The sequence below is a fragment of the Salvia miltiorrhiza genome, chromosome 2 (genome assembly GCF_028751815.1).
Source record: "Salvia miltiorrhiza cultivar Shanhuang (shh) chromosome 2, IMPLAD_Smil_shh, whole genome shotgun sequence".
NCBI classification, from domain to species: domain Eukaryota; kingdom Viridiplantae; phylum Streptophyta; class Magnoliopsida; order Lamiales; family Lamiaceae; genus Salvia; species Salvia miltiorrhiza.
This window is the reverse complement of record NC_080388.1, coordinates 1,725,880-1,793,107: the sequence shown is the minus strand read 5'-3', so window position 1 is coordinate 1,793,107 and position 67,228 is coordinate 1,725,880. Positions and strand designations below refer to the sequence as shown.

Genomic DNA, 67,228 nt, shown 5'->3' with positions numbered 1-67,228 from the left:
GTCCTCATTAAACGCAAATACTGCTTTAGGTTTAGAATAATAACATACCTCAAATTCAACCATAATTCGATCTAAAGTCATGTTTTCTATATTGTCTTTTATTTCAATATGATTAAAACCATCATACTTCCATTCACCATTTTCTTCCATTTTTTTTCCAACTACCCCGCCAATTGAAAATAAATGTAACCACAGGGTTCGACATGCTGCACAATAACACAAAGAACAAGAACACAATGCATTCGTGCTTCATCTAAAAAAAAAAAGCAAAAAGCAAAAAAAATCGTGAATCCTACTGTTATATTTCCTTGCATGCTCTGTAAAAAAGGCACTCAAACATTCAAGTTTGGCCTTGACTTACCTATTTTCAAGGGTTTCTTTCGAGTTTATGGTATTCGAACAATCGATTGCCGTCAAGAATTTCGCCAAGAAACACCTTCGTCTTCTTCGATTTTGTCTCTCAGATTCTGAGTTTTCGAATGGAATGAGAAGAAAACTCTTTGTCTACTGTATTTGCTAAGAAACCCCGCGCATTTCGTTAACGTGGGGCCCACTTAAAAAAATTAAAGAACACGGCGTTAAACCGCCATTTAACTTAGAGCATCCACAATGCTTGCACCCACTCCAACAATGGTATTGCACCCACTATGGGTGCAATAGATTTTATTTTATTTTTGAATTAGTTTTATTCTAGTTTTTATTTTACAATAATTAAGAAATTAAAATTTCATTGAATTAAAATTCAAATCCTACATTGATAGAAATAAAAGAAATACAAGAAATTAAAATCCTAAATTACTTAAATTAAAACAAACATAAAATAAAAAATCCTAAAAATCTACGGGATGTTGTGTCGTTGCTTGATCTCCGCCACCTTGCACATGTGAAACGCCAATTCGTCGGGATTCATTTGAGAGGTGTCCCGGCTCATCAACATGCTATCGGCGAGGTCACGTTGAACTTGGGAGAACGTTTCCATTGCATTCACCATATTCGCCATGTACCCGAGAGCTTTTTGGTTATCCTCCGACGTCTCTTCGGCCTTTTTCTTGCCTTTCCGCTTGTCTCTCTTGGCCGCCTTTTGGCCTTGGGGCCGGGTGGAGATAGAGGCGTCACTAGAAGTCGTTGTGGGAAGACCGTCGGACCCCTTAGATCGTTTGTCCGAATGGACATCGGAGTGAACATCCCCGCCGAGACTTGAAAATTTCTTCGACTCGCGCAAGATCTTCCATGCATGCGAATACCGGAACGGAACACGGTACTCGGCTAGCCACATTGCCTCTGCTTGCTCCAGGATTTGAATATCACTCATGCCTGATTTCCATTGATCGTGGCATTTTTTGTGCATGGCCTCAAACCTCTTCGCATCCTTCGACACCCGTTGAAAGTGAGATTTGATTTGCGTGACGTCGCTGATGCGTCTTCGACTTTTGGGCCATTTGGCCCTATTTTTCTCTTTATTTGTGTCAGTACAGGTCTGTCCGGGGGAAAAACATAGTTGTGAAGGAAGGAAGGTCAGTAGAGCGGAAACGAAAGAAATGCGGTCAGAATGGGCATTACCGAGCCCAGATTGCTAAGTCATGTTTACCAGCATGGAGCTTCGGCCAACAAGTACCTCTCCAATTCAACTTGGGGCATGGGAACCTGGAGCGACCACCTGGTATGAACCATACCGATAAGAGCAGTCCATCTGATCGTTACCAGGAGAAGCAGACAGCCAGAGCCATAAAAGGAAGGTCAATCTCGGAGATCTCGAAGAAACAAGTGGAAGGTGGAAGAAGAAACTGGAAGGATCGAAAGAATGGGAAAGGTTGACTAAGCTTGCAGCTGGACGCCATCTTCAATCGGATCAATCAAAGATTGAGCTAATTAAGGAAAGAAGATCCCGGCGAAGATTTGGAACCGGCGCGGCTAGGGTTAGGCCTCTACCATCCGGCAGTATAAAAGACAAACGGTGTGCAGCGTGCACAACTGCTTGGCACCTTAAAACTCTTATTTTACTTTAGTTATCATTTAAGTTCGCCGTGTGTGGCATCCGAAACAATTTACATTTCCGTGCTTTTCCCTATTCCGTTGTGTTTCTACTTTTGAACAAGTTTGAAGGCTTGAAGCCTAGGTACTATTTTATCTATTCCAGTATTTCTTTTCATTCTATCATGTGTTTAATCACTTTTGCATTTATGAATTGTGTTATGTGTGAGTAATCCCCTTGGTGAGGTTTTAGGGGTGGAAATAATTGTTGTTAACATGTAAACATTCGTGAGGCACTTGTTCTTTCGGTTGAATCTCGTGGTTCCGGAAGGATCTGTTTGAAACCATGGGCAGTAGGGGCCTAACGGGTGATCTCCGTTCGGTAAAACGCTATCCATGTTAAGCAAAGGTCAGGGTATACCAAGGTACAACAATCGGTATGCCCAAGACCGAGTAGCTGAGCAGCGTCAACAAAAGGCGTTGTAGATCCAGAAGGTGGGGAAAGGGTTGATGGGATACACTGCCCTTCCTCAGTCTTGGGCTTCTCTAGAGACTATCCATCAACTGTGACGAGGCATAAAGCCATGGTTATCAAACGAGGGAAGCAATCTCGGCGCCGTAGCATGTCTATGACTGGTCGGCTGACAAAACCGGAAATAGTTGAGTCCAGGAGGTATGTGTCACTAAAAGCGTGGAGTTGGGGACCTCGGGAGAGAAGGTTGGTGAGGGTCATACTTGGGTGAGTAACGGGTATGACTACTATCTACGGAGAAGTGAAGCACTGCCTTGTGACCGGGGATTGTGTGACCTTCGGACCAAGTGACCACAATGAGATCAACCATCCCATATGTGAAGTGTAACCCCTTGAAACGCCCCAATGTCTTTGGGCCACGCCTTGGGTTTGCATGGATCATGGACGGATCATCAGTGTGCCTATGACCGAAGCGAATGTTAACAACAGTTATGACCTAACCGAATAACCTCACCCCTTTGTTATTATTGATCTTGTTTATTTCTTGTGCAGCGTATACAGATTGAGAATTGTGACACCTCAGTTTGTCGTCGGAGAACAAAGTGGTTCCTCACTCCCTGTGGGATTCGACCCTACACTTACCGCTAAGGCTAAGTTCTTATTGTGAGAAGTAGGAGCGTGTATTGACTGTACTGGGCATACACAGGTATTTTGTCCGCACCGCACGACGGGTGCGTGTCAAAATTGGCGCCGTTGCCGGGGAGTGACGCGCAGCAATTTTGTTCTCTCCTCATTCTATCTTCCGCTACTGGTGTATGCGTGGAACTCGTAGAGCTGTAAGAGCATTGGTGTTTGACCCCGATATTGATCGTACAGAAAGACGACTGCGCGCAGAAGCACGAATAGCGAGACGCGAAGCTATGGCAGAAGCCGAACAAGCAGATGCCGTACCGGAGTAGACCCTCAGACAGTTGGCATACCCAACTAACCTCAACTTGAGGCCGAACGGAATCACCTTACCCGCAAATCCGTTCGCACCTCGTCGGTATGACATGAAGCCCTCATTGCTTCAGATCTTACCGAAGTTCAATGGATATCAAGGAGATAACCCTCATACTCATCTCCAAGATTTTGAGATGACAATCATGCACCAATCAAATGATGAGCAGCAAGAGTATGTCAAGTTGATACTCTTCCCTTTTACCTTGGTGGACAATGCAAGAAGATGACTGTATGACCTACCCGAGGGCAGTGTCACTACATGGGCACAACTGCAACAGGCTTTCTTAGAAGAATTCTTCCCAGCAGCACGAGTGGAGCGGATGCGATGGGATATCCACAGCATCAGGCAAGATGGACTAGAATCCTTCTATGAATACTAGACGAGATTCAAGAGAATGTTAAGCAATTGCCCCCATCACCAAATCTCTCCAAAAGATCAGGTGGAGAGCTTTGTAAAGGGCATGCGGAGGAACGATCGCAGTCTGGTCCTAGCAGCTTGTAATGGATCATTGATGAGCAAAACCCCGCTGGAAGTCTTCCAACTATTGGGCACCATGGCAGAAGAATCACGTGATGAAGGGCATGAAAGGAATCTGGAGAAACCAAGGAAGGCTGAAGAGAAAGAGGAGATGTCTAAATTAGAAAAGACGATGGAGAAGAGCATGAACGAACTCAAGGAACTTCTTTCGGGCTTGACTATACCGAAGAAGATTCGCCAGTGTGGCCTTTGCGATGCCACTGGACACCAATCTGAAAATTGTCCAAATTTTGGTGAGGATATTGTTGATGTCAATGCCATTGGAGGACATGATGGGAATCCACGGAAGTACGATCCTTATGCAAATACTTACAATCCTGGGTGGAGGGATCACCCCAACTTTCGGTGGAAGCAAGATGGTCAGCCCCAACAGCAGAACAATATGGGCGCACCAGTGCAACGTCCTCAGTATAATCAGAACCAGCATCAACAACAGTACCAGTTAGGACCACCTCAACACCACAACCAGAATCAGCAACAACCTCCTTACCAACCTCCACATCGGAGAGCACCTTGGGAAGAAGCAATTGAAAGCATGGCTAAGGAAAGCGAGAAGTTTCGCAATGAAATTCGTGCCGGCATGAACCAAACTAACCAGCAAATTAGTCATTTGACTAAGGCAGTGGCCAAACTAGAGGAGAACGGTGGTAAACTCCCAGCCATGGGAATCAACCCCAGAGAGCATGCCCAAGTGGTGCTAACCGAGTTTCCCGAGGGAGAGGAAAAGGAGGAAGAATTGTTAGCAGAAGCTGAATTGCTTCGAGGAGGCTGGAATAAGAACGGGAAGGGTCCAACTGATGAACAAGCTGGAGGTAGCAATCCAACTGAAGCACCCTACCCGGGACGCTTGAAACAGAAAGCTAGAGAGAAGGAAGCAAGTGAAATGATGAAGATGTTTCAAAAGGTTGAGTTGAGCATACCTTTACTCGATGCTATCAGGCAAATCCCCAAATATGCCAAATTCTTGAAAGACCTTTGTTCAAGAAAAGTCAAGATGGAGGAAGAGGTCCGCTACGTGATGGGAGAAAGTGTTTCGGCGGTGATCCAACGGAAGCTACCCACTAAGCGAAAAGATCCGGGGATGTTCACCATTCCATGCAACATAGGAGGAACAAATATGGATAAGGCAATGATGGATCTGGGAGCCTCCATTAATGTGATGCCATTGGCTGTATACAAGAGACTGAATATTGGCGAGATGAGGAACACCCGTGTGGTCATACAGTTGGCTGACAGGTCTAACGCTTACCCTGAAGGAGTAGTGGAAGACGTGCTGATCAAGGTTGGGGATTTGATTTTCCCAGCAGACTTCTATGTTCTAGATACCGGACCTGAAACTGGAGAGAATGCCATACTATTGGGAAGGCCGTTCATGATGACCGCCGGAACTAAGATCGATATGAAAACCGGAATCTTGACATGTGAGTTCGACGGAGTTCAAGTGGAATTCAACATCTATGAGACCATGAAGAGGAAACAAGCAATGGAGACGGTGGACATGGTCGATGTATTTGAACCCTTGGTGCAAGAACAAGGAATTACTTTCGGTTCCAGGGACACCACAGAAAAGGTGATTCAGTATGGTCTGACTGATCGGGATGCCGAACATATGGAGGATGACATTATGAAGGAAGCCATCATGGAGCTCTACTCTCTCCGAGAGAGCACCTTAGAAGCCGAGGTGGAGGTAGATCAGAAGATCAAGGAATTGATACAGGAGGTCTATCTAGCTGGGGGAACAGAGACAAGCAAACTGGAGTTGTTGGCCCAGTATGGGCAGAACGAGAAGCTGCTACCTTCAATCCAGAAAGCACCCGTTTTGGAGCTCAAACAATTACCTAAGCATTTACAATATGCTTATCTGGGACCAGAAGAGACGCTACCAGTTATCATCAGTTCTGATCTAACTGTCGTGCAGCAAGAGCGATTGGTCCGAGTATTACGAGAGAATAGGGAAGCCATCGGTTGGACCTTAGCTGATATCAAAGGCATCAGTCCCACGGAGTGCATGCATCACATATACCTAGAAGAAGGAGCCAAACCCGTTCGAGATTCTCAAAGAAAGATGAACCCGGTCATGAAAGAGGTGGTACTAAAAGAAATTCTTAAGCTATTGGAATTGGGAATCATCTATCCCATATCTGATAGCCAATGGGTGAGCCCAGTCCATGTCGTACCGAAGAAATCAGGGATACAGGTTGTGGAGAACGATCAAGGCGAGCTTGTGCCCACCCGATTGCAAACTGGATGGAGAGTTTGCATTGACTATCGGAAGTTGAACGATGCTACCAGAAAGGACCATTTCCCATTACCCTTTATCGACCAGATGTTGGAGAGACTAGCCGGTAATGCCTATTACTGTTTTCTAGATGGATATTCTGGATACATGCAAATTTTTGTGGCACATGAAGACCAGGAGAAAACTACTTTCACCTGCGTATTTGGAACATTTGCATACCGGAGAATGCCGTTCGGACTCTGCAACGCACCGGGAACTTTTCAACGGTGTATGATGAGCATCTTCTCCGACCTATTGGAGAATTGCATTGAAGTATTCATGGATGACTTCACTGTATATGGTAGCTCTTTCGACACATGTTTGAAGCATCTAGAGCTTGTCTTGAAAAGATGTGTGGAGAAAAGCCTGGTCCTTAATTATGAAAAATGCCATTTTATGGTAAAGGAAGGAATAGTGCTTGGGCACGTGATTTCAGAAAGGGGGATTGAAGTGGACAAGGCGAAAGTCGATTCCATCGCCAAATTGCCCTACCCGACGACCGTAAAGCACATACGGGCATTCCTAGGCCATGCAGGCTTCTACCGGCGATTTATCAAAGATTTTGCCAAGATTGCCCAGCCCATGACCAGACTTCTTCAACAAGATGTGCCGTTTGAGTTTGATGATGATTGTAAGGAGGCATTCACAATTTTGAGAAATAAGTTGGTATCGGCCCCCATTATTCAACCACCGGTGTGGGACATACCGTTCGAGATCATGTGCGATGCCAGCAACCACGCCGTTGGAGCAGTACTGGGACAGAAGAAAGGCAAGGAGAGTTGTGTGATCTACTACGCATCCAAAACACTGAATCCAGCATAGTGCAGCTATACCACTACTGAGAAAGAACTCCTGGCGGTAGTATTTGCCATAGAGAAGTTTCGTTCCTACCTTTTGGGAACAAAGGCGGTGGTCTACACGGATCATGCCGCGTTGAAATACTTGATGGCCAAGAAGGAATCCAAACCTCGACTCATCAGGTGGATTCTGCTACTACAAGAGTTCAATATAGAGATAAGGGACAAGAAAGGAGCTGCGAACCTCGTAGCAGATCATTTGAGCAGGTTGCAACTGGAAGAAGATGACGGTATGCCCATTACCGATACCTTTCCAGACGAGAGACTATATTCCATGAGCATCCTGGAGGAAGAAGAAGAACTGTATGCTCTAACCAAGCAGGAGCCCTGGTATGCGGATATAGCTAACTATCTGATTACCAAAGAGTTACCCTCAGGATTGACAAGATTCGAACAACGGAAGTTAATCGTGCAAGCACGATATTATTACTGGGAGGATCCATATCTCTGGAAGACTGGAGCAGATCAAGTCATACGGAGATGCATACCTGAGGATGAGCATGCCCAAATTTTGGACATGTGTCATGGAACAGCAAATAGCGGACATTTTGGAGGAAAGCGCACGGCCCACAGAATCTTGGAGAGTGGATTCTACTGGCCCACCATATTTGCGGATGCAAGGAAATGGGTACAGAGCTGCCCGAAGTGCCAGATGACTGGAGGTATTACCGCAAAGGATGAAATGCCACAAGTTCCGATCATGCCGGTCGAAATTTTCGACGTATGGGGGATTGACTTTATGGGACCGTTCCCAAAGTCAAAGAACTACGAATACATTTTGGTGGCAGTGGATTACGTATCAAAGTGGGTTGAAGCCAGGGCAACCGCAAGCAATGATGCTCATACCGTGGCAGGATTCCTGAAGGAACAAGTGTTCGGGAGATATGGTATACCCAAAATTCTAATCAGTGACCAAGGGTCTCATTTCTGTAATGCCATTATCAGAGCACTAACCAAGAAGATGGGGGTGACACACAAGGTCACCACTGCATATCACCCCCAAGCAAATGGCCAGGCCGAGATTTCCAATAGGGAGATAAAGAGCATCCTGGAAAAGGTGGTGCACCCCAACCGTAAGGACTGGAGTGACCATTTGGGGGATGCGTTATGGGCATACAGAACTGCTTTCAAGACACCCATTGGAATGTCCCCGTTCCGCTTGCTTTATGGGAAAAGATGTCACTTACCTGTGGAAATTGAACATAAGGCGTACTGGGCAATCAAGCAAATTAATCTCAGTATGACCCTAGCTGGAGAAGCAAGAAAGTTGCAGCTGAGTGAGTTGGAAGAACTTCGGTTGGAGGCTTACGACAATGCGGTGCTCTATAAAGAGCGAACCAGAAGGATCCATCATGCCAAGATCAGGAAGAAGGAATTCTTGGTGGGACAAAAAGTCCTACTTTTCAATTCACGCTTCAAGATGATGGCTGGGAAGCTTCGTTCAAAATGGTCAGGACCATTCGTGATCAAAGGAATCTTTTCAAATGGAAGCATTGAAGTATATGATCACAATGGAGTTGATACGTTCGTGGTGAATGGGCATCGCCTAAAGCCCTATCATGAGCTTGCTGAAGTAGGAGAGGAGAATGAGGAGTGCCACCTTCTCGATCCTGAGTACGAGTGAAGAGTGAAGGAAAGTCGAGCTCAAGACGAGAAACAAGAGCGCTTGCTGGGAGGCAACCCAGTGTGGTTACTTCGGTATGGTCTATACCGAATTTTCTTTTTTTTTTTAAGGTTGTTTTGTTTTTGTTTGGATGCACTAACATGCAGGAAAGTCGGGCCGAGATAATTTGGAAGGAGGCCCTGAGGTTGATCCAAGCCCACTTTGCGTTGCAAAGTGTGTAGGTGGAGAGTTAGGGATTGGAACGGTCTGGAAGAGGGCTTACAGAGGGAGATGACGCGAGCGTGTCAGAGGCAGGCGGCGATGTGACTGCAACTCTTCGGTTTCCGCAGAAATTTGAATTTCAAATTTTGGCCAAAGTTTTTATTTCCTTAAAAATTCTTTTTCTGCCATAACCGTCACACTTACCATATTCAAAGCCTCAACCCACGATCTTCTTCCCCACAAACCCTAACCTCCGAAAAAACTGTTACACCACGATCACCACTCGCCTCAAACCCTAAATTCCCATAATTACCAATCACCTTTCTTAAAAAACCAACCTTGCCTCCAAACTTCCGCACAAATTCTAAGTCCTGTGATCTCTACAATTCGCAATGGCAAAAACCAAAGGAGGAGCAGGTTCCGAAAATACCCAACCGCCGAAGAAGAAAGGCGCCAAACTCCCACCTCCAAAGCGTACCACAAGGCGGACCGCTTCAGAGGAGACCTCCACTAAAATCACCGAAGACCCTTTGCTGAAGATCCAGCCCGAGGACAAAGGGTGTGCCGAAGTCCTTCAACAAGAGGAACGAGAAGTAGCAAGAGCAGCCGCCGAGTCGACGCAACCGGAAGAAGGGGAACCCGAGCTCACCCCTCCTGTGAAGAAATCAAAGAAGGCTCAAGCAAGCAAGGCAACTCCGGCGCGATCCATTGTCGCACCACCACCTGTTCAAGCTCAACCGCAACCACAAATCCCGGAATCCTCCATGCAGGAAGGAAGAACAGCTTCCGAAGATACGGGGGAGGAGAAGGAAGAACAAGAGAAAGCGGAGGAGGAGAAGAGTGAAGAAGAAAAGGTGGATGAGGAGGAGGCTGATGAAGCGGAGGAAGTTGAGGAAATTCAGGAGAAGGAAGTGGAAATCCCAACACCCCAGAGTAAGAGACCCGGAGTGGCGTAATCAGATTGACCAGTACTGGTCCCAACTCTCAACAGGGACCAAATATGTGAAGAATATCAGCAAATCCAACGAACTCCGCGACCCAGCTCTGCAGATTTGCCATCGTTGGTTGGCCTATAACATTTATGGCCGGATTGAGGGTTCGAACGTCGTCACGCAACAGGAGCTCTTTGTGCTCTGGTGCATGGTGGAGAGAAAGAGGGTGAACTTTGGGTTCACCGCTGCAGTGCAATTTCAATATGGGGTAACCCATACCAACAAGTATCTCTCCTTATGCCCGCTGGTGACCCTCCTGGCGACAAAGCTTGTAGGTTTCAACGAGAAAGCCCCGGATGAAGCAGCCGTGGCAGAAACCCGACTTTTTGATATCGGGCGACTTGTGAGGTGGCGGATCGTTGAGACGGATGAAGGTGGTAACTACCGTTTGGTCCAACTAGAAGGCAGTTCAGTTCGACCTGAACCAAAGGTTGCGCAGGAACAGGGAACTTCTCGCCCAGTCAGTGGCGAGATTATCAAGCTAACAATCGAACTGAAGGAAGTCAAGGATGAGCTGGTGATGCTGGGAGGAGAAGTGGCCACGCTAAGGGATACTGTGGAAGAAAGATTCAAAGCGGTGGAAGCTTGTTTTAAAGAAATCAAGGAGATGCTGAGCACGGAGGCGAGATGCTCCGACCAAAACGACTAAGTCTTTTTCCCCTGAACTCGTAGATTAGGTTTTATTTTATCTTTTGCTTTTTCTTGTTTTAGCGTCTGTTTTATCTGTGTTAGAGTCGAGTCTACTTGCATTGTTTGATGGTGAAAGATTGTGCATGCTGAATTCTGTCTTGGTATGATTGGTGGATTGAGTATGAAATGCATGATGGTAGTTGTGAGGATACTGAAAATACCCCACCGGTGAGATCAGGGCCAAATTGAAAAGAATGCATGTTTATGTGAGAATTTGCTGTGACTAGGAAATCTTGACTTTGTTTGAGGACTCATTTTTGCTAGTACACGACTTGTGTGATTTGGACACGATTCTTTGACTTAGGGCCCCAGATTGTTCTTTGATATGTAATGTGAAAAATAATCCCTTGTATGCCAACTTGAGCCGAATTCATTCTTTCTTGAGCTTTGTTAATACCATATCTAGGAGAAAGAATTTATGAAGTGAATGAAATGGTAGACAGGGAATTATAAGAACGAAAGAAATCTGGGCACAAAAAAAAATAAAAAAAATTTGGTGAATAAAAATGATAGCCCACAAAGAGAATCAAAGAAAAATTAACCCCATTGAAAGCAGGGAAATTAAGGGTTGGTTGCAGCTGTACTGAATGTGTATACTGAGTAAGGGTGATACTGAAATTAGCCACTGGACCATATATTCCTCACCTTAGCTCCGTATGCCCCATTACAACCCAACAAAGACCCTTTGATGAGTCATACTAGTGTGCTTAACTTGTAGTCTTCAATCAAACTCTTAGAGGAACTAGCACAGCAAATTATGAGTGTAAACACTTAACCCGGTGCTTGAGCGACAAGAGAGACTACCATCACACTTTATGCATGATCATTACTCTGGTTTGTGGTCTGTTTGAACTGAATGATGCATGTTGGTATGATCTGATCCTGAAATCTGTGCAAGTTTCGTGTCTTTTAGTTTTATTCCTTTTCTTTCAACCTTTTCGTCCGTGTCTTCTGTGAATCCACCTACATACTTGGGGGCAGGTATGCTTTAAGTGTGTAGGTGTGATGCGTCTTCGACTTTTGGGCCATTTGGCCCTATTTTTCTCTTTATTTGTGTCAGTACAGGTCTGTCCGGGGGAAAAACATAGTTGTGAAGGAAGGAAGGTCAGTAGAGCGGAAACGGAAGAAATGCGGTCAGAATGGGCATTACCGAGCCCAGATTGTTAAGTCATGTTTACCAGCATGGAGCTTCGGCCAACAAGTACCTCTCCAATTCAACTTGGGGCATGGGAACCTGGAGCGACCACCTGGTATGAACCATACCGATAAGAGCAGTCCATCTGATCGTTACCAGGAAAAGCAGACAGCCAGAGCCATAAAAGGAAGGTCAAACTCGGAGATCTCGAAGAAACAAGTGGAAGGTGGAAGAAAAAACTGGAAGGATCGAAAGAATGGGAAAGGTTGACTAAGCTTGCAGCTGGACGCCATCTTCAATCGGATCAATCAAAGATTGAGCTAATTAAGGAAAAAAGATCCCGACGAAGATTTGGAACCGGCGCGGCTAGGGTTAGGCCTCTACCATCCGGCAGTATAAAAGACAAACGGTGTGCAACATGCACAACTGCTTGGCACCTTAAAACTCTTATTTTACTTTAGTTATCATTTAAGTTCGCCGTGTGTGGCATCCGAAACAATTTACATTTCCGTGTTTTTCCCTATTCCGTTGTGTTTCTACTTTTGAACAAGTTTGAAGGCCTGAAGCCTAGGTACTATTTTATCTATTCCAGTATTTCTTTTCATTCTATCATGTGTTTAATCACTTTTGCATTTATGAATTGTGTTATGTGTGAGTAATCCCCTTGGTGAGGTTTTAGGGGTGGAAATAATTGTTGTTAACATGTAAACATTCGTGAGGCACTTGTTCTTTCGGTTGAATCTCGTGGTTCCGGAAGGATCTGTTTGAAACCATGGGCAGTAGGGGCCTAACGGGTGATCTCCGTTCGGTAAAACGCTGTCCATGTTAAGCAAAGGTCAGGGTATACCAAGGTACAACAATCGGTATGCCCAAGACCGAGTAGCTGAGCAGCGTCAACAAAAGGCGTTGTAGATCCAGAAGGTGGGGAAAAGGTTGATGGGATACACTGCCCTTCCTCAGTCTTGGGCTTCTCTAGAGACTATCCATCAACTGTGACGAGGAATAAAGCCATGGTTATCAAACGAGGGAAGCAATCTCGACGCCGTAGCATGTCTATGACTGGTCGGCTGACAAAACCGGAAATAGTTGAGTCCAGGAGGCATGTGTCACTAAAAGCGTGGAGTTGGGGACCTCGGGAGAGAAGGTTGGTGAGGGTCATACTTGGTGAGTAACGGGTATGACTACTATCTACGGAGAAGTGAAACACTGCCTTGTGACCGGGGATTGTGTGACCTTCGGACCAAGTGACCACAATGAGATCAACCATCCCATATGTGAAGTGTAACCCCTTGAAACGCCCCAATGTCTTTGGGCCACGCCTTGGGTTTGCATGGATCATGGACGGATCATCAGTGTGCCTATGACCGAAGCGAATGTTAACAACAGTTATGACCTAACCGAATAACCTTACCCCTTTGTTATTATTGATCTTGTTTATTTCTTGTGCAGCGTATACAGATTGAGAATTGTGACACCTCAGTTTGTCGTCGGAGAACAAAGTGGTTCCTCACTCCCTGTGGGATTCGACCCTACACTTACCGCTAAGGCTAAGTTCTTATTGTGAGAAGTAGGAGCGTGTATTGACTGTACTGGGCATACACAGGTATTTTGTCCGCACCGCACGACGGGTGCGTGTCAGTCGCGTGAAATAGATCCTTGGGGCCTTTTAGCGTTGTACTCGGTGCAGAAGGAGCCCCAAAACTTCGCCCCTTTTTGGTCGACACCCACCACAGAGTCGTGGGTGTGCTCGCAATACAAACGGCAAATTAGCACCGTTTCTGCCGAATAATAGTTGCTACGTTTGGTGGCCGCCGGCATAGAAGCAATCTCCTCCACGTCGGGCTCGGCAACGGCGGCAAAGCGGGGGTTCAAATTGGTGCCCGCCGCTTGAAAGGCATTCGATTCTTGCGTGAACGGCGAGAATCCTTGCCTGGAAGCATTTGATTCGCCGGGGGATGGATTTTGAGGATGTTCACGCCAATAGTTGCTCCAATCGCCTTCCATTGCTATTTGTTGAAATAATTTAGAAGATGAGGAGAATGGATGAATGAGGAGAATGGATGAATGATAGAGGATGAAGAAGAGAATGAGGTTGTATATGTATATATAGAGGGGGTATAGAAATAAAAAAAAAAATCGGCAACGGAAAAAAAAAAACGGTCAAAAACGGCTATTTTTAATTTTTTTTTGGACGAAAAGGGGCGCGTGTTTTACACGCCCCCTCCTTCGCTCCCACTATTCACGAGTGCGAAGCAACGCCCCCCTTCCTTCACACCCGGGTGCGGCAACGGTGGTGGGTGCGATAGGCCGGGTTCGATCCGGCCATCGCACCCACCGCTGCGGATGCTCTTATGGGTTTAAATGCACCATTTTTTCGGACTATAGGGGAGGTTTTTGCAACAAGGTCAAGTATGGTGGGGTCAAAGCTCTAGGGGGGTCTAGTATAGGGGTGGATCCGCACCTTTAAAATTGTCTTTTCATGATAATGCAAAAAAAGTTACCCTAAAATTAGTGGCAGTCTCTTCATTTGCACAGATACTTTTACTTTTACGATAAGTTTTATCTTCTTCTTTCCTTCAATCCTCCCTCTCCATCTTCTGGTTTAACCTTTTCCGCCTCTCATATCTCTCCTTTTCGATTCAGTCTACCGCTTTTATCGTCGCTGCAGAAGAAAATAGCACCGTAGGTGAAGATTTCTCATTCTCGGTGAAAAAACAGAATCTGCAATAGCGATTCCTCCCTCTTCGGGGAATATCAAAACTCAGAAAAATTGCTCCGGGAAGCGCTCTGGCAAACCCCTTACATTTTGATTCGTGTACCCTTACTTAATAAAGGCGATGTCTTCACCACCAACCTGAGGGATGAGATGACATGGTTTCATCAGTTGAGATATTGCAGTTCCTATCGTTGGTTGCTGTTGGAGGATGATCAACAATTCAAAGAAAGTTCAGGGACTCATTTGCAAATAATGAGACTGGAAGGACTTAGCAGCAAGAAATCAGTTATAACAGATTTCTGGGAATAGCTGCTGTAGTTTTAAGCTACTGTGCATTTTTCTTTCTTTTACTTTTGTGATTAGAGTGAAAAGAGAGATAGATACACAGAGGGGAAAAACAACAAAGATGAGAGGATAGATTCACGAATGATAGTAGTGATTGTTCTTGTCAATGTTGTAAATCTTGTATTCTTCTTCGATCGAAATCAGTAAAAGAGTAACTCTCCCGTGGACGTAGGCATTTTGCCGAACCACGTAATCTCCGGCGTTCATAGTTGTTAGTTTTGTAGTTTCGTTTCTTTGGTGTTCATTTGCTGTGATCTTGGAGTTAATCCTAACAAATTGGCGCCGTCTGCCGGGAATCGAAACCACGACGATGAGTTCTCTGAAATTTGACGCCGAGAAATTTAATGGAAAAAATGACTTCGGTTTATGGAAGACAAAGATGAAAGCCATGCTGATACAGCAAGGTCTCATAGGCGCTTTGAAAGGAGAAAAGGGTCTTCCAGAATCAACACCGAAGGGCGATCGAGAAGAAATGATGCTGAAAGCCCATAGCGCGATTATTCTTTGCCTTGGTGATAAGGTGCTTCGCGTGGTGGCCAAAGAAGAAACTGCGGCTGCGGTTTGGGCAAAATTAGATTCGTTGTACATGACGAAGTCTTTAGCCAATCGATTGTATATGAAGCAGTGGTTGTATTCATACAAATTCTCGGAAGAAAAGGGAATGGAGGATCAACTGGATGATTTCAACAAGGCGATTGATGATCTTGAAGGCATTGATGTCAAGATCGATAGTGAAGATAAAGCAATTTTATTGCTTAATGCACTTCCTAAAAGCTTTGAGCATCTCAAAGATGCTATGCTTTTCGGAAGAGAAAACACTATAACCATTGAAGAAGTCCAGCAAGCATTGAAAGCGAAGGAGCTTCAGAAGCAAAATGAAGGGAAACAAGATTCCCACAATGAAGCTCTGAACATAAAGAAATCCAAGAACTGGAAGAACAAGAAAACAGATAAGGAGGCCAAGAAAAACTATCAAGCCAAGAATAAGGAAAACAATGGCAAAGAGACTCGCACATGCCATCATTGCAAAAAGTCGGGGCATCTCAAGAAGGACTGTTTCATATGGAAAAAGAAGCAAGCAGAGAAACCTCAAGCATCCAACAATGCGGATGTAGCTGAAGCTGATGATACCGCAGAAATGTTGAATGTGGTCAGTGGACAGGTGGAGCAGCACTGGATTTTGGATTCAGGCTGCAGCTTCCATATGTGCCCAAGGAGAGATTGGTTTTACGATTTCAGAAGCATAAGTGAAGGCTCTGTTCTACTGGGAAATGATCAGGTATGTGCAGTCAAAGGCATAGGAAATATCAAGTTGAAAATGCATGATGGATCTATAAAAATACTTTCTGAAGTTAGATTCATTCCTAAGTTGAAAAGGAACTTGATATCTTTGGGTACTCTAGAATCAAAGGGTTATAATTGGAAATCAGAATCTGGTAATCTTCATGTTATGAAAGACTCTAAGATTTGCATGAAAGGGATTAGGAAATCCAGTTTATATTACTTGCTTGCTGAGACTCTTGTTGGTAACTGTGATAATGTCTCCTGTAAAGAAAATGTGACATGGCACATGCTAGGCTTGGTCATATAGGAGACAAAGGATTGAATGAGTTGATTAAACGAAGGCTCATCAACTGCAATGCAAAATCAGACAAGAGCAGTTGTGAAAAGTGTATTCTGGGGAAGAGCAAGAGGGCACCTTTTGGAGTAGGAAAACATACATCAAAATGATATCTTGAGTATGCTCATGCTGATCTCTGGGGGCCAGCAAGAGTGGAGACATTTGGTGGAGGGAGGTTCTTCTTATCCATCATTGATGATTACTCTAGAAAGCTGTGGATTTATGTTTTAAAACATAAGAATGATGCATTCCAAAAATTCAAAGAATGGTGTATATCTGTTGAAGTGGAAAAGGGAGTACCATTGAAATGCCTAAGGACTGATAATGGACTTGAATTCTTATCAAATGAATTCAATGAGTTCTGTAAATCAAAGGGCATAAAGAGGCACAGAACAGTACCAAGCACTCCACAACAAAATGGGGTAGTGGAAAGAATGAACAGGACTATCTTAGAAAGGGTGAGATGTATGATTCTGAGCTCTGGTGTTTCAAAGAGGTTTTGGGGTGAAGCAACATCTACAGCAGCTCTGCTCATTAACATGAGCCCAAGCTCAGTTCTAGATAACATATCACCTAACCAGAGATGGTATGGAAAGCCACCAGACTACTCACATTTAAGGGTATTTGGATGTCAGGCCTATGCTCATTTGAGGCAGGACAAATTAGATGCAAGAGCTGTGAAGTGCATCATGATAGGATATCAAGAAGGTACAAAAGGTTATAGGCTTTGGTGCTATGAAAATGGTGTGAATAAAATACACATCAGCAGAGATGTCACATTCAAGGAGGATATTATGCCATTTTTGGATAAAGGAAAGAGAGCAGTGGATGGTGAGCTTGAATCCAGGATAGATACTACTCGAATTGAGGTGGAGCATGGCAAGAATATCTCAGAAGTTTTGCAAGAATTATCTGATGATGAAGATACATCAGAAACAGATCAACATGAAGAAGAAGATGATCTAAGAAACTATCTTCTTGCAAGAGATAGAGTTAGAAGGCAGATAAACCCTCCAACAAGATTTGGTGATGCAGATCTTGTAGCTTATGCCTTGTCAGTTGCAGAAGAAACTGAGTATCAAGAGCCATGCACATATAAAGAAGCCATAAATAGCAAAGACAAGGAAAATTGGATTTTGGCTATGAGGGAAGAATTGGATTCCCTGATGAAGAACAAGACATGGATACTAGTAGACAAACCTCCTGATCAGAAGACAGTTAAATGCAAGTGGGTGTTTAAAAGGAAAGTTGAAATGGTGAATGGAAAGGAACAAGTCAGATTCAAAGCAAGACTTGTTGCAAAGGGCTTTACTCAAAGAGAAGGCATAGATTTTAATGAAATCTTTTCACCAGTAGTGAAACATACATCTATAAGATTGTTGTTATCATTGGTTGTTCAACAAGATCTCATTCTAGAACAGTTGGATGTAAAGACAGCCTTTTTGCATGGAAATCTGGAAGAGACCATTTACATGACTCAACCAGAAGGCTTTGTCATGCCAGGAGAATCAGGGAAGGCTTGTTTGTTGAAGAAGTCATTGTATGGCTTAAAACAGAGTTCAAGGCAATGGTATAGGAGGTTTGATGAAGACATGTTGAAAATTGGATATGAAAAATTAAAACATGACAATTGTGTTTATGTTAAGAGGATTAAGGGAGCTATAGTGTCTTATCTGCTCTTATATGTAGATGACATGCTTATAGCTAGCAGTAGCAAGAAGGAGATTGATATTCTGAAAACTGAACTTCAATCAAGATTTGAAATGAAGCTGCTGGGAAATGCTAGGAGGATCCTAGGCATGGACATAGTGAGAGACAGAAAAGGAGGGCTTTTATGGTTGCTGCAGAGTGATTACATATTGAGGGTTTTACAGAAGTTTAAGATGCATGAATCAAAGCCTGTATGTGTACCTTTAGCACAGCATTTCAGACTTGAATCGAAACAGAAGCCCAAAGATGAAAAGGAGATAAAGGAAATGGCAAATGTCCCCTATGCTAATGCAGTGGGAAGCATTATGTATATTATGATTTGCACAAGGCCTGATTTGTCACATGGTATAAGTGTGGTAAGCAGATACATGGCTGATCCAGGAAAGTATCATTGGGAGGCATTGAAATGGGTTCTCAGGTACTTGAAAGGTGCTTCTGATCTTGGTATTTTGTTCAAAAGAGTTGGTGCTGATGTAAATAATCCACTTAGAGGTTATGTGGATTCAGATTATGCTGCAAACCTCGATTCAAGGAGATCTCAAACAGGCTATGTTTTTACTCTACATGGTGCAGCTGTCAGTTGGAGATCATTATTGCAGCCTGTGGTAGCTTTATCTACTACTGAAGCAGAATATTTAGCAATGACTGAAGCAGTTAAAGAGGCACTATGGTTAAAGGGAATGTTAGCAGAACTTGGGATAGTTCAAGATGCTGTGGAGATAGGATGTGATAATCAAAGTGCATTACACTTGGCTAAGCACCAAGTATTTCATGAGAGATCCAAACATATAGACATTCGACACCATTTTGTAAGAGAGGTTATTGAAAGAGGAGATGTGAAGATGGTGAAAGTGTCAACTGATGATAATGCAGCTGACATGTTGACTAAAGCATTACCAAACTCCAAATTCAAGTATTGCTTGGAGTTGGTGAATGTACTGCCTTTTGAAGTTTAAAAGGAATGAGCTCTGTAATGGAGCTAAGTGGAGAGGAGCTGTATTGCTGGTTTGATCAAAGAATTGTTAATCAAGGTGGAGATTTGTTGGAGGATGATCAACAATTCAAAGAAAGTTCAGGGAGTCATTTGCAAATAATGAGACTGGAAGGACTTAGCAGCAAGAAATCAGTTATAACAGATTTCTGGGAATAGCTGTTGTAGTTTTAAGCTACTGTGCGTTTTTCTTTCTTTTACTTTTGTGATTAGTGTGAAAAGAGAGATAGATACACAGAGGGGAAAAACAACAAAGATGAAAGGATAGATTCATGAATGATAGTAGTGATTGTTCTTGTCAATGTTGTAAATCTTGTATTCTTCTTCGATCGAAATCAATAAAAGAGTAACTCTCCCGTGGACGTAGGCATTTTGCCGAACCACGTAATCTCCGGCGTTCATAGTTGTTAGTTTTGTTTCTTTGGTGTTCATTTGCTGTGATCTTGGAGTTAATCCTAACAGTTGCAATAAAGTTCTGATATCAATATATTTATTTTTGGTGGTGTTGTTGATTTTTTATTTTTGTTTTATTTTATTAGTTCAAAAGCAAAGGCGTTTCTTAACAAAGGATTTATCATTTTCATTCAACATAGATTCGTTTTTCGTCGCATAAAAAGTTATTTTGATATTGTAATATAATACCTAACAGTTTCATTTTAATCTAACACTGGTTCATTTTCAACAAACAATTGTTGCACATACTGATATGATTTTGGGGGTTGTTTATTAAGTCCTTGACATGAAGGTGGATTTATAATACCTTTTTATTTGTTTACATATGGAGTCAGAACAATTATACTTTTTTCCAATGATAGACATGTCCATTATGAGCTCTATGATGATTGGGGCAAGCCACAAGAAGAGCATGTTCTTCTTTGTTGTGTTTTTCTTTCACTTATGCTAATAGATTTCTGACCACAACAAGCTTTCTAACTTGAGGACAAAAATGATCAAGTATTTTTATTTAACAATTGATTTATTTACTTGGGATTATTTTGTAAGATTGATATAAAATGTATGATAGCAGATTCATTATATTGTGATTTACTGGGGAGTGGGGAATATTAAAAAAAAGTATTGTCGCACGGGGGCAATACTAGTTAAAGTGAAATTCATTTATGGTGTTCTCGAGTTGTGTTCTCAATCTGGCAATAAAATATTGCTTCCTTTATTGTATCATCCCGAGTGTCATCGTCAATTGAGTTTTCAGTTATGGTACCAATAATTTCTTATAAAGATCTCTGAGCATGCTTCATTTCTATAACGATAATCCAATATTTGGTTGGCACCTATTTTATCATGGTAATCAAGATTATTAATTATTATGCTGAGTTCGCGAATGCGTTCAATATGTACGTCATTTAAATTATTCGAAACTCCTTCGTCCCTTCAACGAATTTGACAATGTAAAACATCGGCTATTGTCTCTTGCTGAACATCTATATTCGTATATAATATAAAGAGCAGTTTAACGGTAAAAATTTTACCGCCAATTTTTCTCTTTTCTATAAAAAAAACTATATTATCTCTCCCACAATCTATCCCACTATTTACTCATTAAATATCTATTAGTTAATCTATATATATAAAACATGCACGAATTTTTTCTACAAAAATTTCTCTCTTTACTTTGCATATTTTGTTTTGATTCTTTTTTAAAATTCATCAACTTTTACTTATAAAAAAATATTTTAGAGTGGATTTTGAAAATACCCACTTTCCTTTAGTAAAATTAAATTTTACCCACTAATATAAAAACTTAAAAAAATACCCACATTTACCATTTTACCCTTACATATAAAATTTTTACAAATACCCACGAATTCACAACCAAAATTTATTTTGGTTGTGAATTCACAGCTGAATAACAAGTATTGGTTGTGAATTCAAGTTTTAAAGTTTGAATTCACAACTATAAATAGTGTTAGTTGTGAATTCGCGTGAATTCACAACCCACACTATTTCAGGTTGTGAATTCACAACCGATAAAACTTGAATTCACAACCAACATTTTTTCAAGTTGTGAATTCACAACCAATAAAACTTGAATTCACAATCAACACTGTTTCAATTGTGAATTCACAACCAACGCCGATGATTCAGTTGTGAATTCATAAACTTGGTTGTGAATTCAAGAACATTTGTACAAAATTGCGCGATTTTCATCAATTTCTTCAATATGTGATCCAATATACTTAGTATTCAATCAAAGCAAAGCTTATGCAGAAAATTTATTACATTTCCTTTATTGAAACAAAATACATCGCTTGTAAACATTGAAAATCCCCAAAATAAGAAAAATTTTAAAAAACCCCAAGTTCATCTCAAATTAGGGCACGATTTCCCCAAATCAGGAAACTAAATCAAAAACCAAATCAGGAAACTAAATTAGGCCAGGCTCCCTTCACGCCGACCTTCGCGGACTTCGCGCGGTCGTTGTACGCCACCTCCGGCTCGTAGCGGTCGGCGCCGGGAGGAAGTAGATGGCGGCGCGGCAGAAGGCGAAGTCTCTAGTGCTTCTCCAGACTGCGTGGGCGCTGCAGATCCAGCGGTGATGCAGATCCAGGGCGGCGGCGTGGTGAAGGACGGGGCGGCGCGGCGTGATCAACAAGTAAGAATATAAAACTGAAAGCTGTAAATAACACAGAGACTTTTACGTGGTTCGGAAAAACCCTTTCCTACATCCACGGCTGGTTGATCAGACCAACAATCCACTCTGCAAGTGCTTCACTGGTGCACTGCAAACCGTACCCGTGTGCTTGCCTGGTGCACACAACCGTAAACTGAAGATAACCCCTCTTCAGCACCCACACACCTCGCGTAGGATTTCCCTGCTAAGCACACCTCGTGCTCAGACTTTTCACTCAGAGTTCAGAGTACCTTCCTGAACTCCGAATCACTCAAACACTCTTATGGGGGAGAGGTTTAAACGAGTGCCAACTATACTTATAAAGAACAAGTTCTTTGAAGCAAGTTTGACCTTTGGCTTCTGGGTAAACAGATATATGCCTAGGGTCTAAGAGAATGTATGTAATCAGCAGTGACTGATTTTGGCTTTGGAATTCTCTTCTTCGATTCAAGCTTTGGGCGGTTAAGCTTTAGGCTGAGTAGCAATTTCGGCAGAGCTTCAGCTTATGTCGTTGAATCGGTGAAGATTGAAGTGATCCTCGAGCGCTATTTGTAGGAGAACTCTTGAATAGATCCGTTGGCGTAAATCGTCCTGAAGATTTCTTCCGTTGGAGAGCAATTCGAATTTGGGCTGAGACTTCAATCTTCGAGGTTCCTTGTCTGTGTGGAAATGGCTCTCTTTGATGGACAGGAGATGTGACATATCTGAAAAGTTACCACCAGATAGGAATGACCTCTGCAGAGATAAAATATTCTGAGATCTCTGCATTTAATGCGGTTGTACTTGTGCGTACGTGGATTCCTCTGAACGTTGGAAGATCAGTCCTAGGAGGAATGTTCAACTGATACTTGACTTTAGTATCAGTCCTTTGCGCGCATTAAATAATCAGTCTTCAACTGATTCTTCAACTGATACTTCAGTTGGTAACTTCGTTCTTCAGTCTTCAGTCTTCGGTCTTCGACACCGCAACTAAACTAGAAACGAACTCTAACACTTGAGTTCAAAACGATTCTAGTCTATTACATATAAGTCCTATGAATTTTGGTATCATCAAAACAAGGGTTAGGATATTCCACAAGGTTCCCAACAGAAGGGTAATTTAGTCATTTGACACAAAAAGTGGGTATTTTTTTATGTTTTTATTTGAGTGGGTAAAATTTATTTTTACTATATGAAAGTGGCTACTCTTATATATTAACACAATAATTTTATATGGATGTTAAATTAAAGATAATGATAAGATCTTTAATTTGTTGTAAAAATTATAAAAAATAAATTTAAAATAAATAAATTATTATCATTTAAAGTCACAATTTTTTTCTCTCTCTCATCTTTCATCTATCCTCTCCTCTCTCCTACCTCCTTTCTTTGAATAACACGTTCAATTTTTTTTTTCTATCTCATTCCTTTTTTAATATTTATTTTACTTTATTTTTTATATTTTTGTTAGACATCATTTTTAATATTTTCTATTTTTTTTCTATAACAATTTAATGTAACTAAAAAGATTAGTCTTATATTTGTTCATTTTAGAACTCTTTAGCTTAAAAATAAATTTTAAAGATTGAAATTTATATTAATATAAATTTATAGATAATTAGTTAATTAAATCTTAAACAATTAATTTCAAATATGATTTAGATTTATTAAATTTTTGTATGAATTTTTATATTTCTTTATATTAACATATTTGTTATTATTATGTCTTAATTAAATTTAATATTAGATTGAGAATTGACAAGCTATATAGTATATAAAAGAGAAGTTTTTCCCCTCCATGTTTTCCCTCTCTTTTCTCTCTCTTCTTCCACCAATTTTTTCACTTTTTTTTTTGCTTTTTATGTTATTATATTTTATTTATTTTCTAAACGTCATCAAATTTGATTCGTGAAAAAATAATCATATGTATCTTAAATTCAATACAGTATAAAAATAATCAAAAATGAATTTAAAACGAATAAGTTATGAAAAGTATAAAATATTTTATTTTCTGTCTATTCATTAAAAAATTACAACTTTTTATTTATGTTTGTATATGAAAATATTTATTATGATGTATAATACTATATAATAATATGCATAATGCAAATTTTCATTGCACTTTGTATAAATTGAAAATTTATAATTTTATATTCAAGATTTTATTGAGTAATTGATCTTAATTATTATATTATATTTTTAAAACATATGTTGTATTTGTTTATATTTTATTTTTATTATTATTTATATTTATTTATTTAAATTTATCGTTTGATTTCAATGTCCGTCGTGCATCGCACGAATGGGCGTATACTAGTAATATATAAAAGATGAGTTTTTCATGAAATGCTTGTGAAGAATATTGTATCGTGGAACACGCTTTTATCTGGGTACGTGCATAATGGGTTAATAGACGAGGCCAAGAGAGTTTTTGATGAAATGCCTGTGAAGGATGTTGTGTGGACCACAATTTTGTCCAGGTATGTGCAAAATGGATTAATGGACGAGACCAAGAGGGTGGTTTTGGATGAAATGCCTGTGAAGGATATTGTATCATGGAATACGATTTTGTTTGGGTACGTGCAGAATGGGTTAATGGAAGAGGCCAAGAGAGTTTTTCATGAAATGCCTGTGAAGGATGTTTTCTTATGGAATACGATTTTGCTTGGGTATGGACAACATGAGTTAATAGACGAGGCCAAGAGAGTTTTTCATGAAATGCCTACAAAGGATGTTATATCGTGGAACACAATTTTGTCAGGGTACGTGTAGAATGGGTTATTGGATGAGGCCAAGAGAGTTTTTCATGAAATGCCTGTGAAAGATGTTTACTCGTGGAACACGATTTTGTCTGTGTATGTACAAAATGGGTCAAGGGACGAGGCCAAGAGATTTTTTCATGAAATGCTTGTATCGTGGACAATAATTTTGTCTAGGTACATGCAGAATAGGTTAATGAACGAAGCCAAGAGAGTTTTTCATGAAATACCACTTAAAAAATTCGATCTCATGGACGATAATGATAGCCGGGTACAACAAGAATGGTGATAACGATGAGGCATTACAGTTTTTTGTTGAGGCGACAAGGGATTGGGAAAGGCTAAGCACATTTGTTTTTGCTTGTGTTTTAAGTACGTGTGTGGACACTGCTGTTTTTGAGCTTGGCAGGCAAATACATGGGTGTGTTGTTAAAGGAGGACTCGAGTTTAGCTGCAATGTGGGAAATGTTCTTGTTTCAATGTACTGTAGGTGTGGAAACATCAACGAGGCATATGACGTTTTAAGGAGAATTGAGGATAAAAATGTGATATCGTGGAATACAATCATTAATGGTTATGCAAGACATGGCTTTGGCCAAGAAGCTCTCCAACATTTCGAGTCAATGAAACAAGCGTCTATCCAACCAGATGAAGTTACAATGGTAAATTCTAATTGTATTTAGGACTATTTTTCTTCATGTGATGTCTACTTGTTTTTGGTTGCTAATAATACAAATTCTAATTTGAGAATGAAAAATTGTCATTGATTAATTGTTATTTATAAAGTATTCACTTGTTTTGATTTAGGTTGGTGTTCTAACTGCATGTAGCCACACGGGCTTGGTAGATAAGGGAAAATATTATTTCTATTCCATGAGCAAAGATCACGACATAGTGCCAAATATAATGCACTATAGCTGCCTGATTGATCTTCTAGGCCGAGCTGGTCACCTCGACGAAGCTCAAAATCTAATGAAAAGCATGCTTTTTGAGCCAAATGTAGCAACATGGGGAACTCTACTTAATTGGTGCTAGCAGGATTCATGGAAATATAGAATTGAGAGAAAAGGCAGCAGAAATGTGGTTATCTTTGGAACCATCGAACTGTTCCACGTATGTTCATCTTTCCAACTTATATGCAGCTTCGGGCAAATGGGAAGATGTTGTTCCTCTTATCATAGTGTAATAGTTCCTCTTTTTTTTACTAATAAATGTGTTGTACTAGAGATTTCGGTTTTGATGTAGTTTGAAAACATGATTGTTGGTTGATGTAGTCACGACACCGCTGGTTATCGGCTCACGGCTCTTAGGCCTCGTTGTTCACCAATACATTCGAGGACTTGATGTCTCATGCTGCTGATCAAATAGATGATCACTTTCATCATTATCCACCCAATCTTACTACTTGTGAAGCTGGATTTTATTTAAACTAGTATTATTCCCGTGCGATGCACAGTGATACCTATTTAATTAAAATAATAAAAAAAATTAGAATATTATAGTTAGAAAATAAAATTCTATAAGTTACTTATATTATTATATAAAATAGCTCTAATAAAGATAGTTGCATTAAAATGAAGATGAAACCATCTTATAGTTGGAAGCTTATCAAATGAATGACTAAGATCTTTACAAAACCTTTTTATCTAATAATTACTATTATCTATTTAAAATTTCCACCTAAATATATAGATATTTTTCTTTCAAATTTTCTATTAGTCTTGAAAGGATTTTTGAAACTTTTAATTACGTTTTACTTGTTTGAATTTCACAACATATCTTTTTGAGGCGTTAATTGACTGTAAATCCACAAACTATTAGTGGATTCATACCGTAATTTGCCCTGAATTTTAATTTCGTCCAAATCAAACCATACATGACAAAATTAAAAATGATATAATATATACACATTATATTAAAAGAACTTATACAAAAATTACACTGAAATATATACAATACTAATACATATATATATATATATATATATATATATATATATATAGGGTCAGCTTCAATGGAGACCACTTCCCTATATAGAGAATAGAGACCAAATCAGAGCCATTGATCTCACCAAAATCAATGAATCAGATTCATCCGAATTCTTCAAGTTTAGAAAATCCTGTAAATTCCTCATTTTTCAATTTTGGGAACTAACGAACATTATTATGAACTTACGAACATACTAATGTTCGTCGTTGTGTTCGTATAAAAAACAAATGAACATACTAATGTTCGTTGATATGTTCGTATAAAAATAAATGAACATACAAATAAACATACTTATGTTCGTAAGTTTATAATAATGTTCTTTGGTTCCCAGAATTGGAAAATGAGGAATTTACGGGATTTCCTAAACTTGAAGAATTCGGATGAATCTGATTCATTGATTTTGGTGAGATCAATGGCTCTGATTTGGTCTTCATTCTCTATATAGGGGAGTGGTCTCCATTGAACTCTTCTCTCTCTCTCTCTCTCTCTCTCTCTCTCTCTCTATATATATATATATATATATATATATATCTAATAGAAACCTCTGTTAAAATGAGAACTAGGAACTAGGAACCTAATCTTGGCTTAATAGGGTATTTGGGTACCCTAATACCTGATTTTTTTTTAAATTAAAAAATGTAGCTTCTATTTTCAGCCATTGCCTTGTAATTAAATTTAATTAAATATAAAATATATTTAATTAAAAATTCAGGTATTTCGGGTACACCCGATACCTGATCGGGTATACCTGATACCCAATTTTTTTATACCCTAAATACCCGAACCTAAACCCAAACCCTAATTTTTCTAGTATCGGGTACCCTATACCCGATTTTTTCGGGTCGGATAATCGGGTATCCTATACCCGAACCCTATCTTCCCACCCCTAGTTTGGATCAAAATTGTATATGTTTAATTGTTTATATTTTTGTTGCATAGTTGGTTTAGTTTGTTGCACATTTGAATATGAAATTGCATGAGTTATTGTATTTAGTTTTAAATTTGTATATGAAATTTCGTAGAATACATGTTGTAATGCATACAATTGCACAAATATATTTCATAATTGCATGGATTTGTGTTGATGTTGCAAAAATGATTTTTTGGCACATCATTTTGTTATTGCACATATTTTTCTATTATAAATGATACAGATTCTATGCAACTTGATTTGGATACCATGGATGTGGAAGATGTTTATGTTCCTGAATGTTGATGATTCATTGAAACCTAAAATTGATCAAACATTTGATATCTTGAAGATGGTGTGAAAGGGTGAAGCAATGTTGCAAAATTGAAATACCGGACTTCGTCGCAGCCGGAAGTGAAACACACAGATGCACGTCGCCGCCTTGTTTTGAATCACCAGAAAAAAACTACTTAACTAAATCGCTCTGTCGTCGCCTTGCAGAAACTGTCGCCCAAATCTCCCGCACACGCCGGAAACATCTTAGTCTTGCACAGTTCGCCGTTGCCAAGCACAGACCAGCGCTAAAAACTCCTGCAACCGATCGAAAACTTGGTTGCACAGAAGTCTCCGTCGGCCAAAAATCCCGCAACCAAGTCGCCACCTTTTTCAGATCGAGGGACCGCTTCTTGCACGAAAGATTTATCAGATAAACCAGCCGCCCCTTAGGTGTATGAGAAAATGACAGAGATACACCGGGAGTTGTTCGCTATTTATTTTCACAGTAAAATGGATTAGGATAATCACTAGAATTGAACTACTAGTCCTTGTGGAATACGGCCTTACTTCCCTATATTGCAACTAGGGAAGTAAGGTCGTATTCCACAAGGACTAGTAGTTCAATTCTAGTGATTATCCTAATCCATTTTACTAAGGTTATTTAGATTAAACAATGAGGTGATTGGTTGAATTATCTAATTAATTACCTAACAAGTGCAAAGATAAATTAAATCAAACAAATAAGGTGGATTGATTAAGTGATGAAGGTGATTTAGGGATTAGGCATCGACGGATTAGCAATGGACTTCAAATTAGCTCAATATTAGTCTTGACATTCCTATTTATCTAGAATGATCTCCCCACTAGTTCTAACCCCTCCCGGACGACTAAAACGGTAGATTATAGGTCATAGTTACTGTCCCCGGTTAAATTCTAACCTATAACTCCCAAAAGCACAATAAGATCGAAATCTCTCACTCCACTCTCAACCTCCCGGTCTATTGAGTTGATATGTTTCAAGTACCTAATCTATTGCAATTATCCTCTCCCGATTCAAATTACAAATAAGAAATGCATAGAAAGTGGTCAACAATCTATACAAGAAATAATACTAGGGCTTGAAAAGATAATGACAAGGAAATAATCAAGACATATATTAAGCATAATAATCAATCCATTACATAATCTACTAGCCTAACCCCCAAACCAATGGGGGTTTTAGCCTACCATGTTCACAAACAACATACTTAAATCAAATAAATACATATGTGAAAGAGAGACTAATGAGTGACAAATCCTATTAATAGGCTTTCTTCAATCTTCCTCTCATCTTCAATGCTTCTTCAAAAGGTAGGTGTAAGCATTAATGGAGGTTAGGGTTTTGTGTGGAGGATTGGGAAAGATGAAATTGGTGTGTGTGTTGAAAAGTTATGAGAAAGGGGGGAAAATGGGTATTTGGGCCTACCAAAAGCATCAATTACGTGTTTCTCCCGCGGTCACGATCGTGACCACGACGTAGGACCGTGGGGGAGCTGCTAGAGAGGCCCGCGGTCGAGCCCACGGCCGCGGCACGGATCGCGGGTGAGTTTGTGCATTCTGAGCATTTTGGAGCAGAGGCCCGCGGTCGGGCTTGTGACCGCTACCGGGACCGCAGGGTCCTGAGCTCTGTGTGCAGTCCGCTTGTTCGGCTCCGTTCTCCCTCATTCGAACTCCGGTTTGATCACCGTTCACGCTCACGAATTCCTCTCGAGATGTACTTCAACATTATATTTTCAAAATTCTCAAATTGATCTTTGATTTTTCCTGAAATCACTCTAAAACTACACCAATGCATCAAATCTCAACAAAACTCAAAATTAGGATACAAACATTTATTCACAATCAATTCATGGGGAAAAATGAAAACAATTCATGAGATATTGAGGTACAAAAATCATGTTTGTCGGAAGTTCAATTTCTTCTCCGACTTCGTCCCTTTTTTTTCAGATCGGCGGAAATGGTTGTCTTTGAAGTCAGTTGCTCTCTATTTTCAAACCCTAGGTGAAAATTACAAATGAAACTGAATTTGGAAACGTGAAAAAGTTTAAATCTCAGCCCTCTATTTTATTTAAATCAATGGTTTTAAATTGGTTCCTAGTGTTAGGTCCGAAGGGTCTTGAATAGGGGGGGAATACACCTATAGGCTATTTTTATCAAGATCTCAATATAGATATCAAAATGAAACTTTAAACACAAACTCAGACACTTGTTTACTGAAAAGAGTTTTGACCAAAATAGGGTTGACGACTGATACTGAAAGACTCTTCAGTAAGGAGTTATCAGTTAAGTCACAAGAATTTAACTGATGCACGTAAGGCTTCAGTCGAGTTTGATAAACAGAGATGATATAAGTCTCACTGACTATCAGAGGATAGATCAGTCAGACTGATAACACACACAGCGGAAATCTTTTGTTTCGCAATAACCTTTTGGGTTGAGCACGTTGTTAGTCTTAAGTTTCTCTTTGCAATTAATCAGTTTTCAGTTGATGAAATGAAGAGCACAAGTAAGAAATTAAATACTGAAAGCTGTAAATAACACAGAGATTTTTACGTGGTTCGAAAAACACTTCCTACATCCACGGTCGATTGATCAGACCAACGACTTCACTCTGCAAGTGCTTACGGGTGCACTGCAAACCGATGCTCGTGCTTACGGGTGCACAGCAAACCGAAACAACTGAAGATCCAATCTTCAGTACCAACACACCTTGTTGGATTTCTCACTCCTAGCACGAACTGGCACTAGGATCTTACGGAGACAGAGTACCTTCCTGAACTCCTTTGCAACTCAAACACTCGATTCTATCGGTCGAATGGAGGTTTGAAATCTTGCCAACTAAACTTCAAAGAACAAGTTCTTTGGAGTTAGTTTGACCTAGGCTTTGGATAACCAAAGTTATGCCTAAGGTCTAAGAGAATTTATGTAATCAACAGTGACTGATTTTTGACTTTAGGATTCTCTTCTTCGATTCAACCTTTGGGGAATTTGAGCTTTGGCTGAGAAATAATTTTGGCAGAGCTTCAGCTTATGTTGTTGAATCGGTGAAGATTGAAGTGATCCTCGAGCGCTATTTATAGGAGAAGTCTTGAATAGATCCGTTGGCGGAGAAGGTCTTCAAGATTTCTTCCGTTAGAGAGTAATTTGAACTTGGGCTGAGGCTTCAATCTTCGAGGTTCCTTGTTTGGTGAGAATGGCTATGTTGAAGAGCAGGAGATGCGACGTCTCTGATAAAGTAGTCACCAAATAGGAATGACCTCTGCAGAGAAAGGACGATCCTGAGATCTCTGCATTTAATGCGGCTGTACTTCTGAAGTACGTAGATTCCCTTGAACGTTGGAGGTTCAGTCCGAGGAAGAATGCTTAACTGATACTTGACTTTAGTATCAGTCCGGTGATTCCACGTGGCTCGCATTAAGTAATTAGTTCAAGACTGATTCTTTGACTGCTGCTTCAGTCGACAACTTCAGTCTTCAGTCTTCAGTCCTTCGTTCTTCAGTCTTCAGTCTTCAGAACAGCAACTAAACTAGAAAAAGAACTCTAACACTTGAGTTCGAGCAGTTCTAGTCTATTACAAATGAAACCTATGGATTTTGGTATCATCAAAACCAAGGATTAGAATATTACATTAAGTTCCCAACACATAGTTTTCATCTTAAGGGGGGTTTCTATGTTAACCCTACCTATATAGGGGAGGGCTAAAATAAGTACACTTCTTAAGATATAAAATAAGAATCATTTTCAGCCCTTAGATCATAAAGATCTACGGTTGATTCGTAATCCTGTTGGATGGATTTATGGTCTTGAGTTCGAATCACAAAGGTAGCGAAATTTTATTTTTCACAATTCATACCTTTATACAGTGAATTCATACGTGTTCTACATAAAATTCATACATTAAAAATTGTTCTTATTTCTTATTTTAAGATGTGTTCTCACGGTAGCCCACCCCTATATATATGGTTGGGTTCTAAAAGAAAAGGAGTTTATATAAGAAAAGGAGAAACATTGAACATGTGAGTAATGCGGTTGAACATACCAATAATTTTATTGAACGTTTGGAATTTTTGGGTTCGAAACTTGGATACGTTCAACACAATTAGCGATACGTTCATCAAAAATATGAATGCGAAATTTAATCTTAATTATTGACTGTTCGATGGATCATGATCAATGGTTGAGATTGTTTCTCCTTTCTTTACAAACATTTATTTTCCTATTGAACTTCCTCCTATATATATATATATGTGTGTGTGTGTGTGTGTGTGTGTGAGTGAGTGAGTGTTAATATATTACTCCCTCCGCTCCGCTTCAAATAACCCAAAAAAATTAGACACGGAGATTATGAAATGTGTGATAAAGGTGTGAAGTGGTGGTGGGAAAACCCAAAAAGTAGTGTTAAATGCCTAATTTTATTTCTAAATTTGGATTGAGTCATTTGAAGTGGGACAACCCAAAATAAAAATTGGATCATTTTATGTGGGACGGAGGGAGTATATCTATTTTTTTATTGAATATATAGTTTAATTTTAAAATTGGTATTTAGATCAAATAATAATACAACCTAGTAATAGAATTGGTATTTTAAAATGGTGTTATGTCTGCTAATGAAATGACATAGATGATCTCCCTTTTGCATAACTAGTGTATAACCCGTCGAAATTCGACGGGATTTGAAATTATAATTTAAATTATTTATATTATTTTTGTATAATATAATTAATTTTGTTTCATGTAATAGAATTTACATTATACTAATCTTAATTATATTCGTCAATTAAATGTTAACTTTTTGTTAGAATAGTAAAAATACCCGTTTATATAAATTTTGTAAATTTTTTATATATTGATGGATAAGAATTAATTTAAAATCTCATTTTTCATCTAAGCATCATCTTATCTCATGATCATCAAGAACTCGAAAGACGATATCTGACTTTTGAGCATTATCTCGTCTAGATCCTAAAATACTATGCATGACTTAATGCGTCAATCGTTTGAACATCACTATCTGATGCTTTAAATATGAGCTTGAAAGATCAGGGCTAACTTGTGAGATTATATAATCTGAAGCTTGTGAAATTATAACTAACTTCTAAACATCATCTTGTATAGAGTTTAAAAAATCACCATTTGTGCATCATCTTATTTAGAGCTTAAAATATCATAAATGAGTTTTAAGCATCATTTCGTTTGGAGTTTGAAAGAATAAAATTGATTCGTGAGAATCATCTTGTTTGAAGTTTGAAAGACTATAACTAAGTTCTGAGAATCATCTCGTCCAAGGCTTGAGAAAATTGATGTGATATTCAAATTATATCATATCAATTTATTTAGTATTTCAATTGGTAAATTTTCATAAAAAATTGATGCGTAATAAAAAAAATTATGAAAAATATCTTATTTCATGACCAAATTAAAATGAAGAAATAATTTATTTAATCACAGTATTTATTTTTAAAAAAAATTAAATAATTTTTTATTCAACTAAATAAATTTGATCAACTTTTATTGCCATTTAAATTGTATTAATCTCAATCACTTCACCAATTAAATGTGGGTTTTTGGTTTGGAGAGTAAGAACATCCTTTTATATAGATTTTATTTTGGTGAAATCCCATAAAAAAATCAATGTTCGATGAGAAGATTTAGATAAATAAGAATGAATAAATATGAAAATGTTTAGAGAATTAGGATAAATAAAAATGCAAAAATATGGTGATGCCACATAGGAGTATTCCATTTTTAATTCTATTAGATATGTGATGATTTTAATACTTATTCTCGTCCTAAACCCATATAATAATACCTTTTATTAAGATATATCATTGTGAGATTAATGTGAGAATGAAGTTTATTTCAAATTATTTTATATGATCAAAATTAAATTGAAGAAATTATTTATTTCGTATATATCTTAGTATCATTTTCTTTATTTATATGACCAAATTAAATTGAATAACTTATTTATTTAAAATACATTTAAGTATTATTTTTTTATACGACCAAATTCATCTGAATAACCTATTTATTTCGAGAATATCTATATTTTTATTTAAGTTTTCAAATATTGAAATCTAATTATAATTTTCTTAGACTCGAATTATGAAGTTTAGTATAAATCTAATATGAAAAACTATTGCAACTATAAAAAAATATGGAATACAATTTATTTGAAATATGAAAAACTTTAGAGCATATATATATCTATATATATATATATATATATATATATATATATAGGGGTGCACTCAGTGAGACCCTCTATTCTTCGTGAGACACTGAGTACAATGAATAAGACATATATAATGATGAACAAGGCAGTATATACTGATGAATAATGAAATTTAAAAAATTAGTAATGAATAAGACATATATACTGATGAACAAGGCAGTATATACTGATGAATAACGAAATTTAAAATATTTCGCTCCCTCCAGGATTCGAACACTGAGAAAAAAAAAAATTTCCTCTAGGTACAACATCAGTCATAGGATCGATAAAATAAACGCACGAGATCGTGTCTAAAATCTCACTAAAAATAGAAAGTCTCATTGGAACCAGTGACGGAGGGAGGGAGGGAGGGGGGGGGGGGGGGCAGTGGGGGCACTGGGCCCCACTGGAAATTTCAAAATAATTACTAGTATAGTACTATAGTAGTAATATTTATATTTTTAGTTAAATATATGTAGTTTTAATTCTAAAAAAAATTCTATTTTTTTCCTTAAAACAATCATAAATTCACAATATTTTTTTAATTTAGGTTGATGTTATTTTATATTGTTTGTTATTATTTTTTATTGAAAGAGTAAATTTGAATTTTGAATTATCTATAATGAACGATTATAAAGAAAATAGTAAATTTTGAATTGTAAATGTAACTTTTTTTTATAATCACCTTGCAATTTACTTTCCATGTTTATTTTACTTTTTAAATTATGTTATGGATTGTTTGTTTTAGTTTCTTTATTAATAATATTTTTTTAATTATAACTTGATTTTATTATGTATTATTAGATATTATAGTTTTCCTTAATAAAATTCCATTTAATATTAGGTATTATTGCTAATATATTTAAGTAATTAATCCTAGTTCATATCAGTTATTAGCTCAAACCATATGCTAGTTAATTAGTTTTCATTTCTTTTTTGTATATATGTTATTCGTATTTACATTATTAATGAGGATTTAGTATTTCTTTAGTTATGTGGAGTAGCGCGTTAGTGAATGAATCCAATTATTACTTTTATTTTCAGATATCAAGTTATTAATTATTATTAATAATTCTAAATTTTGTTATGTAAGTTTTTAGGACATATTTTGATTAATCTTAGTACCTCAAATTGAAAGAGATATTTTTGAGTCTACATCGAAAGAGATTTATTTTAAATATTACAATGAAGTTTTTATATAGATAATTTTAAAATACTAAATGTAAAAAAAATACTATATGTTATAATATAGCAATGCCTAGCTATTAATTTTAAACGATGCATTGTACATAAAATATATTGATAAAAAATTAATTTTATTTTTAATATATATATATATATATATATGTATATATATATTATTTTAAAATTATTATAAATTGGGCCCCCCTGAAACAAAATCCTGGCTACGTCACTGATTGGAACGCTCCCCTATGTGTATATATATATATCTAACCTCATAGCTATATACAAACGACATTATTAAAATTGTGACGCGTTTGAAGAACTAATTACGATATCCCAAGGAATCATGAGCCCTACACGAGCACCATTAATGGCGTTCACATTAAATCAATATATACTTTTCATCTCATCTTTATGCAATAAAAATAAGTTGCATTAATTGCCCACACTCAAAATCAGCCTCTCAAATTAAATTACAGTCACGTAAAAGCGCCACTACGCCCTAGGCAGTAAATTGCATATTATCACCACTCTTCACAAAAAGCGTGATTCCAAAATGCATCATTGGGTTAAAAAATGGTTGAAGCCTTGTGACCAATCTAGTTCATTTCATGTGATCTTTTTTTCTCATCTCATGCTCATTTCTGTGACTTGCTTCAATACTATTTCACCTCACCTCTTCTATTTATACACTTGCTACTACCTCCCTCATTCCCTTCATCTACTCCGATTAGGGTTTCACCACTTCGTTTTTCTCGAACATCGACCGTGAAAGTTAAGAAGAAGGGCGTGAACGAGATGAAGAACAGATCCAAACTCGTGCTCCTTGTCTTGATGTTGCTTCTAGTTACCATACATGCAACTCGCCCACGTACGATTTTTTTTTTTCAAATTTCTTGATTTTTTTTTTTTCGAAATTGGACTTGCTTGTCATTTTTAAAGGGTATTAGACTAAGATTATTTTAAATAGCTTATAAGATAGGGTTTTTTTTTTTAAAGTTTATGATCAGTTGTCAAAGTGCTTGAATAATTAAGCTTATAAGTTAAAGAGAAAATCAAAGAGGGATGAACTTGCAAGGATATACAATGAAAATAACAAAATCATAATTGAATAATATTTATAAAATGATTGTTGCATATAAGATTTTGAAAAATAAGTTAGAAAATAAGAATTTACTTTTTAGGAAACTTATGTATTGTTTAGGAGCTTATTTGATCAAATACTTTGAAAAAGCTTATATACTTTTAAACAATTTATAAGTTGCTTTAAAAAGGCTATAATCTAAACCAAAATACTCTCTTATTTAGGTGATGAGATCATGAGAATGTGAGATCCATGCATAGTGCTCCAACAATCATTTTTATCCTAATGTTTCTTTGCATGATCATGATCAATATATATTAAAGAATTCATGATGAAAACTTTAATCTTTCACTTTTTGTTAGCAGATCATGATCGTCGAACCCAATCACAATACAGTAAGAACAAGGCGTTGGTGAGATTCAAACCTTATCGGATCGGGTCGACCCTATTGAAGCATAAACGAGCGGATACGCTGCTAGTCGCCGGGTCAAGCTTGCCGGATTGTACCCACGCTTGTGGATCTTGTACCCCATGCCGGCTAGTGACGGTCAGCTTCGTTTGCTCATCCATTGAAGAGGCTGAGACTTGCCCTATGGCTTATAAGTGCATGTGTCACAATAAGTCATACCCGGTGCCATAAATACTTGGATTTAATCAAATTTTGAATGAGTTGATATTTGACCTCTCTCGTCGCGTATATAAGTCGTCTTTATTTTCCTTTTTTGTTAGGTGTAAGTTTATTGTTTTAAAGGGTGCTAGGACATGTAGTTGTTGTTATTGTTGTTTTACTTCTTTAATTAGATGCAGTCAACGCCAGCAATTTTACTTTCAAATTTCATTAAAATTGAAATATATTGTTGTTTATTTTTAGTAGTACGATTATATGCATTTTCTTTTCAATTTTGATAATAGAAGTGGAGCAATAAAGTTGAAATATATCGAATTTGGTTAATTAGGACTTGCACGGGACATGGGCTTTTTTTTTTTAACTATTAAAGTTTAAGAATTAAAATGAGAGAGTGATTAAGAATACAAAATCTGAATTGAATATTACACCGCACACAAACAGACAAATTTATTATAAATATATATTTTTTGTGCAGAAGATCGAGCTCAAATTTGATTTAACCTTCTAAATTACTTGTAAATATTTAAGATTAAATTTCTCGATTTTATAGTATAATCAATAATATATTAGTTTTTATTTATATGAGTATGAATGTGATCTTGCAAATTCCTATTTTCTGAAAATTTGTTTGAATTTAACATGTTTTTATAAAAGAGTTCAGAATATTTTTTAACAGAGGGATGACATCATTGCAATTTAGTTTGGGAATGAGAAAAAAAAAAGAAAAAAGAAGAAAAAAAAAAAAGAGATGGTATGATAAAAAAAAAAAGGTGTCTTTTCACTAAGAAAATAGATCAAAAGAAATGAAAAAATCATTCACAACAACGTTAATTTACTAACATACTTATAATATGTCCCCAAGGGGATATCAAGCGGTGCGAACTCGAAACTTATGTCTACGAACATACTTATAATTTTAAAAAAAATTGATTATCGTCTTCCCTTGCATTATTTTCTCAAAATTGCATACAACCACTATTTACCATCCCCAATTCAAATGAAAATGTTGGCTTCGTCGCTGCCTGCTTGTAGATATCAAGCATCAACTAAAGTTTATGTTTTTATACTCCGTCCATCCATAAAAAATATTTTATTCTTGTTATTTTGTGATGTTTATAAAAATTATAATTTCTTTATATTTTAAAAAAATTTATATCACATAATGGACCTTAATTATTTTTCACTGTCAATACAATTATTTATCATTATAAATAGGGTTAATAGCCGGAAAATACACCAACTATTTTGAGATTTGCATATTGCACATGACCTTCAAAATTAGCCCCAGAATACATGACTTTTCAATTTAATCGCAATTTGCACCCGCGTTGACTAACACTTTGATCGGTGGTGACGTGGTCGTCGGATTTTGTTGACGTGGACGCACCGGCGATCAAGTAAAACGACGTCGTTTTTGTCAAGCTTTTTTAAATAAAAAAACAAAAAAAAAACATGAAATCTGCAAAACGGCGTCGTTGACCTCTCTCTCTCTCTGGCCCATCCCTCTCCCCCCGACTCCTCTTTCTCGACCAGACTCGCCGAAGGCTCCCGCCGCGTCGTTGGCTTGTGCGACTAAGTGGTTGAGGTGCTTTTGATACTGAGAAGAGAAAGCGGATTCGATGATGAAGGCGCCGTCGTGGTAGTAGACGAGAAGGGGGAGCTTTTTGCTCCGGTCGGCGTTGGGCGGCAGGTAAATGCGGGCGGAGAGGTTGATCTCCGGCGCGATGTCGATGTCTTTGGATTGAACCCCCGTGGCTGGATCGAGAGATGGGGGAACGGTTTCTTGGCCCATTAGCCTCTCGATTCGGCCATTTTTGTAGACTCTAAGCAAAGGGAAGAAGTCGTGGAGTATCTCGTTGGCCATTGATGAGTGATGAGGGAGCTCAGAAAGGATAAATTTAGCAGCTTTATTTTTCTCCTTGACACTAATTCATGTGAACTTGTTGGCAAAGCATATCTAGCGCACCACCTCAGGCCATCGCCTCCCTCTGAAATCCGGCGACGACACAGCCACCGTCCATGTCTCCGCCCCTAGATCCCCAATCCAGATCTGAGACGGAGGCGGTGGTCTGAGGTGGTTAGTTCCCTTTTTCCCCAAAACTCTAGATCCCCAAAACTCTAGCGTCGATATCCAGATCTGAGACGGAGGCGGTGGCCTGAGGTGGAGGGCGGCAGATCGTGGGGGAAGAGGAAGTCGCGGTGGCGGGGCGTCAGAGCGGGGCTGCTTCGGTGGCCTCGGATGCTCGGTGGTCGGGAGAGGAAGTCGCAGCGGCGGGGCTGCTTCGATGGCCTCGGATGCTCGGTGGTCGGGAGAGGAAGTCGTAGCGGCGGTGATGAACGGCGGCGGGGCAGGAGATTGAAGAAGAAGACATTTTTCTTTATTTTTTTTATTTTTTCTCCCTATCAAAACGACGTCGTTTTGAACGCGTGGCATTCCACTGTGTAAAAAATGCCAAGTGTAATGCCACGTAGTTTAAAATTTTTTCCACGTGTCAAACATAAGAGTGGCCGGAACTTTCGCCGGGTGCAAATTGCGATTAAATTGAAAGGTCATGTATTCTGGGGCTAATTTTGAAGGTCATGTGCAATATGCAAATCTCAAAATGGTTCGTGTATTTTCCAGCTATTAACCCTTATAAATATTACTACATTTTAAGTGAGACTCTTTATCTATTTACAATACACTAATCATTTTAATCAAAATTCATACAGTCCCTTTCTAGAACTATCTTTTCTAGACGGATGGAGTATAATAAGATAGCTTATGGTAAAACTCTAATAAATAAATATAAAATTTTAAATATGAAAGATCACACACTCAAAAGTCTCAATAAATTGTCAATGAGGCATAGTTCAAGTAGGAAAGTTGAGACCCCCAAAAATTATTCTTTGTGAGAGATTTCAGGTTTTATATTTGTATGATATAGAGGTCCCGCCTGCGTGTGAGTTGCTTATTTAACTATATAATATACATCTCTTTTAATTTTTTTTTTAAAGATTAGTTGCAGTTTCTAGACTGATGCATAAATTTATTTTTTTAAAAAAGTCTCGATAAATTGATTTTTAACTTAACATTGCTTAGCTGGCACGAGAAAAAGGGAACATTCATGTGAAAAACATTTGTTTTTCAGAAAGATGCATGTTTCCATGGTTTGGCACTTCTCCACCGACTTGACTTGTACTTAGGGATGGCAATCTACCCGCGGGTAGTGGATATCCGCGAAAACCCGAACCCATTAGGGTGGGTTTGGATATCATTTGATATCCACGGATAGTTTCGTGGGTACAATTCACTATCTATTTAGTTCGTGGGTATGGGTTTGGATACTTACTATCCATACCCGCGAAACCCATTTACCCGCGAAAAATACCCGTCAATTACCCGTCAAATATCCACAAAAAATTCTATAAAATATGGGCTTTAAATACATATTTTGAGATTATGAGCTAGTATTTTATATTTTAAAATAGGCCCAAACAATAAGGCCCAAAGTCTAACACTGAGCTAAATGAAAGAATGGAAGCTTTTGGACTTGTCTTGAAGATGAAGATGAAGAGTTCAATGAAGAGTGAAAGAATGGAAGCTTTTGGATTTGTCTTGAAGATGAAGATGAAGAGTTCAATGAAGAGAGTTCTATTTCTACTGTCGAGCAATTATAGACATTGTTCTTTGTTGGATTTTATATTTTAGTTGATGAATTTGAACATTGTTCTTTGTGAATTTGAATTTAAACATTGTTCTTTGTGGATTTGAACTATGCTATTTGTGTTGATTTTTTTTTCCTATTAAATTTGTTGTAAATTTATATTTAAATTCTATTTCGTGGGTATCCGGCGGATAGCGGGTATCCGGCGGATAGTGGGTGACGGATACCCGTCGGATAATGGGTTTCGCGGATACCCGACGGATAGCGGGTATCCGCGGGTAGCGGGTTTGGATACCATTTGATATCCATGGATAGTTTCGTAGGTAGCAACCACTATCCATTTAGTTCGTGGGTATGGGTATGAATAGTCACTATCCGTACCCGTCGTACCCGATTGTCATCCCTACTTGTACTTTGAAATTTGACCTATCGTGGTTTTTTACTTTTTTATACTTTGAAATTTGACCTAATGTGATTTTTTTAGTTTAAATTTAAAAATGAGTTAATTTTATATAGAATATTGAATTTTCAAAAAAAAAAATTACAGCTTCACTCACCAATTTTAAAATTTACAATTATTTTTTTATTTTTCTATCTTATTCATTTTCCCGTTAAGCTTAGTGTTGGAGTGGGTATCTTTCGTCCATTTTGCTAACTTTACACACATATTGATATGGTGTTTTAGTAATAAGTAGATTTAAACACGTAGAATTTCAGATGATTACTTCAACATTTAGTTTGATTGGAAAATGGATGGAGAGAAAAAAAATTAGTTAAATAATTTTAAATTCATACACATTTAAAATATATGCAAAAGAAGAATTTTTGAAAGTTCATCAATTTATATCATATAAAAAGGGGAAAATGTGCAGATAGACCCTCTTAGGTGTAGCCCTTATAGCGTATACCTCTCATTTCTCACTGTGTGTGCAACTAAACCCCCGAACTCAAGAAAAAGGGATCAAATACGCCCCTCACCCTAAACGGCGTCTTCTCACCGTCAGTCATCCTTTTTTTTTCTTGTTCTCAACAGATGGTCTGTGCAATCCAGATTTGCCTGCACTCAAAATTCAATACTAATATCCAAAGCAATTGCTTCTATGGAGCTCAATCACCCACCCATGCGGTAATCCCACCCAGTCCGGCAGCTGGAAGCGGCCGGCGTCACCGTTGTTTTGACAGCCAGAAATGAGAAACCGGGCGTCGAAGCCGTCAACCTACTGCACCAATCGGATCTCTTTAATGTACTATTCCATCAGCTTGACATACACTCCCTCGCCCAATTCATCCAAACACGATTCCAATGCCTCGATATTTTGGTAACAAATCACTCAATTTTATTGCGTTGCTTTCATGGATGAGTAGGACTTGTTGAATAAATCATAACTAGTAACTACTTTGGTACTAACCCAAGTACTCCCCTAGTAAAAAATTGGGCGTGGCCCTGAACCACGATTTGAGGGGTGAACATGGTGTCAAGTTGCAGGGCCTCCACGTACGCCTTCTGCCGCACCATCCATTGGCTGGATCCGAAGGGGTCCTTCCACCCCATATAATCCTAGATGTCCACGTGGTACCCCAACAGTATCAACGGCGCCTCCACCACGAAATCCCCTCTCCCCAGCCGCAAGAACAGCAGCTCCGCCTCCGGCGAGCTCGCGCACCCCTGCGACGAGAACAACTCAACCACCACCGGCCCGCCCCCACGCTGCTCGTCCGTCGTCACGTCCGCCGTCACCTTCTCGGTCTCGCGCTGGTGATCGGATTGCCGCCTGAAGCAGCTCAAGAGACGGGGCGCCATTATGTCTAATGTCGTCCCCACAATAAATTAAAAAATAACATGGGCCCCATAATAAATTTAAAAAAAAAATGGGTTGACTGACGGTAGAAGACGCCGTTTAGGGTGAGGGGCGTATTGATCCCTTTTTCTTGAATTCGGGGATTTAGTTGCACACACAGTGAAAAATGAGAGATATACGCTATAAAGGCTACACCTAGGAGGGCCTATCTGCACTTTTTCCTTATAAAAAATTTTAGATCGACTTAAACTAATGCATCTTCAAAGAACATGCATCCAAATCAATTACATATGACTACAAAGAACATGGAATTGTTTTAAAATATTGAAAAATTGACAAAAGTGTTTTAAATTGCCAAAAATTTACGACTCGGACTATTAAATAAACATCGAAAAAAAGTAATATAAAATATACTCCCTCCGTCCCACTATAAGTGAAATTCTTTGTATTTTGGGTGTCCCACCATAAGTGAGATTCTTTCTTTTTTGAGTAAATTTTTATCCTTTAAACATTTTTTCACTTTTTGACCTACACACAAATACATTTTTCTTAATTTTCGTGCCCAAAAAAAATGTCTCACTTATAGTGGGACGGAGGGAGTAATTATAATATTCTTAAGCTCAAAAGTAAAAAGTAACATGACCATAACATTAAAGTTAGAGCTATAATCTAAAATACTCAATCAAAATTCTTCTTCTAAAAAAACCTTGCGACTATAACATTTAAAAAAGAAAAAAAAAATATACTCTGCGTAGTCCAAAATTAATTTTTTTCCACACAATTCTTTCATTCTTTTGCCCTTTCCTTTTCTCTCTCGTTTCCCATATTCATATATTCAGACATTCAAACATAATCGAAAAATACTAGGAATGGAGCAATTCTTTCTCTAAATCTCTGTCGCCATCATCATCACCAACAACATCATCACCTTCTCCATTTTAGCAAAATTCCACCCTTCATTTCTATTTAATTGATTCCTCCAATTCAGGAAACAGGGATTCACCGAGCTGGGCTTCCCTCTTTAGGCAGAGAAAATATTTCACAAAATCAAGAATCTTTGATTTGTTTTTCCACATGAGGTAACTCGAGGTACTGAAGTTTCTTCCCTTTGAAATTGTTTAGCATTAATTAATTGGCTTTTTAGTGGTAATGATTTTGTTGTGCTTATTCTTTTTGTCATGCAAAGATGGTAACATAATGTGCATGCCTTTCTCTTTCCTTTTTTGAGAGCTTTTATGTTTCATAGAATACATCTCAATGGATGGAATGAAACCCATCATTTGATTTTTCATAATACAGTGAACCCACTAAAAAGTTTCCTTTGATTGCGCAATTAATCTTCCCTGTTCATGTAAAAGCCCCAAAAAAATTCAATCTTTTTTCCTTTTTTTAACCTTTTAGGGTTCCTAATTCCTATAGTTCTTGTGGCTGGTTTGAGGGAGTGGAGACTTTAAATTGTTGTATTTAATCGAGAGAGAGGATTATGGAATGATTAGAGGTTGAATTAGAGAAGCCAAGCATGGGTTGGAGTAATTATTGGATTAAATTTGCATTGTCAAACTGCTTTTCATATTATTCATATCCCTTTTTGTGGCAAAGGGTGTGGGAATCTGATCTCCCAAATTTCCGATTTCTCTGATGAAATTAAGGCGAAGAAAATGTATACCTTCTTGTGCCTCTCACCAAGGAGTAAGCTGTTGCATCCATGTTCTTTTAATGCTCGTGTTTCGTTCCTGTGAAAGCGTTGATTTGGCGAGGGAGATGAGAACTCGGAACCTTTATGCTGAAAAATGATAGTGGATTGTGGTTTCTCACCTCGGATTATGTGATGCATTTTCTTCTAGTGTAGCACAATAATCTTAAGTTAATCAATAGTAGTTGATGCTATGTTGTCTAGGAATGAGTTCTATGGCAAACAATCCCAAAACCTTTGGTGTTCGTGTAATTTGCACGGTTGGTTTCTTTATATCTTTTTTAGCCGCTGATATTGATTGCCTGCTCCCATATTGTCTTTTGCTTTTAGTCCCACCCCTTTTGTAGTTGTTGAATCAGTGCTATTTTCAAACTTCAAATGTCGAACCTATGTTTCAAGCTACCCTGTTTGCATATGCGAGGCCAGAACTTATGATCATCATAGTGTTCGGTAGTTTTGTTTTCCTGAGCTTCAATGCTGTTTTCCAGTGTTGAATCTCTGTGTTTCATATTTAGTACTCTCTCTCTCTCTCTCTCCATTATATATGTGTATATATTGTGCTAGTTTCTTTGTATATATCTACAAATCCAGGTGAACTCCAACTTAAATGTTTTGAATCAGTTAAATCTTTCTTGTTTTCTTAAGGGTGTCTGTGTTCAGGTTGATGGAGATGAACTTTACTGGGACGGGAAGAAACGAGACAAAGAATCAGCATGGTCACATAATTCTGCTCACGTAATATCACAGTTAGCTCAGTGCTTTAGTGAGTAGAGATTGTTTTCATTTCACTCCAAATTTGCATCTCTTAATATTCCCCTCCACTCCCCTCTCTGAATTCGATCAGAGTTAAAGAATGCTACTGTTATCATAATTGTCAGTCCAAATAGTCTGTAGTTATGTCTTTTTTTCTTGTATATTCATGTAATAAACGGAGAGGGAAGTGGGGAGTGAGTTTATCCGATCGTTTTTACATTATATATTCTGTTTATTTTGTTCCTGATCCGCTTCTTTCGACGGTAGCTAATGCTATGGTTGGACCACGATCATGGGTAGGAGGATTCTTTAGCCGCGCCAACAATAGAAGATTTGGAAGCTCCCAATTTCTCGACTACAATTTGACCCCTATGCAGGTGATTAGGTTATCTGTACTTAATTTCGTTACTCGTATGTATACTCTGTGTGTGTGTGTGTGTGTGTGTGTGTAATAGTAGAATGACAATAGCTTCGCTGTGGGCGGTGACATTCTGATTTCTGCCAGGAAGAAAGACTGCAAAGCCTTAAACAACGTCTAGGAGTACCTTATGATGAGACGCGGAGCGAACATCAGGTATGCTTTCTGCACGTTTTCCTTTCTTCTCTCGATAATGAACCAAGATGCAGAAAAGGGAAAATGAAACAAACATAAAATACCTAATCTGTGTGAAATTAGCTAATGTGCGTCTTTTCTTCTCCGACTTATGTCCTATATGTAAAGATTCTTTCTCCGAGTAGATATTTTTCAGAGGTGGGGAAATTTCGATTGCGTAACATTTTTCCAATCTTTAACGACTTCATAGTCTGACTCCATTGCCAGGAAGCTCTTCAAGCCTTGTGGGATGCAGCCTTCCCGGATGTTAAGCTTAAAGGTCTGGTATCCGAGCAGTGGAAAGATATGGGCTGGCAGGGAGCAAATCCGTCGACTGATTTCAGGTGCAGTTCCGTCTTTAGCTTCTTCTTCGTGTATGGAAACACCAAAAGCCCTCTCAGCTTGAATTTTCAGATCAACTAGTAGTCTCGTTGCATATGTATGTATTCTTGCTTGCTTGCATATGTATTTGGTTCGATTTTTGTCACCCACATCTTAAGACCTCCCATCTACTCGAACATTTATGTGTATTGTAAGTGAATTCAATCCCTAGATTTCAATTCTTCACATTATATTTCGTATTGGCTTCAGGGGCTGCGGCTTCCTCTCACTCGAGAACTTGCTATATTTCGCCCGAACTTACCCGGTATGTTTTGTCGGCTGCTGCTTCCAAGAGCTTCTAATCCGCGAAAAACTTTTGTAGTTTGGGTATATTACGCTTGCAGCATGGTTTCCAACTAATACGAAACATTTGAAGACTACTTTTAATAGGTTACTTCTAAAGAAAGCTGGAGAGCGTTCGGAATGGGAATACCCGTTTGCTGTCGCTGGCATTAACGTTTCATTCATGCTGATTCAGATGCTCGACTTGCATTCAGGTGCGTGTCGAACAATGGGGTAGTAAATATCACATTTTAACTCAGAGTATGCACGTTTTCTCATAAATATCCCAAGACTTCTCGTTTTTCAAATATAGGATGGGCCCACTTTTCTGGTCTGAAACGTCGTGTTGGCAACCGGAAATCTGCAGCTTTCATTCGAGTACAATTTGATATCGTCCTGGATTTGAAAACGAGAAGTCAATTACTTGGACATTAATATGTCATTATCTAAAGTTTGAGACTTTCTTTGGAAAAAAACGTGCATACTTTGGGCTACAAAGTGATATTTGCCTCAAATGATCAGTGTTTTATGTGTATTCGCTGAAACATTTGAGTCGATTTTCTTTATTTATCATAATCATATCGAACACTCAACTACTTCGTATTTGTTTCTCATCCGTTTAAATTCTTTTTGTTGTTTAAAGTGGAAAAATTAGATCATCTTTCTTCATCTTTTCTTGCAGAAAAGCCCAGATGTCTTCCCGGATTTAACTTTCTCACATTATTAGGAGGTAATATATATAAAAAGTGCTAATTGTGAATTCCTATTTTTTTTCATATTCTATGAAGTTGGTGAATGAATACACGACCTTTGATGATTTTCAAAATTTCCCAAAATGTTAAGATTTCGGTCAAATCGAAATGGAAACTGACTTGGCATCAAGATTTTTAGATATGGGGCTATGATTTCTAAAAATTCCGATGCCGTTTTGATTCGGGTGGAATCTTAATTTTGGAAAATTTTCGAAAATAATCAAAGTACGTGTATTTATTATTCACCAATTTATAGAGCATGGGAAAAACCGAAATTCACTAATAATCTATGGAGTTATAGCCAATTAACCCTAAAAACACTCGAGTCTTGGCATTGTTTTCTCTGCGTTTGTGCTCGATTCTACTTGATGAGAAATGTTCATCGTGCTTCTGCAGAAGACGAAGATGCATTCGACATCCTCTATTGTATCGCTTTCACGATGATGGACGCTCAATGGCTTGCCATGCATGCTTCATACATGGAGTTCAATGTACTCTCTCTCTCTCTCTCTCTAACAAGATAGTAACCTTGCTAATTGCTATTCATTTATTTTGTTTAGGAAGTGCTGCAAGTAACAAGAACACAATTGGAGAGAGAATTGTCTTTAGAAGATGTTCGTAGAATACAGGATTTGCCAGCTTATAACTTTTTGTTTCAGTAGTTATATATACATATATATAAATTCTTCTTCTATTTGCTCTGTTTTCATGGTGTATGTAGAGATGCACCGGGCAGATTAGTTTACCCGGTGCAGCATTTGCCGTCTGTTTCGGGCTTAAGCTCGATACAAGACGAGTCGGATCATGTGGATGCCTGCGGATGTGATATTGGATGTAAATCTTTAATTCATCAGTTGTAGCATCTATGAGATCGAGGTATCCGATGTACAATACATGACATTTTATCATTGTAGGTGCGGTCTTTCTGTTGTAAATTTATCATAAAAAGAGGACATGCTCGTACAATAATTCCTTCGTCTTTGAATAAGTGTCATATTTGAAAATAAAACATATTTTCTAATAAGTGTCATTTGGAATTATATAGGAAATTATTTCATAATTTTCACTTCAATGCAAAATCCTTAATCGTCCGATTTTTCATTTAATGATTAAAGATAAAATATCAATTTACCTACTTTTTATTTATATAATTTTTGATGAAATGAGATACTTAATTAGTTATTTAGAAAGAAATGTTGTAGGTGCTATATTGGTTCAAACGCACTAAATAATGCAATTTTAGACTTTTGAGCATTCTCTTTTCGACTTAATTGGTAAATAAATTATAATTAAGAATATCCCATAATAACAACTTTAATATGTCAACTTTGTAGCATGACATGCGAGAGTTCACTATTCCACAAGTGAGGCATAAAGCAAAATAAATTATGATTATACATCCAATAATACAAATGTTTCTACACAAAATGTTGAGTGGTTTGATGCAATCATCACGCAATGAGGTATAGAAAATTTGTAATGGATAGGAAAGAAAGCATTGAGAATATACTCTAGTGGGATGCAACAATGCTCATGCTCTCTATTTTTTTATTTTTATTTTCAAAGAAATTTGGCGAGCTGATTCTCGATCGTGGCCTAAAATTAATATATTTTGTAAAATTTGAATTTAAAAAAAAAGGGTTCGAAATCATTTTTCAAAAAAGCACCAAAACCCTAAAACTCTCATCGTCTTATTTTTATATGTAATTTTTTTTGTGGTTTTTATTTTTTTAGAAAGGATTATTATTTGTTTATTTGGGTGTATATATATAGTATAACGTTGGTTATAGTAAAAAAACGCATTTAATCGTGAGAATTAAGAATACTGCATTGATATATAAAGGTATTGTATTCGCCGTAAAATTAATTGTACTCAAAATAAATAGAGAAAAAATAGATTTTTCACTCCCTTCAAAATTCAAACTCATATGTTGTATTCATCCATCAAGTTGATGCATCCACTGTAAATTTTTATGATCGAAAATTGAAAATGATTATTCGTTCTTATTTTAAATAAAAATTCACATTTGAACATTTCCCTATATATATAGAGTGTGGTTATAATGAGAATTGCATTTTACGTAGGATGTGAGAACAATGCATCCATTGTTAAACTTAAAGCATCAACTATTAAAATTAATATAATATATTCGAAAAAATTATATATATATATATATATATACACATATTTTTATGTTCAATATTTATTTCAAGTTTGTTCAACTGTTTTTCCATATATTTGGAATGTGTAGAGGACGTATATAATACAAAATTTATTTATTTATTATATAGAACTCATCTAATAAGTAGTCGCTAAATTAAAAATTAGAAATTTGTTAATAATTATAAATATATAAGAAGTATTAAAAGCATATGATTTCAATGTTTCTTATCGCGTTTCGTGTTTCGGTGCTTTATATTTTATTTTGTAATTTACGTACTATTATATATATATTTTTCATCTTATGACATGTTAAACAAAACACTAGCTTATTATAATACATCTTCCGTCTATAAGAAATAGTCTTTTTTGTCATTTTGAGATGTCCAACAAAATTCGTTAATTTTCATTTTCAAAAATTTTATATCACATGGTGGGATCTTTTTTCTACTCACAATATAATTAATTATCATTTTTAACATTATCTTTTAAGTGGAACCATTTCTCCAATTACTAGTTTTAATACATTCAACTGTTTTTATTAAAATTCGTGTTGTCTTATTTTAGAATTATTTTTTTATGGACGAATTTAGTATTGTTTTATTTAATATAGGAAATCTCTTGCAGCATTGATCATTTTTGACAAATTGTTTGTCAATTCCTATGTAGGAGTATTATTGTTTGGAAGTTGATTGTTGGTTGTTGCACTTGCAATTGTGATTTAATGTGACGTCGTTTTTTTCAATGATAATAAATGTGGATCATTTTTTTATTTTTATTTATCTATTTCAAGTGGGTGATCACTTGGGGAAAAAAAAGTCAAATTAAAACCAGATTTCCTAGTCATGGAGAAAATTTCAATTTCTATCTCCAACAACCAACCAAGAGCAGTGTGCAATAGTGATAGATCATATATAGATGTGATTCACTTCAATAAATTTTATAAATATATATTCTTTTGAGTTATGGGGATTTTCTCTTTTAGTAGTTGGTGGAGCTCTTAGTTTTCGATTTCAAGATCGACACTCATCAACTAGATCTACAAAATTAAAATTATAAGTTAAAATGTATCATTGGAAAATATGTTTTCGAAATCTTTTGTGAAACTTAGGATGAACATGTTTTGACAGCAAAGCTTAATTTAACCACAATTTTTTCAGTCAGACAGTATGTATAAGTAAGACGAATCGGGTTGGGGTGAATATGAGCGTGGATCACGGGTTTGAGCCGAATAATTTAAAGTAATTATTATTGTGATAAGAAGTAATAATCGACATAAAGAAATGTAATGTTTTCGAAACATTACCTTTCATTATATCAATAATTATTTTTTATGTGTACGTGTGGTGGCCTAGTGGTAGGAAGTTAATGCTCAAGACTTGAGGTCCTGATTTCAAGTCCTCCGTCAGCGATCTTTAAAATTTATTTATTTATTTATTTAATATATAAAAAATTACTTTTTATTACAATAATAATTATTTGACCATAATAAGTACATTGCCATCGGTCTTTAAAAATTCTTTATTTACTTATGTAATTTATCAAAAAAAATTATTTTTTGTTACAATAATAATTACTTCACCAAAATAAGTATATTGTCGGCGCGCCCTCTACTCTGCGCCTGCATCCTCAGCTGCTCTGCCAGTTAGGACTGGTTGAAAATTTTGAATTATTTGAAATAACTATTATTGTGATGAAAAGTAATAATCGACATGAAGAAAAAGTATTGCTCTTGAAACATTGTCTTTCTTTATATCAATAATTACTTTTTTTATAACAATAATTATTTTTATGGCCCGCACATAAAAGTAACTCACGATTCACCCCAGTCTCGATCCGATTCATTTTTTCCGTACATTTAATCTCATAAGAGACCCATTCTAATTTAATTGATAAGATAATTTATCTTTAATTAATAAATTGAGGATTCTAATCATACAGTATACGTGAGCGTGAGCGTGAGCGTGAGCGTGAGCGTGAGCGTGAGCGTGGATATCTAACTTTAAAAAAATAGGATGAATTTATTTTAATAAATCCAATCTAATAGAATATTATGTTTCGTTTATTTATGTTAAATATTTGATATAGATGTCTCACCCTGTCAGTGTCGAACTAATGGACACTTTTGTGCATGATTTTTTCTAGAAGTTATGCAGGTAATTTTCAACTTGTATAAATTAATGGACCATCTTCTTTTAGGAACTAGCTTCATAACACGTGCCTCATACAAAAGAAATTTTTAATTTTTAAAATTGAGACATTTACACATCAAATTAAGACATATTCTACATAAAATCAAAACAAAGCAAATAAAACAGGAGAATAACTCAAATAATAAAAGACTTTGACCCTAGGAATGTACTATTGTTAATCAAATACATGCATTCAACCTATTGATTCAATTACCAATTTTAATCCAGCACTGATGAAATATCACAACACTATTCATAATCTTCTCTAACGAACAACTATGAAGTATATTACTCCCTCCGTCCCGCTTCAAATGTCTCATTTCTTTTGGGCACGGAGATTAAGAAATGTGTAAAAAGTAGATAAAGTGGGTATAAAGTAGATAAAGTGTGTTGGTGGAAATTATTTAAATATTAGGTATAGAGAGAGAGAGTGTATTGCCAAAAAAGAAATGAGACATTTGGAGTGGGACAACCCAAAATAGAAAATGGGACATTTGAAGTGGGACGGAGGGAGTAATAAACACATTATCACATTCAAGACTCAAAGGAATGAATTAACTCCAAATGGCACACAAAGAATAGCTTTCTATAGCTCACCTATCACATTCAAGACTCAAGGCAAAACTATATGATGCATTTCTGAATCGGCTGGACAATTATCACATTCAAGACTCAAACTGAACAGCTAGACATGTAAATTATTGATCAAGTAATTCACAAGAAATCAAGCACCAGAAATCATAAATCACAAGCTGGAGAAAAAATTGATATCAATAAATCAAATACTCCCTCCGTCCGCCAAAAGTATGGCACTTTGGCTGGGCACGGAGATTAATAAAATTGGTGATGATGTTGATGTAGTGGAGAAAGGGTCCCACCACTTTTTGAGATGTGTGGTTGAGATTAAATTTGGGGTGGGTTTTTTGTAAATAAAGAGTGTTTGTAAGGATAAAATATAAAGGTGGATGGTGGGACCATGGCTTAAAAAGGAAAGTGGAATACTTTTTGCGGACGCCAAATATAGTAATTGTGCCATACTTTTGGCGGACGGAGGGAGTAACACATATTCAATCAACTATGTACAAACCCTAAGTTCAGATAAAAGAACTAGCCAGAATCAGAAAATAAATCAAAAGCATAATAAATAAGAAAGCAATAATAAAAACTGAATTATAAGGTTTCCCGGACACCTAAAAATAAGGTTTCCCGGACGCGCGGCGGGCTCAGTGGCGACCGCCGCTCTCCAGGCCAAAAAACTGCATTTTCGGCGACCGTCCCGGCGGTCGCCGAGTTTCCGATGGTCTTTCCGACTATTGCCAGCCAACGCACAAAATTTGCTCATAAGGCGGCGGTCGCCACGATTTCGCTGTTGCGCGCAACTTTCTTGTTTTGATCATATCTCCCTCGTCTGAATTGTAATTTGCTATCTGTTTGCTCTCACGAACTCGTATCGAGACGAACTACAACTTATATTTAAGACAGTTTTTCCAAATTCGAACTCAATATTCCTGTAAATTCCATCAAAGTTCGAGCAAGTATCATATTTCACAAGATAGAGCAATATAAGCACAAAACAACTATCCAACACTCAATTTCCTATAAAATTGACATCATATGAACACTAAAATCATGGAAACATGAGTGTTATCAATATATATATATATATATATATATATATATAAGTCAATAACTTTTTCGAATAAGTCAAGAGACCGCATGGACAGACATATACACATAAAACACGCCTCTTCTAGGATTTGAACCCAACGGAAATGTATGTTCAATAGAATTGTTGGCATATTCCGTAAAATCATTAGCGTATTCGGACCGGTTAGAGATTCATTCTACATTCTCTCAGTATTTAGCATCCTTTATTGATCATCTCTCTCTCTCTCTCTCTCTCTCTCTCTCTCTCTCTTTATATATATATATATATATATATATATATATAGGGGAAGGCTAAAATAAGAACGTTTCTTAAAATATAAATTAAGAACTATTTTCAGCCCTTAGATCATCAAGATCTACAGTTGATTCATCACCTTGTTGGATAAATTCATGGTCCTGAGTTCGAATCTCAAAGCTAGCAAAAAATTATTTTTTGCAATTCATACCTTTATACAGTTTATTCATGCGTGTTATACATAAAATTCATGCATTTTTGCTGGTTCGTAATTCTTAAAATAAGAGTGGTTTATTGAATAACCGCTCCCTATATATATATATAGGGGAGGGCTACGGTAAAAACACTTCTTAAAATATAAATATAAACATTTTTTAATGTACGAATTTTATCCAACATAGTTATGAATTCATCAAACATGGTTACGAATTGTGAAAAATAATTTTTTGCTACTTTTGGGATTCGAACCCAGGACCACGAATTCATCCAACAAGGTTACGAATCAATCGTAGATCTTGATGATCTAAGGGCTGAAAATTGTTTATATTTTATATTTTAAGCAGTGTTTTTATTTTAGCCCTCCCCTATATATATATATATATATATATATATATATATATAGGGGGAAGGCTAAAATAAGAACGCTTCTTAAAATATAAATTAGGAACCATTTCCAGCCCTTAGATCATCAAGATCTATGGTTGATTCATCACCTTGTTGGATAAATTCATGGTCCTGAGTTCGAATCCCAAAGGTAGCAAAAAATTATTTTTCGCAATTCATGCTTTTATACAGTTTATTCATGCGTGTTATACATAAAATTCATGCATTTTTGCTGGTTCGTAATTCTTAAAATAAGAGTGGTTTATTGAATAACCGCCCCCTATATATATATATATATATATATATATATATATATATATATATAGGGTTGCGCTAAAATAAGACTTAGTCTTAACCTATAAAATAAGACACAATCTCAGCGCTCCATCTCACTAAAATAGACGGCCAGATGTTGTTTGAATGGATTAAAATGTAATCAGCCGAAAATGCAAAACAAGGTTAACAATGTCATTACATTTTCATTAATTAATTGCATCCCATAATTTAAGGGATCACGTTGATACACTTTACAATACATATCTTTTTCATTCATCCATATTTTCCCACGTCCGTTAATAGAGATAAATGATTCGAGAGTCTTCATCGTCTTCACGCTAGCAGCCTTCCAGTTTATATGGAAAATCCAGGTTTTCATGAATTTTCCCAGAACTGATTTTTATTTTTGTTTTTTCGATGACTTCGATACCTGTAAGTAAGACATGTAGTTGTACTATTATATATACTATTTTACTTCTCTGAAAATCCTTCCACTAATATCAATGGTTGTTTTATTGCTTCACAAAATATAATACCAAATACGATTATTAAGTGTTTTGTTTATTTAATTTATTATATAAGCTATGTTTTTATTTCATGATTATACATGTAATTATTCATACCGAGAGTATATTTTGATTCATTAATAGATCAAAAATCATACCTTGTAATCATGTATTATTTGATTCGTTCAATAACAGCGTGTTCCAAGGATGATTCCTATACGTAGTAAGATCAAAGATTAGCTATTTAGATTCATGCACATAGAACTTTTTATTCACGAACGTACTAATATTTATTCATGCAATTACCATAATTTTATTCATTCATGATATGAAAAGTTGTAGTTTGATTCAGATGTTTTATGTGGATCCAAACTTCCATCTGAAATAACGTTCCATCCTCCCGATCCTATAAAAACAAAGGGTAGTGGGAAGTGTTTGAAGTCTACTTATGAGAAAGAGCTTCTTAAGGCCAAGAAATCGAAGAGACGATGCAAGAAATGTGAATTTATGGTTCGCCATGATTCACGCAATTGTGGAAAGGTCGTAGAGGAGGATAGCGATGATGATTAATATTATAGCCACAATTTATTCTTACATTTTTTAGTTTTTCAGTTGGGTTTTAATGATTTTGGGTTTTTTTTAATGGCTTTTGAACTTGAATACATTTTCAGCCTTTATAAAGTTTTTTATGATCTATATTTTTATTTTTATAATTGCATGAATATGAAACACTTTACGTATGAACAAAAAATATAAGTTCAGATGAATTAAAATTGTGTATGAACAATTACACGTTTTTTAATGAAACCTGAAATCCTCAAGACATGGGATTTTTTTCACCTATTCTATGAACGTTATCCTTGAATTAATATTAATCAATTGAGGTATGAACGAAATATGTAAGTTCACTTGAATCGAAAATTGCGTATGAATAATTTCAGTTTTCCAATGAAAAATGAAATCTTCAAAAAATGGGATTCCAGCCGTGGATTGCCATATTACATACTATTATAATTATATATTTACGAATTTTTAGGCACTTACCATATGAACAAATTTATCAAGTAAGTACGAATATTATTATATATGAAGTCCAACATAGAGACTTTTTGTTCGCCATGACTCATGCAATTGAGGATAGGTCATTGAGGATGAGAGCAATGATGATTAACATTACAATGACATTTACTTTATACATTATTTAGTTTTGCAGTTGGATTACCATGATTTTATTCATAAACTATACTCATAAAATTCATTTTATTATCCCACATATAAATATTAAAATGCAACTTAAAGAAAATTACCAACCACATTCCATCACACAGTAGTTACACATCGATCCGCAACAATTTATCTAATATTCATAATACAACTATAAATAATTCATATTGATAAATGATAAGTAAATTCATTCATACTAAAACATATAACAAATATTGCTTAACCTAAAATTTAAAAAAATGAGAGACAACCACACACAAATACGGTACCCTAATTTTCTGAATCTTTGCTAAATGTCATCGGAAAAAAAAAAAAAAACAAATTGATTAACTTATAATTTTTTAAGTGTAAATGTACCACAAATTTAATTATTATTCACCATATACGTGTAATACCCGGGCTTTTGATGACGTGTTTAATTTCTTGAGTTTGAGTAATTAGGGTTTAGATCCCTTGTTTGATTTACTTTGTAAAGAGATGAAGAGTTATATGAAGTTTTGTTGTTATATTTTAAAAATGTTGAGATGTTCTTTTGATGATGTGAGAATGATGTGGATTTTATATCCGTATTTGAGTTTGAGTATTCAAATAATTCTAGATAATTATTTGAATGAGAACGGTGAACTCGGAAGTGAAATCTGAGTCCGTTAAGACGTTTTTGAAATTTTTGACTTTTTGACGATGAATAGTAAAATACGGCTATTTCGTCTTTTTGTCGACTTTCAAAATCTTACGTGCACGTCGTCGAGAAATATTCTTAGTTTTTCGATACGAGTCCAATAATGAAAGTTTTTATTTTTGGACGACGAGTGAATAGTAAACCGGGATTTCTCGATAAACGAACCGAGCTCGTTTATCAGAATTTCGAGAACGAGCTTGCGTTTTCTATATTTATATGGAATTACGAGTGTAATGAAAGTGAGTAGAGGTTGAGAGGGCGAGTAACGAAGAGTATGGGTTGTTAGTCGTTAAAACGAGACGAGACGAGACGAGACGAGATATTTAACGACTAAATATCTAACCCTACCCCACCAAAACCACCCCCCAACCGCCCAAGTTCAGTCAAACACTCTTAACTCACGTTGATTTTCAGCCCACACACAACTCACACACACTAACACCTAAAACACACACACCATTCACGCATATACCATTTTTTAGCTTGAGCTCAAGCTTTTGAGCTCCGATTTGAGCACCGAGATGAACGCCGATCATCTTTTCGATCACGTATCTAAGTAGGTAAGATCTCTACCTACGTTTTGATGGTTTTCTTTTCGATTTTCGTCGACGTCGAAAAACGTCGATTCTCGACTTTATTTTGAAACGACGTCGGATCGTCGTGAAATTTTAGTATGTTGTTCTTGGGTAGATGTTGAGCATGTTTAATGAAGGGAGTAAGAACGGAACGAACCGTAGCTATGAAACCCATGAGGGCAGCCCCGTTTTTCACATATTAGCTTGTCTTTCGATTTTTGTTTGATCGTTTTGACTTGATATTTGTGCTTAGGGGTATGCTAGAATCGATATATATTAAATTCGTATTTTTCCAAGCACGAAAATTGTATAAATTTTTAGAGTATGATTATTTAAATTCGTGAAGTTAGAGACGTTGCATAATGAATATTATTGCGTATATGTGTTCTACGATATCACATGAGCATGCTAATTGATTTACAATTTATGGATGATAATTGTTGAACGAAATTAAAACTGGAATTCTGTCAAAATTTTACAGCAGTTTCAAGCTTATGTTTCGATGAGTTTTCATTGCTTGATGGCTCTGAAATTTTAGTATGTTTATCTATGATATGTGTATTTCGTTGCTGCAAAATTTCATGTCTTTTGGATGATGTTTGCTATTTTAAAGATATTTTGAAAAATCCTTGACAGAATCTGTCAACTATTGGTAGACTTCACAAAAACGTTTATATCTATTAATCCATGAAGGATTTTGCATCACCATTTTTTTTTTAAACGAAACTAGACTTCAATACTTTTCTAAAAACATAAGATTTCGATTTTTATGACCTCTGAAACAGAGCAGTTTATTATTTCAAAAATGCCCTGTTCTGCTGTCATATTTTTCCAACAGTAAAAGTGTATGAGTTTCATTGTTTATTTGGCAGATCATATGAACGTTTTCTCTTGTGAAATTTTAACCAAATCTTCAAGGATACCTTTAGTTTTGGCTGATTAAATTTGATGGAATTTTATTAAGGTGTGACTTGGTTTCTAATGGCCTAAACAAAATTGGCAGAAACTGTCAATCTTTGACAGCCTGCACTAAAAGAGCAATATCTCCAAAAACCTTTAACCTTTTTGGTTAACTACCATTTTTAGATTGAACTACACTTCATGAAGGTTTTGAGATCAATTGGTATGAGAGTTTATGATGATTGAGTTGGTTGTTATGAATTTTTAAAGATGACACAAAAACAGCAAAACTTTCTAGAAAACAATTTGATTATATTTGTTTTGATGGATGATACGATATGACTAAATGGTGTGAGTTGTGAGAGTTATGATTAACGCACATAAATGTTGGTATCTGACACTCGAACAATTGGTGTCGAGTATAAATGATAGTTTACTGATAAAGAGTTTTGATGATTTTGAATTGTTTGGTTTGCATTGAAAAGATGTCAAGATGTTAAGTTTTGAGTCGAGAGACGAGTTCACGTAGTGAGATTCACGCGATGAAATCTCGTGGCTGACATTTTATATGAATGGGTCATGCCGAAATTTTTAGTGAAATTAGGATTTGAGCATAGTCAATTCTTGTTGACCCGTGACTCAAATACATGCCTAATGGAAAGTTTAACTTTCTAATTGGTTAATTAGACGAGATGAGAGCGAATAGATCTGCTAAGAAAGTGGACTTTTCGATGTGTTAAATATTTCTTTTAATTGAAGTGCTGTTAATTATAACATAAGGATGTTATAATTAATGAGTAATGACGAGAGATAATAATTGTTATATTGATTAACAATCAAGAGAGATGAACATTAGAGATACTAATGTTTCATAAAAGAGATTAGATTATTAATCGAGGTTTCTTTTATAACTTCTCACCAATTCTTCATAACAATGAAGGTCCTTTTGGGAAGTAACGACTTGAGGGAGAGAGTGACGTTACTCATTGATACAGAGACACAACGAGGTGGGCATTACTTTTACTATACGTATATAGAGATCCCCTACGTATCGTAGGCCTCTTATACGAATGAATGCATGAGATGATCTAACTGTTAATTTCAGTTTCATATATATCAAATGAGTTTAAATGTTACATTCAAGCAAGTTATTTCATGACAAAATCTTTGAGTTAAAGTTATTTCAAGTATTGTCTTGCCATAAAATGTTTCAATTTTAGTATGATATCTATCTGCTTTGGCTTTGCCAATGATGAAATCGAATTCGGGTCCTGAGCAGTTGATAGCTATCCTGCCAGGGCTAGTGTACACCAGTGACCGTGAGTCATCTAGCGGGTTGGCCGGTCAAGTGACCGTGAGAGGTGGCCACCTCTCCGGCACAAAGTTCCAGATATGATAGATTACAAAAGAACTTAGTCTGATCAGACGAACTTTAAGAATCACAAATGAACTTAGTAAGCTTGGGCATTTTTAGCGAAAAACTCCCTTGCTGTACTGATTATGATGGCATGACAATTTACAGTTTTGAAGCATGTATTTTTATACCTAGGCATACGTGCCCACTGAGTGCTTTTGTACTCAGCCCTGCATATGTTTTCTAAATGTGCAGGTTGAGCTGATGTGATGATGGTGCTGCAATGAGCGGAGTCTCCAGGGTTGTTAATAAATAGTTAACCTGTCTAGAATATGTCTTCATACATATGTCTAGCTACTTTCCGCTGCAAGATGTTGTTGATGTTATAGTATGTTATGTCATACTTTGAGTCTTAAGAGAATGGTTTCATATGATGTATAACTTGATTAATGATATTAATTAAGTTTTATGTTGTCTTTCATAGACTGTTCAAAAGAGTATTAATGAGTAAATACGACGATTTTTCTTAAATTGAGTAAGATTTACGGTTTCAAATGACGCCCCTTTCTTCCCCTTATTCTTTAACCCCATCCCTAGTCGTAGATCACTCGGCTTAACTATCCTTAGTTAAGGCGGGCTGTGACAGAGTGGTATCAGAGCGAAGGAAAGCTCTGAATTAGAAGTCTTGAGTTTAGTCTAGAATGAGTCACTAGACTAATAGTTATTAACAACCGTGAGCTCAGCGCACCATCACACCAGGCTCAACGAGGTATGTAAAATTTCAAAGTTTATTTGACGTTAAATTTTGAAGAGCACGATGTTGAGGTTATATGATGAGTTATGATGTTATGCTTTGAAGATGCATAGTTTGAGTTTGAGGATGACAACATGATTAATAATGAGTTATTATGTTGTAAGAGCATATGTTGACGTTACATGATGAATCATGAGAGCGTTTATATCATATGATGTTATATGATTGAAGATGCATAATTATGAGTTATGATGTGATGTATTTGAGATGTTTTGTGATGAGAATTGTTTGAGCAGTTGTGATAAGTCACGATGATTTAGATGAAGGAATCTAATGTCATTGTTAAGAGATATTTTCTACTAAGTAGAAGGATGAAATGAGAACTTAGAGCTAAAGCTTGAGAGAATTAGCAATTGCTTTAAGTACTTGTTGGTTTGAGTTATGAGTTTGAGTTATGAGCTTGAGTATAATAGCATGATTAATGATGAGTTATTAGCATGCTGCAATGAGATATTGTACGATATGTTGAGTTGTTTGGTGACGCGAGTTTTGCTCACGCAACCTTAATGGTACTTGAGGAGGTATCATGAGCCATAGTCTTTGGAGATGGCTTTGAGAGAGAATTGTTGAGTTGTCTTACTGAGTCACGATGATTTAGATTAAGGGATCTAATATCATTGTTTAGAGAGATTCCCTACTAAGTAAAGATGGGACGAGATGAGAATTTAGATGTTTTGAGCTTGAATTTTAAGATAACAGTACTACTTAATAGGAGTTTTGCTAAGTTATGTTTTGTTTATTTCTGTTGCTGGAGCCAAGTAGAGTTAGTTCCTAGAGTCACCTTTAAGTTCTCCTTATAGGTTGGCCAGCACTGTTGGCACTGCACGAAAGTGGACTGTTGTGAGATCGAACTCAGGAAAGATCGGCTACGAGGACGAGGCGTACAGTATGTGGTACAGAGATACCCTAGCAGATTTTCAAACACATGTTCATAGACTATGAAAGGATGAAAGCCTTATGGTTGTTACTAGACTGGATGGCATCGTGCACCTAGTCCCCGTGCTACCAATCGAGTGGTAGGATTGAGCAAGGAAGAAAGCCACTCAATATGATGGGACATGTCGTCTTGAGCATTGGACCCACAGGAGATGGGATTTGTTACAGATACCCAGATTTTCTATGCGGATCTACTGACCGGATGCTTGTTTTCTACCAGGGACTCTAGAAGAGTGTAGTAGATATCGAGTCGATCCTTGAGTATCAGTTACCAAAGATGATAAAATGATAAACGATAATGAGGATGAGAAGTAGCCGAGGAGGGCTAGAGTTGATGAGGATGAGAAGAGAAGTCGATGTAGGCTAGAGCTAAGGATGATCTTGAGAGTATGCGCGGTACACCCTCGTTTTTGATTAGTTGCAATTACATTGCGATGTATATAACTTACTTAGGAGATACTGGTACTTGAGATTTTGACATGATGATAGATAAGCATGCGAATTTAGTACCCTACTGATGTTAAATAGATGGATGTTCCTAGTGTGCTAAAGTAGCAACTAGATGAGTTAACTGGTAGCAATTACCGTAGGAGGTCCAGACCGAGACATAGTACTATTAATGGTGTCGGTTTAGAAGGGACATCACGATAGATACTATGGTTTTCGTAGGGTTTAAATAACCCCTTTATGTAAGCCCTCTAAAAAGAGGCATTCTACTGATGGATATATTAGGTTGACCAGAGTGGTCTTTTTGTTAGCATTTCGTGAGTGCTTATTGCCTTACAGATGAATGTTAAGGTGACCGTGAGGGTTTCCTTAAAGTTGAGTTAGTAAATTGAACTTGAGTTTCGAGGATGCTTAGAGCGTTGGTCGAGTTGAGTTTTCCTTTTGTGATTTCAAAAATGCCTCAAAGATGTCATCAAGAGTGTGATGTGAAGGATAGGCAGGATAATACTCCGCCACCACCACCGCAACATGAGAGGAGAGTAAAAAAATATTGAACTTTCGAAACAAGCGTCTAGAACATAGGACCCTGAGTTTAAGCTTTTAGCTTGCTGGTGTGAACTTAAGTTTTGTTATGTATAGTATGTTGAGGGTTTAGAAGACACAGAATTTCCAAGTTCGGGATAGTATATCCCGTGTGACTGGGGAGTGATTATGTTGGACCTGGCCAGTCCGCATGATCCAAATCTCAGTAGACGTGTTTTGGGTTTATAAACCCACGTGTTTCAACTTTTGGTTGAAAAGCCAGATGGGTTCTTACTCTAGGTCATTTTTGTTCGACCTGGTAGTTACTTCATTCTACCCTCGGGTCATTCATTTGAGTCTCTTGAACAATTTGTTTTGATGTCATTCTAGGGTTGAACCCTTACAACTTTTGAGTTATCCTAGTAGATTCTTTTGATGTATAAGACTAGTGAGAGGCACGTCAGAGGACTTTAACACCCGAGCAACTGGTAAACTACACCTGAGAACAATTGAAGACTACTCTTGAGAAGTATGTACCGAGGAGTACACTAAGCAGCGAGAGGCTGATTATCGAAGTTTGATGCAAGGAAAGAAATCGGTTGTAGAGTATAATCGAGAATTCTGTGAGCTATCACGATATGCTCATCAGAAGATGGATACTGATGATGAGATGTCTGAGTTTTATGTGCCAGTTTAAGGCAGAACTTTAAGGTAGTATGGGCAAGTTATTGGATGCACCAGTTAGAATCCTGTTTAATACAGGAGCCTCGCATTCTTTAAGTGTTTGAAGCATGTTACCTTCAAACTCGAACCAAAACGAGCTAGTCCCAAGTTGAGAGTAATCACTCCTGTAGGAAGAGCTACTACAGTTTCTCACATGATTTCTAACTTAGAGCTTGAGTTAGGACCACTAAAGATGAAAGCAAGAACCTTGCACTTAATGCCTATGTGGAACGTAGACATTATTCTAAGGATGGACTGGTTAGCAGAAAACTTTGCCCCGATTGATTGTAAGAAGAGACAGATAACTTTCCAACCACCTGGGAAGGAACAGACATGTTTTCACGACATTGATAGAAAGAAGAGAATTCCAATCATTTCGGCACTTCAGGCGTCGAAATTGGTAAAGAAGAAAGGAGCACAAGCTTACCTAGTTTACTTGAATGATGAAGGAGAATCAAGTAAAAACTTTGAGGATGTAGTAGTGGTAAGGGAATATAGAGATGTATTTCCCGAGGTCTTACCAGGATTGCCACCAACAAGATAGTTGGAGTTCACTATCGACCTAGAACCTGGATCAGCACTAGTGTCGAAGGCACCCTATAGAATGGCGCCTAAGGAGCTACAAGAGCTGAAGATTCAGCTACAAGAATTGCTCGAGTTAGGTTTTATTAGACGTCGTGTATCCCCGTGGGGAGCACCAGTCTTTTTGTCAAAAGAAGGATGACACGTTGAGAATGTGCATAGATTATCGAGAGCTGAATAAATTGACACTCAAGAACAAATATCCTTTGCCGAGGATAGATGACTTGTTTGATCAATTACGAGGAGCGAGTTTTTCTTGAAAGTTGACTTGAGATCATAATACCACTAGTTCAAATTTTGACAGGAGGATACACCTAAGACAGCTTTTCAAATGAGGTATGAGCACTATGAGTTCATAGTTATGCCATTCGGTTTGACGAAGGCACCAGTAGTTTTCATGGATCACATGAATCGAGTGTTCCATCAATAACTGGATAAATTTATCCTAGTTTTCATAGATGATATTCTCATCTATTCGAAGAATGAGCAGGAGCGCCAAAACATTTGAGAACGATGTTGGAAACGCTAAGAGTTGAGAAGTTTTTTTTGCCAAATTCACCAAGTGCGAGTTTTGGTTGAACGAAGTAACTTTTCTAGGACATATTGTATCATCCGAAAGAATTAAAGTTGACCCCGTCAAGGTACAAGTTGTACATGAGTGGAGATCACCAACTACGCCTAACGAGATTCGCAACTTTTTAGGTTTAGCAGGATACTATCAGAGGGTTATTAAAGGATTTTCCATGATAGCAAGACCGAGAAAAGAAGTTAAGTACAATTGGAAAGAGGAGTGTAAAGAGAGTTTTTAAGAGCTTAAAGGAAATTGACTACAGCACCAGTGCTGCTAGTCCCGGAAATGGATAAAGAGTATACCATCTACACAGATGCGTCAAAGAATGGGCTAGGATGTGTTTTGATGCAAGAAGGAAGAGTTATAGTCTATGCATCACGACAACTTAGATCCCACGAGATAAATTATCCAATGCATGATTTAGAGCTTGCAGCCGTTGTGCATGCCCAAAAAAAAAAAAAAAATTTTGGAGACATCATCTCTACGGAGTTAGATGTGAGATTTTCACGGACCACAAAACTTTGAAATACTTTTTCAAGCATAAGGATATTAACATGAGGCAAATGAGATGGCTCGAATTAGTAAAGGATGTTAACTGCGACATTAATTATCACCCTAGCAAGGCCAATGTAGTAGCCGATGCATTGAGCCGAAAAGTCTCGTCAAAGTTAGGATGTCTTCTCACGAGAGAGGATGAGCTTATAAAGGACTTTGACAAGATGAGGATAGAGATGATAAAACCACCAGGGACGATAGCGAGTATTGTTGAGACGATGCCTAGTTTGAGGAAAATGGTGATTGAAGCACAAGGAAAGATGAGACAATGAACAAGTTACGAGAAAGGATAAGAGCAGGAGATCTCAAGAGTTACAAAAAAAAAAAAAAAAAAAAAATCAGACAATGCTATCTTATTTGAGGGGAGAAGATGCATTCCCCGCGATGATGAACTTAAGAATACGATCATGAGTGAGACTCATGACACGCCTTACACCGCCCACCCAGGAGGCACACAGATGTATCAGGTTGTGGAAAAAAAAAAGAGATTTTTGTGGGACGGAATGAAACGAGACATAGCTTTGTTTGTAGAGCGATGCTTAGCTTGTCAGCAAGTGAAAGCATTACACCAACGACCCTATGGGAAGTTAAAACCGTTGGAGATTCCCGAGTAGAAATGGGATCACATAACGATGGATTTTGTGACAGCTTTACCCAAAAGTCAAAGAGAAAATACAGCAATTTGGGTGATTGTAGATCGACTAACAAAATCTGCACATTTCATACCGATCCTAATCGCGTATGGACCAGATAAGTTAGCACAATTGTACGTTCGTGAGATTATAAGATTGCTTTGAGTACCGGTGTAGATCACCTCAGAGAGAGATCCAAAAAAAAAAAAAATCATCACGTTTATGGATGAGTTACAGAAAGAGTTGGGTACAAGGATGAATTTTAGCATAGCAAACGATAGAAGATATGATAAGAACTACTATCCTTGATAGAGGAGTACATCGGGAGAATGTGTTGCCACTAATTGAGTTTGCCTATAAGATGTGAGACAAAGTATCGAGATAGGAGACGAAGTTTTCTTGAAGGTTTCACCCTCAAAGGGGATGAATAGATTTGGAGTTAAAGGACAGCTTAGACCCAGAGTTATAAGTCCTTACGAGACATTGCAAAAGATAGGTCCAATAGCGTATAGGTTAGCTTTGCCACCTAGCTTTGGAAATGTGCATAACGCGTTTCACGTGTCACAATTGAGAGGATATATATTTTCGACTCAAACCATGTGGTTTACTAAGAAGAAATGATCTTAGAACCAGACTTGAGTTATGAAGAGAGACCTCAGATGATGCTAGATCATAAAATTCGGCAATTGAGTAATAAGTCGATTGCATTGGATAAGGTCCAATGGAGATATGATAGTTAGAAAAAAGTGGAAAGAGAGCTTGAGGATAAGATGTGAGAGAAGTACCCGAAACATTTACAAGAGGTACAAATTTCGGGACGAAATTTATTTTAAGGGGGAGGGTATGTAATACCCGGGCTTTTGATGACGTGTTTAATTTCTTGAGTTTGAGTAATTAGGGTTTAGATCCCTTGTTTGATTTACTTTGTAAAGAGATGAAGAGTTATATGAAGTTTTGTTGTTATATTTTAAAAATGTTGAGATGTTCTTTTGATGATGTGAGAATGATGTGGGATTTTATATCCGTATTTGAGTTTGAGTATTCAAATAATTCTAGATAATTATTTGAATGAGAACGGTGAACTCGGAAGTGAAATCTGAGTCCGTTAAGACGTTTTTGAAATTTTTGACTTTTTGACGATGAATAGTAAAATACGGCTATTTCGTCTTTTTGTCGACTTTCAAAATCTTACGTGCACGTCGTCGAGAAATATTCTTAGTTTTTCGATACGAGTCCAATAATGAAAGTTTTTATTTTTGGACGACGAGTGAATAGTAAACCGGGATTTCTCGATAAACGAACCGAGCTCGTTTATCAGAATTTCGAGAACGAGCTTGCGTTTTCTATATTTATATGGAATTACGAGTGTAATGAAAGTGAGTAGAGGTTGAGAGGGCGAGTAACGAAGAGTATGGGTTGTTAGTCGTTAAAACGAGACGAGACGAGACGAGACGAGATATTTAACGACTAAATATCTAACCCTACCCCACCAAAACCACCCCCCAACCGCCCAAGTTCAGTCAAACACTCTTAACTCACGTTGATTTTCAGCCCACACACAACTCACACACACTAACACCTAAAACACACACACCATTCACGCATATACCATTTTTTAGCTTGAGCTCAAGCTTTTGAGCTCCGATTTGAGCACCGAGATGAACGCCGATCATCTTTTCGATCACGTATCTAAGTAGGTAAGATCTCTACCTACGTTTTGATGGTTTTCTTTTCGATTTTCGTCGACGTCGAAAAACGTCGATTCTCGACTTTATTTTGAAACGACGTCGGATCGTCGTGAAATTTTAGTATGTTGTTCTTGGGTAGATGTTGAGCATGTTTAATGAAGGGAGTAAGAACGGAACGAACCGTAGCTATGAAACCCATGAGGGCAGCCACGTTTTTCACATATTAGCTTGTCTTTCGATTTTTGTTTGATCGTTTTGACTTGATATTTGTGCTTAGGGGTATGCTAGAATCGATATATATTAAATTCGTATTTTTCCAAGCACGAAAATTGTATAAATTTTTAGAGTATGATTATTTAAATTCGTGAAGTTAGAGACGTTGCATAATGAATATTATTGCGTATATGTGTTCTACGATATCACATGAGCATGCTAATTGATTTACAATTTATGGATGATAATTGTTGAACGAAATTAAAACTGGAATTCTGTCAAAATTTTACAGCAGTTTCAAGCTTATGTTTCGATGAGTTTTCATTGCTTGATGGCTCTGAAATTTTAGTATGTTTATCTATGATATGTGTATTTCGTTGCTGCAAAATTTCATGTCTTTTGGATGATGTTTGCTATTTTAAAGATATTTTGAAAAAT

The 67,228-nt window shown here is 37.2% G+C and overlaps 2 protein-coding genes, 3 long non-coding RNA genes and 1 pseudogene across 12 annotated transcripts in view; 5 read left to right on the top strand and 1 right to left on the bottom strand.

Annotated features, from left to right (window-relative positions):
* Positions 1 to 19,125: 19,125 nt before the first annotated feature.
* On the top strand, positions 19,126 to 25,696 carry LOC131007578 (pentatricopeptide repeat-containing protein At4g02750-like; annotated as a pseudogene).
* Positions 25,697 to 35,740: 10,044 nt separating this feature from the next.
* LOC131012547 (uncharacterized) lies at positions 35,741 to 37,089 on the top strand. Its single transcript, XR_009097370.1, has 2 exons — positions 35,741 to 35,994; positions 36,573 to 37,089. It is a non-coding gene; the product is annotated as an uncharacterized LOC131012547 (long non-coding RNA).
* Positions 37,090 to 37,828: 739 nt separating this feature from the next.
* On the bottom strand, positions 37,829 to 38,699 carry LOC131007577 (probable carboxylesterase 7). Its single transcript, XM_057934484.1, has 2 exons — positions 38,288 to 38,699; positions 37,829 to 37,857 (listed from the first exon to the last, which is right to left on the bottom strand). The coding sequence occupies exons 1-2, from the start codon at positions 38,697 to 38,699 to the stop codon at positions 37,829 to 37,831; spliced, it is 441 nt and encodes a 146-aa protein (XP_057790467.1).
* Positions 38,700 to 43,448: 4,749 nt separating this feature from the next.
* LOC131012546 (uncharacterized) lies at positions 43,449 to 47,703 on the top strand. 8 transcript variants are annotated; one of them, XM_057940532.1, is made up of 10 exons: positions 43,449 to 43,970; positions 44,635 to 44,737; positions 45,028 to 45,104; positions 45,233 to 45,301; positions 45,531 to 45,663; positions 45,911 to 45,965; positions 46,091 to 46,197; positions 46,665 to 46,712; positions 47,131 to 47,225; positions 47,295 to 47,703. In XM_057940532.1, the coding sequence occupies exons 1-10, from the start codon at positions 43,920 to 43,922 to the stop codon at positions 47,394 to 47,396; spliced, it is 840 nt and encodes a 279-aa protein (XP_057796515.1). In that variant the 5' UTR covers positions 43,449 to 43,919; the 3' UTR covers positions 47,397 to 47,703. The 8 variants fall into 8 exon arrangements, with proteins under 8 accessions (XP_057796515.1, XP_057796512.1, XP_057796513.1 ...); XM_057940529.1 differs by having other exon boundaries at positions 43,454 to 43,970; positions 44,995 to 45,104; XM_057940530.1 differs by having other exon boundaries at positions 43,455 to 43,970; positions 44,995 to 45,104; positions 45,548 to 45,663; positions 46,077 to 46,197.
* An 8,905-nt stretch (positions 47,704 to 56,608) lies between these two features.
* Positions 56,609 to 59,588, top strand: LOC131012544 (uncharacterized). Its single transcript, XR_009097368.1, has 3 exons — positions 56,609 to 56,838; positions 58,694 to 58,760; positions 59,363 to 59,588. It is a non-coding gene; the product is annotated as an uncharacterized LOC131012544 (long non-coding RNA).
* A 6,766-nt stretch (positions 59,589 to 66,354) lies between these two features.
* LOC131012545 (uncharacterized) overlaps positions 66,355 to 67,228 on the top strand; it is a 3,040-nt gene continuing 2,166 nt past the window's right edge. The window contains exon 1 of the long non-coding RNA XR_009097369.1: positions 66,355 to 66,586. This is a non-coding gene — a long non-coding RNA (uncharacterized LOC131012545). The remainder of the gene's footprint in view (positions 66,587 to 67,228) is intronic.

Excerpts from the sequence above, each read along its gene's own strand:
- LOC131007577 (XM_057934484.1), bottom strand. The coding sequence starts at position 38,699 with ATGGCCAACGAGATACTCCACGACTTCTTCCCTTTGCTTAGAGTCTAC. Across the intron at positions 37,858-38,287 it reads CGCCGTTTTGCAGATTTCAT|GCAGCGACGAAGCCAACATT; the intron begins GTTTTTTTTTTG and ends ATCTACAAGCAG.
- LOC131012546 (XM_057940527.1), top strand. The coding sequence starts at position 44,163 with ATGCTATGTTGTCTAGGAATGAGTTCTATGGCAAACAATCCCAAAACC. Across the intron at positions 44,738-44,994 it reads ACAGTTAGCTCAGTGCTTTA|CTAATGCTATGGTTGGACCA; the intron begins GTGAGTAGAGAT and ends TTTCGACGGTAG. Across the intron at positions 45,105-45,232 it reads ACAATTTGACCCCTATGCAG|GAAGAAAGACTGCAAAGCCT; the intron begins GTGATTAGGTTA and ends GATTTCTGCCAG.